Raw genomic sequence first — 72089 nt, forward strand, 5'->3', positions numbered from 1 at the left:
CCATTGGCTATCTTTTGACAAGTTATAGTAGATCCAACATTATGCTGGAAGTTGTAAATTTAACGTAACCAAGTTATACAAATTGGAAAGGAAAAAATAAAATTGTGCTATTCACAGATCACATGACAGTTTGCATTGAATCTCCATTCAAAAGGTGCAAAGTAAATGTTAACTAGATTTATCGTGATGATTGCTTGGCAATATATATTAATATTGAATCTTATGTTGTACGTCTGAACTAAATATATATGTATTTTGTACATATAAAGTCATATAATTACCTTTTATATATATTCAAAAACAGTTAAGAGTATATTTGGGAAAGTCACATGATTACAAGATCAATATACATAATCATTTATATTATGATGCAAAATCCAATTGTCACCAAAGTAACATGAATTACGGATAGAGATTACATCAGATGGCATTCTCACACACACACACACACACAAAAACTATCTACCTCACATAAGGAGATCACAGAGACTCTGTGAGCAGGGTGAGCGGGTTCTTTTTAATTAGCGTTTAGGATGACTATTCAAAAAGGGGAACTTGTCATTGTTTTACAGGACAGTGGTGAGACGCCAGGCTTTGACAGGGTCAAAGAACGAATCTCGGGGGCCACAGAAAGTGAGCAAAGCTACAGAGTTTATTGAGAGAAAAGTATAAAATTCTCAAGAGTGAGCAAGGTCCCGACTGGGTTGCCGCAAGGATTTTTGTCCCCGACTTTTTATTGGGACCTTATCAGAAAGTTTGTGAGGCTCCACGCATGGCACCTAGCTCAGGTGGGTCTGGAATATCTTTATCCTGTTTGTTTGTTCGTTTCTTTGTTTGTTTCTCCCAAACCCCTGCTACCCCTTCAGCCTCCAGCTTGCAGGTGCACACTGCCTCTCTGTGGGTCCCTTACCTATCCCTGCCTAATACTAACTCTTTCCCCACTCGATTGCATGTGAAAGTAGCCATAAGCTTGCACAGGGGTATTTAGAAAACATGCCGAGACACATTGAATGCTGTGTTCGCGATGCTTGGGCTCCTCCTAGAGAAGAGATTTAACATTATGATGAAGCAGAGGCCAGGGTCTGACCAGGGTTAAGGGGCTACTCGCTGCTCTGAGAGCTGGTATAAACTGGATGGGCTTGTTATTTCAGCTAAGAAATGCAGCGTCTTGCTTGTTCATTGACTGGAACCGAAACTGCTACGGAAACATACAGATGGGGGCACTTGGGTGGCTCGGTTCGTTAAGCGTTAGACATCAGCTCAGGTCATGGATCTCACGGTTCCTGAGTTTCTGCCCCTCGCCACTTGCACACTCTCTCTCTCTCTAAAATATAAATAAACATTTTTTTTTAATCTTAAAAGAAACATAAAGATGGAAAGATGGACAGACACATTTGGACTTCAGCAAGGCTTGGTTTTAAACTTTTCCCTTCCTCATTCTTGAAGCTTTGCCCTCCCCTTCACTTGCTTTTTTGTACAATCTTTTGTTCCAGGAACTGGGTATGGGTATTGACACCTCGCTGGCTTCAATGTATACTTCGTAATAAGACTCAAGTGGCCTGTGTTTTCCTATAAAACCCTTTAGGCTTTAGCCCCCGGTGGGCTTGCAGTCCTGGAGGCATTAGCCTGCTGCAGCCCCTGTGCCTGGCAAAATAAAAAATTATCTTCCTTCTTTATCTCCAAACTGTCTTCGTGCTATATACTTTGGCTCTGGAGCACAGAGGGCAGTTTTTGACAACAGAACCAAATCAATTCCCTGAGAAAACAAGCTTTAAATTTTCTGCTAGTTTTGGGGCGCCTGGGTGGCTCAGTCGGTTAAGCGTCCGACTTCAGCTCAGGTCGTGATCTCATGGTTGGTGGGTTCGAACCGGGCGTTGGGCTCTGGGCTGACAGCTGGAGCCTGGAGACTGCCTCAGAGTGTGTCTCCTCTATTCCTTCCCCACTCGCACTCTGTCTCTCTCTCAAAAAATAAAGATTAAAAAATAAATTAAATTTTCTGCTAGTTTCAACCTCACTAACCCTATGGGGCATGGTTTCAGTCCTGCAGAAAAAAAACTCAAGAATGTACTTCAGGTAGGGCGCCTGGGTGGCTCAGTGGGTTAAGCATCTGAAATGGGCTCAGGTCATGATCTTACAATTCATGAGTTCTAGCCTCACGGGTGAACATGAGCTCCACTTCCACATCTGGTGAGTCCTGCTTCTCTTTCTCTCTCCGCCCCTTAGGGGATTCTCTCTCTCTACCCCTCACTCACTTGTGCGCTCTCGCTCTCGCTCTCTCTCTTTCTCTTTGTAAACAACAACAACAAAATGCACTTTATGTCCATCTGTACTTTTGAAACAGCGCTGGGATTTTACCTTGGATTTGCAGTGTCTCCTGTGGCCAGGCTATTTCCTGGCCTGATAGAGAGTATTAGTTTCTACATTCTCTTTCTTCCCTTAAAATCCTTAACTACGGGGGTTTTTGCATTTCTTTGTTATTCTATCACCTCCTTGGATATTCTAACAGAAGTATGCTTGGGTAGGTAGAGCTTGTAAGGCACAGATCATGGACCTAAAATGACTTCTCTTGTGTCAGCAAAGTTTTCTTTTTCTGGGGACCCCTGACTCTCTGTTAACACAACCACAACTAAAAATTTAAAAATAAATAAATAAATATTACCTATAATAACATCAGAAGCATACACTACTTAGAACTGAATATGATAAAAACTACACAAGAGATTTAATCTGAAAATCACAAAACACTGCAAAGGGAATATAGACTTAAATAATGGAAAGATATATATCACTTGTGGATTGGACAATTTGATGTTGTTGTCAGTTCTTCCTGAATTGATCAATAGTTTGCTGTTGTTGTTGTTGTTGTTTTTAACATTTTTTAAATTTATTTTTGAGACAGAGAGAGACAGAGCATGAACGGGGGAGGGTCAGAGAGAGAGGGAGACACAGAATCTGAAACAGGCTCCAGGCTCTGAGCCGTCCGCACAGAGCCCGATGTGGGGCTTAAACTCACGGACTGTGAGATCATGACCTGAGCTGAAGTCAGAGGCTCAAACGACAAGGCTCATGCGCCCCTTGATCAATAGTTTTAATGCAAGTCTAGTCAACCCGGCAGCAAGCTTATCTTTTTGAAAATTGATTCCAAAATATGTAGAGAGATAACTATAAAAAAATACTTAGATGAACCGAAGCTATTTTGAGAGTGAAGAAAAATTATCGAATGATCTAGCCTAACCAATCTTAAGACTTAATAAAAACTTACTGTACTGACAACAATGTGTAGATCTAAAGATAACAAACAGATTAATTGTACAGAACAAAGGATCCAGAAATGTATCTGGTGAGAGAGCGTAAGGCAGGCTGAGGGCAAAATACAAGCTACACCACTCCCACCACGAATAGGTTTGCTACTGACTGACAAAGGAAAGGACAAAATACAACTGATTAAACCCATAAGAGTCTCCCCTGGTTTACAAGAAAAAGGCAATCCCATCAATGGTCTAAAGTCCAGGAACTCCCTTCTGTCTTAATGTTAATGCTCTGCTAGAGGGAAAAACAACCTTGGCTTGACAATAGCTAAGCCTTCGGTAATCTTTGAGTCTCTAGCATATGAAAGTCTCTTTGGAAATTCCTCTTGACTTTATCTCCCAGGACTCCATAAAACAGTCAACCCCCACGTATGCTGTGCAGCTCTTCCTGCCCAAGGGTCCTGTCCCTTGCTTTGATAAAATCTTTTTGTACCAAAGATGTCAGTTAAGAATTCTTTCTTGGCCATTGGCTCCAGACCCCACGAACCCCACCATCACCCCAAAATTTCATCATATCCACTCATATATAGTCGGTGGGTTTTTGAACAAAGGTATGAAGGTGTTTCAATGGAAAATGCCACTGGAAAAATTAATCTGTAGAAAAATTTAACTTCAATTCCTATATCACATTATACTCCAATAGTCTAATATTAATTTGTTACGGATCATAGAACGAAATGTAAACACCAAATCTACAAGTTTCCAGGAACAAAAATAAAAGAATGTCTTCATGATCTTAAAGGTTACCAAAGTTTTCTTAGGAAGGACAGAAAAATCACTAATTGTGAAACAAATATATAAATTTTATGTCATCCAATTTCAAAGTATGCACTCTTCAAAAATAATGTTAAGATAATGAAACGGTAAGCCACAAGCTAGAAACAAATATTCGTATGGAATATTTTTGACAAGGACTTGTATTTAGAACACAAAAATATCCTCCACAACTCACTGATCAAAATAAACAACAAAATGTAGCAGGCACACTTCATAAATGAAGACACGTGAATAGTCAAAAACCACAAGAAAATAATTTCAGTTACCTATCATCTTCAAATAAGTGCAGATTATTGAGAGACTAAGAAAAATTACCAGGTGTACTCACAACTGCAAAGAAAAGACTACCCACCCCCCCCACCGCCGTTCCCGGAACCAGCCAGGGTGTGCCCAGTTGTGGTCTGACCTAAAGGTGGGAACCAATCAAGTTCTGCTGAGTGGTTTGAAAAAAAAAGGCGGGAACCAATCAAGTTCTGCTGAGTGTTCAAATTTAAATGTCAACCAATAACAGCTCTGTAACCACAAAAAAATCCCTAACTTGTTTGTGCCTGTCTATAAAAGAAGCCGTAAGATCCTCACTCGGGCCTCTTAGTGTCACCGGCAACAAGGACCGGTTCGAACCTGCAATAAACGACCCTTGCTGCTTGGCTTTGACTCTGGACTCTGGTGGTTTGTTTTCGGGGGGTCTCTCGAATGGGGGCATATCAATTATAACTACAACTGGATAGTTGCCACCTCCATGGCAAGAACTAAAATGATTGAGTGTGACAAAAGGAAGCAACTAGAACTCTCATGATGTGCCACTTGATGGAATGCAAAATAATTTCACTACATTACAAAACTGGTTATTTCTCATAAAATTCACTTAGGAACTTATACCTTGTTACAAAACTGACCCAGCAATTCTACTCTGAAGTATTTATCCAAGAGAAAAGAAAACACATACCCTCAAAGAAACTCAAGTGTATACTGGCAGATGCATAGATAAACAAAGTGTCGTATGTCCATACAATGGAATGCTGCACAGAAATAAAAATGAACACACTACGCATACACTGTAAATGAATCTCAAAAATATAGAGAGAGGGATCAACTGCCTGAAAGATAGAGCAATGAACTACCCAACCCTGCTCCTCTGCAAAAGAAACAAGAACACTGGCAAAAGATATCCAAATCAACGTTGACAGAACTCTGGGACTTAACCAAAGTCTTGCAGCAATCCCGGAAGTGTTTGTTCCAGAAAAACAGCAGGGGATCTTGATGAGAAGGATGAGCTCCCCAGTTGTACAGTAGCCTTGAAAACCGGAATTGCAACTTTCTGGCTGCACTCATTGGTCAGACTGCATTGAACCTTCACTTCAAATTTCTACATTTCCTGGGGAATAAATTTACCTTCAAAAATATGACTGAGCAATCAACTTGGCTTTCAATTCAAGCAGATCAAATTATCCATGTTTAATACCGGAGTATGATGTTATGAGTTCCAGCTTATACTATAGATTATAAACATGAAGAGCAAAAAGCTTTAGTACTGAAAGCTAAGATTTTCCTCAAACCCATTCTCTACTAGAAATTTGTTTAATAATTACATCAACGAACCCAGGAGCTCCTGGGTGGCTGATGTGGTTAAGAATCCGACTCTTGGTTTCAGCTTAGGTCATGATCTCACGGTTCCCAGGTTCAAGCCCAGCACTGGGCTCTGAGTTGGCAGTGCAAAGCTTGCTTGGAATTCCCTCTTTCTCCTTCTCTCTCTGCCCCTCTCCTGCTCTCTATCGCTTTCGCGGTCTTTCTCAAAATAAATAAATAAACTTAAAAAAAAAAAAAAAAGGTGGAGCCCATTAAACTATCTGATTTATCTCTTAGCTCTTCTCTTGTCTTTGTTTCTATAGTCACTGAAGCCTGGGAGGAACAAGGGGAGGAAAAAAAGAGAGAAGGAGGAGAAAGAGAAAGAAGAAGAGGAAGATGGGAAGTAGTTAAATAGAGTTCTCAGTAGCGAATAGGAGCTGTCAAGGCAACTATTTATCGGCTTTCTCTCTGGAATAGGGGTCCAAAGAGTTTTTACCCAGCCGGATAGGACCATTTACTTTTCAAATTCCTATCATCACAAATTGCATATTCTTAGAGGATCAGGTACACTGAACCGAACAGGATAATAAAAGACGATGTTGTTTATGTTAGGCCATCTGACAAAAACAGAAGGAAGAAAACACATAAAACCCTCAAATCTAGGAACTATAGAAAAACAAAAGGAATAAGAGCGGCATCTTACAGGTTTTAGCCTAAAAGTCATGCTTCTGTACTGCCTTGTGGCCAGATTTTTTTTCTTGATCCTGTACCCCCTAAGGAAGGTCTGCTTGCTATTTTAATCCAAACATTTATTTGTAACTATCACAAACATACCAAGAAGCTTCTGGCTTCTGGTTTTGTTTTTCAGTATATTAGAGTAAGTAGCCAAAATGTAGTCACTTTAACATTGTTAGTTGGAGGGGGCGCTGATCATTTGAAATGTTTAATTTCAAACAAGATAACTTGTTTTAAAAAGAATAAAACATCATCCAACAGATCATCCAACCAGATATAAGAGAATAACTTTTCTTTTTTTTTTTTAAGTTTTATTTATTTATTGAGAGAGAGAGAGAGAGAGAGACAGCATGCATAAGCGGGGGAGGGGCAGGGAGAGAAGAAGAGAGAGGACCCCAATCAGCCTCCATGCTGTCAGGGCAGAGCCCAAAGTGGAGTTCAATCTCACGACCATGAGATCATGACGTGAGCTGAAACCAAGAGTCAGACACTTAACCAACCAAGCCACCCAGGTGCCCCATTAGTTTCCTTTTTTTGAGGACCTCTCAATCTACGTATGTGACATCATATTTTTATGATGTCATATTTTTATGATTTTTTCCAGTTCACTGGGGATAAAACGCAGTCTCTAAGCCCTCTTCGAGTCCTCTGGACAAATTCTGGCTCAGCCTGCCCCTTATCACCTGTCCTCTGGAAGTTATATAAATCACCATTCAATCATGGAGCTGTCGAGTGGGAAAATAAAGAGCCATTCCTTCTGCTATTCAGTCTTTATCTCATTTACTTTTATACTGGGTTTTATGTCTCTGAACAGGGAGTTGTATTGTGATAGCTGATTAGTTTCAAGCATAAAGGCTCTGTGGAGTTAGTGGGATTCATATAGAGGTTTAACCATATTCCCCAGGATGTCGAGACATTCGGCCCAACTCTACTACCAAGAACAGCAACAACAAAACTCATGGCAGAATGAAATGGAACCAGGATGAATGGAGGTGGATTTAGTCATTTCTGCGTTCCTTCAGAGTTCTAAAATCTCACACTTTGTTGATTCTAGGTACAGAAGAATAGGTTGTTTTAAAATTTTTACCTAAGGAAGCTTTGACGTCCTTAGTTCTCAGACTCTAGATGAGAGGATTTAACATGGGAATGATCACTGTATAAAACACAGATACCACTTTGTCACGGTCCCTTGAGTAGCAGGAGCTGGAGTGCAGATACGTGAACAGAAAAGTGCCAAAGAAAATGGTGATCACCATCAAGCAGGAAGCACAGGTGGAGAAAGCCTTGTGCCTCCCTTCAGCAGAATGGATCCTCAAGGTGGCAATGGGGATGTACAGATAAGAACTGAGAATAATCAGGAGGCAGCTCGGTTCATTAAAACGGGCAAAAACAAAAATGACAACTTCATTGACACGTGTATCAGAACAAGAGAGTTTCAGGAGGGGTGGAGTGTCACAGAAAAAGTGGTTGATGACATTCAAGTGGCAGAAAGACAGCTGAAAGGTGAAGCCTGTGTGAATGGCAGCCTTCAGAAAGCCTGCAAGATATGCGGCCAATACCAGAAGGACATTAAGATGCAGGGACATGGTGACTGTGTAAAGAAGAAGCTTGCAGATGACCACGTAATGGTCATAGGTCATCACAGCCAACAGAAAGCCCTCAATTCCAGCAAAGGAACCAAAAAAGAAGAGCTGCGTGGCACATGCACTAAATGAAATGACTGGGTTCTCCACCCAGAAATTCATTAGCATATTAGGGGCAATGACAGAAGAATAACAGAAGTCAACAAGGGATAAATTGCTGAAGAAAAAGTACATTGGCGTATGGAGATGTGAGTCACTCTTGATTAATAGGATCATGCCAAGATTTGCAAACACAGTTATCACATGGATGACTAGAAATACCATAAAAAGAAGAAACTGTAGTTCTGGATGATCCCTGAATCCCATGAGAATAAATTCAGCCACCGTTGTATGGTTGCTCATATCTTTGTCTCAGAATGGATGATTCGTTTGCTAAGATAAGAAAGAAACCGAGAAAATAAATTGCTCAAAGAAAAAAAAAATACCAGGAAAATAAAATAGTTCATTCTCTGCTATAATTAAGATTAGTTCTTAAATGCCCAGAAGACCTGTGTATTTAACCTCTTTATTTGCTTATTGCAGTGAAGAAAACTTCCTTAAGTAAACTCAGTAACCTATTTTCTTTTTAAAAGTAAAGTGTGTGTGTGTGTGTGTGTGTGTGTGTGTGTGTGTGAAGTCTTTGATGATTGACCCTATTTATACATAGCCTACGCTAACTTCCAACTTTTCTTTCCTCCCCCCTTGCCCCTACTGCCTTCACTTCCTACGATCCAATTCCTTTGCATTGGCCTTGGCAATTAAACATACCATACAGTTGAATATCCTTGCTGTGTGCAAGACTGCATTTCCTGTTTTCTCTTAAGCCCATTCTGATTGGGCTTGCACCCTATCACTCCACAGAAACACTTCTTGCCGAAGGCGTCAGGGATGTTTACATTGTCAAACCCCATGGTCAATTCTCATTCCTCATCTTTTTGATCTATCAATAACATTTGAGGGAGTTGATTTCTTACTACTCCTCAGAAGACTTTTTTCTCTCATCTGCTAGGACAGCAGACTCTGAGTTTTCCTCCTACCAAATGGATCGTTTCTTCTCAGTGTCTGCTTATTCCTCCTCTCCTTTCTTAGTCTTAAGGTTGGAGGAGCTGAGTCCTCAATCTTTCTCTCTTTCCAATTTACACTCTAACAGGGTGACTATTCAATCTTGCCAACATAATTACCTTCTATATACTGAAAACTCCTGAATTTGTATCTCCAGCCCTGACCTCTTTTCCAAACTCCAGACTTGTAGTTCAACTGCTTGCCTACATCTCCACATTAATATCAAAGAGCAGCTCAACATAACCCAAAGCTGAATTTCTCAGGCCCTTCCCTAAGTTGCTCCAAACATAGCATTCCTTATCTCAAATTAATGACAACTCTATACTTTCATTTGCTCAGATGCAATTAAATAAATATTGAAGAAATTGATCTCTTCTCTCTCTCACACGCTATATAACCAGTCCATCAGATAATTATGTTGGGTCTACTTTCAAAATATTTGTATTAACTACCTCCTACCACCTCCATTCCTACCAAGACCTCAGCCAACATTATCTTTCACCTGGATTATTACAACAGTCTTTTAACAGGTCTATCTCTATATTCACATGAAATCCTACCCTATAAAATAACCAATTGAAAAATTTTGTAAAGCTCTACTTTATGCCTATATGTATATATACAAACATACTCACATTACATATGGCATTCTTGCTACAAAAAATTAATTTTCTCTGTTTTACACATACACAAGTATGTATACACATGGATATACATGTATATATACATCCATATATGTATGTGTCTGTATATACTGAAAATTCTATAAAATTCTGATTTGTTATTAGTGATCCTAAATCCCTGTCTTCTAAAAACAAAATCCAGGGGGCACCTGGGTGGCTCAGTCGGTTATGTGTCCAACTTCGGCTCAGGTCATGCTCTCATGGTTTGTGAGTTTGAGCCCTGCATCGGGCTCTGTGCTCATAGCTCAGAGCCTGGAGGCTGCTTCAGATTCTCAATCTCTCTCTCTCTCTCTCTCTCTCTCTCTCTCTCTCTCTCTCTGCCCCTCTCCTGCTTGCTGTTTCTCTCTCTCTCTCTCAAAAATAAACATTAAAAACATTAACAGGGGCTCCTGGGTGGCTCAGTCGGTTGAGCATTCGACTTCGGCTCAGGTCATGATCTCATGGTTTGTGAGTTCGAGCCCCGCGTCGGGCTCTGCGCTGACAGCTCAGAGCCTGGAGCCTGCTTCGGATTCTGTGTCTCCCTCTCTCTCTGCCCCTCCCCTGCTCATGCTCTGTCTCTGTTTGTCTCAAAAACAAATAAAACATTTTTAAAAAATTTAAAAACATTAACAAAGAAATAAATCGAAATAAAAACAAAATCCAAATTAGTTTAGTTGAAACATTAAATTTAGTATTTCAGACATATCATAATTGAGATGGTTAATTACTTGAATGCTTTTTGAGTTGTCTCAGAATGTTTCGATATCTGAACACTTTCAGATAAATTAAACCGTCTTACCTTTGGCCTTAAGAGAGCTTCACTAGAAGTAATTGTTTTTACTTTTAGTTTTGTTTTCTTGCTTTGGGAGGAATACCAGTTTTCTGTCTCACAGTGTGAAATTTGTAGCTGGGGTGAAAATGCAAGCGGTGGAAGAGATCCAGCTATGACAGAATTAAGACACGGTTAATTCAAAGAAGAGTAGAAAATGCTGCTTTTGAATCTGAAAGCAGACGGTCCACCTTATTAAGTCTGTCATGATTCTCTTGAGAGTTAGTCTCTGCAAAACACTAAAAATCGAAAGCTTGAAAGGTGCCAATCCAAAATTAAGACACGCATTTGCTCTTCACTGAAGTAAATAAACTACTTTCTCCCCAGTGAACAACTTATACCCTGGAGAGTAACTTAGGCACGTAGAGAAGTACAGAAGCTATTGCATGGTCCTGAGACTCCATGGAACATAACACTAAATTAAACGGTACGAAATGGACCAGATCCAGCCTCCACACTTCAGAATTCCACTTAAAATGGGATCGCTCTTCATTTCTACTAGAATATGGCTCTCTCAGTGCATTAATTAATTAATTAATTAAACAAATATCTACCAGTATCCTTGGTACTGAGAGAGTAGCCAATAAAACCTGTCTTGTTCAATCCTTCATGCAGCTTGCAGTCTGGAGTCGGGGTGTGGACAGTTATCACAGGGTGATCAGAAAAAGTGAAGTCCAAAGACACTTGGTGAACTACCAGGCTTGTTTGATCAATCACTTCTTCTCAAACACCTTCCTCATTGCATGTCTTTTCCTCCTTTCATTTGTACATACTGGTCCACACATATGTGTCTCCTGCTATTCCTTTGGCAAACCGAGGAGAATTTTGCCTCAGGGCCTTTATACTTACTGTAAGTATACCTGAAATGCTTTTCCACAGACATTCAGATGATATTACCTTTATTCAAGCCTTGATCAAATGTTATTTCCACAGACAACTCTTCTCTGACACCACCATTCCCTACTCTAATACCTGGTTTTCTATTCTTCAAAATACCACTCATACCCATGTCAAACACGTGCACATGTACACACACACACACACACACACACACACCTATGCACACATACATGCACATTTGGTATAGAAAATAAAGTCTTCCTCACTGAAATATAAGTTTGGGAAGATTAGAACCTTTAATTTTTCACCTGCTATATCTCCAGTACGTGTTACATGCTAGTTTTTCCATTAATAACTTTTTGACTATTTTATTGAAGTATACATGTGCCCAGATGCAACAAATTATATACATTAAATGTGGGCAGAGTTTTGTATGAATAATTTTTAATGGATTATGGCTCAAGACATAAAGCGTGTGTATTTCCTTATTCTAAGCACAAACTATGGACAAGTAGCAGGAAACACAATTTATACCTTAATGTGGAAAAGGATATTTTAAGCTCAAAGATACATAGGTGTGAAGCTAAGATATAGACCCTCCTAGTAGTACAAAAGTTGTAATCTCCTGAAATACCAAGTAAACATAAGACAGAAGAACAATGTTTAGAGACAGTAATGTGAAGCTCTTATGCGTCCTTGACAAGACTGGGTTCAATGGAGAGGCAGTACAGAAACACAACTGGAACATGCAGTGGGATTCGAGAAGGTAGAGACGAGGGGTACAGGTAGTTATTTTGAAGACATTCATTGTAAAGAGAGCAGAGAAATAAGTTGGTGACTGGATAAGACTTTCAGCCAAAGAAATCATTAACAGGGGTGATACTAGAAGATGCTTATAAACAAATAAGAACATTCCAGCAGAGTGTTTTGAAGTAAAGTTTACGGAAAGCTCCAAATGTGTGCCAGAACTGGGTTTAGGGACAAGCAAGGGATACAATATCCATTTGACAAGTGGGAATAAGAGTATATGTAAAAAGATTAGAGACGGCAAGATGGGGATGATCTTGTCTAAATGTTTTTGTTTTGAGGAAAGAAGTATGACACAAGATCGGCAGCAGAGCATGGCATGCTGAGATGTGTTCTCTAATTGTACTAAGCAGCTTCAAGGGAGGACAGAACAAAGAAACAATTTAGTTTCACTAAGTCGGGATTTAGTCAGATGTGCAGAATGGAGAGAAAGTAGAGCGTGGAATTGAGGGTGATTGAGGATGAGTCGTTATGTGATGGACCATGAATTTCAGCTGGGCACTGAGAGTAGCGATGAATATTGATCAAGGGCAACTCGTCTCAGGTTGGTGAATAAGAAGCAACAGAAGGACAGATATTATAGCATATGAGCCAGAATAAAAGGCAACAGGAAGGAGGATGCCAAGCACGATACAGTTTTGAATATCTTTGAGAGAAACGTTGATTAACACTTGAAAGTGGAAGTTATAGGAGGATGGAACTATTCAGAGTGGACATGGTGAATTATCACATTCTTTGTGGTCTCTAACCAATTTGGGGGGTGGGGAGTGAACTGATCTTACTTGGAGCCTGAGAAGTACTGGTGTGCTCCCTCAAGGTCTCGAAGGGATAGTGAGATGGAGAGAAATAGGGAGTAGACATTTACCTGATTCCAAATCATCGGCCTCCTTTGACATGCCATCTCATGGAAGAAGGCAGTTCCCCCATTGTTCCTACATTGATAGTGCCCTGCCCCACTACCATGAACAAAAGATAGGCAATTTACTTTCAATACACATTTATTGAAACCTATACGAAACTCTGGGAGAAGTGAAGATTAAAAGTTAAAGTACGTTGAATCATTACCCTCAAAATATTCCAGTTAATTCACAAAATCAGGAAAATACTACTCTGTTATTGCAGTTGTACCCATATTATAGATATCAGATCAAGAAAAGCTAAATATTGACATTGGATCGTAAGCCCAAGTCAGCCAAATCTAAGTATTTTGATACTTTACCAAGCACCAACCTCCCCCCACTGTGTTTATTCATCATATAGGCCCATGAATGCACATTTAAAAAACCAGAAGATTTAGAAGTATACCCCCATTTTAAACAATCAACTTTAATATACACAAACACACAGAGCTTAAGCAACCAGACAATAAAATTAATGTGAAAACGTATTTTCTTCTGCATAACAAGATGATATATAACATGGCTTTACAGTATGCGTTTCTGTAAGATCTTCTTTAGGGCCCCTTTCACATCCTTATTTTTCAAACTGTAGATGAGGGGGTTTAACATAGGAATCACTACTGTATAAAAGACAGAGACAATCTTGTCCTGTTCCATTGAATAGCTAGATGTAGGGCGCAAGTACATGAAGAGAATTGTCCCAAAAAATATGGTGACAGCCATGAGGTGGGAGGCACAGGTGGAGAAGGCTTTGTGCCTGCCCTCTAAAGAGGGAATCCTCAAGATGGCAATGAGGATACACAGGTAAGAAATGAGAACAACCATAACACAAGTGATGACATTAAAACTGGAGAAAACCATGATCACAATGCCATTGATGCGAGTGTCAGAGCAAGACAGCTTGAGCAGGGGTGGGGTGTCACAGTAGAAATGGTTGATCCTATTAGAGCCACAAAAGGACAATCTGAAAGTCATTCCTGTGTGTATGGCTGCATTCCCAAAGCCTGCTAGGAAAGACGTAGCTACTAGCAAGAAACAAATTCTCCCAGACATGAGAACTGAGTACAGCAGAGGGTTCCAAATGGCTGCATAGCGATCATATGCCATCATAGCCAACAGAAAGCATTCAGTCCCCAAAAAGGAGCCAAAGAAGTAGAACTGGGCAGCGCATCCATTAAAAGATATGGCTTTGTTCTCAGCCACAAGGTTCACCAGCATCTTAGGAGTGACAGAAGAAGAGTAAGAGGCATCAACAAAAGAGAGGCTGCTGAGAAAGAGGTACATTGGAGTGTGGAGACAAGGATCCATCTTAATTAACACCATCATCCCTAAATTACCCACCATGGTTGCCATATAGATTAACAGAAACAATCCAAAGAGGACACTCTGTAGATCTGAATTGTCTGAGAGTCCTAAGAGGATAAATTCTGTCACTTCTGTTTGATTTCGTCCTTGGACCTTTTTCATATATCTTCTCATTTCAGCTGCAAGAAGATGAAGCATGGCATTTGGTCAGATATAAACATGAAAGAGCCATAAACATCTTTTTATTGACATGTATATACAGAAATTCCAAAAATGTGTTGGGCTTGATGTCAAGTCAAAAGACATCAAAAGACTCTGCTAAGTTCTAGGTGTACTGCCTACTAACTAATGACCTTGAGATGAGTGACTTAATATATACGTTAACCTAGCTCACGTCTAGCATTAACTGTTTATTGGATAATTATACAAACTTAACCTTAAGATGTATCTCTCTTCATTATTTATGACAAATAAATTAATTGATATATTAACACATAGTCTCCGGACACAACTTCTGGAGAAAGATGGCAAAATGAATTCAGACCACTTCTTACTTCTCAGTATTAATGGAATGAATTAAAAACAGTGAAAGCTAGTAAAATTAGTTAAAAGTACCAAATAAAAAGAGTTGAATCTCCTGGGGATGGGAGGAACTTTAAAAATTGATAGCTAAGGGAGAAAAAAGAGGAAATCCCCATGCAACTAGCATGTTTGCAAACCTACTGGAATTTTCCAGTATCAGTCTCTACAGAGGGGAAAAAAAAGTATTTTCTAAGTACTGAGAACTTTGAATAATTCCCTCCAATATTTAGAGAATCAGATTGCAAGAATTAATAGACATCCCAGATGAAAGTAATAGAGCAAGCCACAGCAGTGAGACCCTCTACCTCACATTCAGATTCCCAGGATCACACCAGAACCGGAAAGCAGGAGAAGCAGCAATACATGGAATGTTCCAGCTACAGTGTTGTATTGAGGGAATCATACACTGCCAGATAATTTAACTGGAAATAAGATTCGCTCCTGGAAAAGTGTAAAAAAAGCCAAATACAGGGCAAAAGAAATAAAGAAGGTAAGAAGGAAGGAAAAAGGAAGGGAAGGAGGGAAGGAAGGAAGAAAAAAGGAAGGGAGGAAGGAGGGGAGAAAAAAAGGAGGAAAGAGAAAGAAAGAAAGAAAGAAAGAAAGAAAGAAAGAAAGAAAGAAAGAAAGAAAGGGAGGGAAGGAGGGGAGAAAGAAAGGAGGAAAGAGAAGAAAGAAAGAAAGAAAGAAAGAAAGAAAGAAAGAAAGAAAGAAAGAAAGAAAGAGGAAAGGAAGGAAGGAAGGAAGGAAGGAAGGAAGGAAGGAAGGAAGAAGGAAAGGAAGAAAGGAAAGAAGGAAGGGAGGAAGGAAGGGAGAAAGAAAGGATGAAAGAGAAAGAAAGAAAGAAACAAAGAAAGAAAGAAAGAAAGAAAGAAAGAAAGAAAGAAAGAAAGAAAGAAAGAAAGAAAGAAAGAAAGAGAAGGAGACGGGAAGGAAGGAAGAAAGAAAGAAAGGGAGAAAGGGAAAAGAGAAGGAAAAAGAAAACCCAGCCTGGAGATTCCAAGTAAAAGTTTAGGAAACAAACAGCTCCAGTGGAATTCTTCCCCACTCCCAGTCCAATCCCCTACCCCTTCCATGACCTCAGAGTATTAATAGATAAAACTGTGCTGGGCTGGCTGTAAAATCATAATTCAAAGTGTTAAATCATTTCTCACTCACAGCAGGAAGTTATTTGATACTGTCTAAAATTAAAACATGGGACGAAAGTAACCCAGTATCTCTGCTAACACTGGAGATAATGGATCTCTTGAGCACAGCTAGGGAGAAGAGAGCACAGGAGCTGGTCCCATTCTCACAGACAGTGCGATACTCAGAAGTGCCTATCCATGCTCTGCTCCAGCTAGTTTCCATTGGAATAGGAATAGGGGTTCAATGATAAATCTGGCATTGTCTGTCAGACAGTATTGTAATGGTTTCTAACTGTGATTGTACCCATTATCTTATCCTTGCATCACTACAAATCAGTGAAGATAAGCAGATATTACCCTAAGAGTGTTAATAAGATTATCTTTTGTTGGATGAGGTAATGAACTCAGCTAACTGGTGGTGAATTTGGAGCTTAGAATGACCCTGGGTTGACGCCAAATTACTAGCTGTTTCTCAACACTGCGTTGCCCCCTCCCTATTTCATGGTACAGATGTCTAGCCCTGGTCCTCTTCCTTGAAATAATCTTACTATTTAAACTTCAAAGAATAGCATCTCCAGAAGGAATTAAAAAGGAGGAATGGGGGGCGCCTGGGTGGCTCAGTCGGTTGAGCGTCCGACTTTGTCTCAGGTCGTGATCTCGCAGTCCGTGAGCTCGAACCCGCATCGGGCTCTGTGCTGACAGCTCAGAGCCTGGAGCCTGTTTCAGATTCTGTGTCTTCCTCTCTCTCTGACCCTCCCCCGTTCATGCTCTGTCTCTCTCTGTCTCAAAAATAAATAAACGTTAAAAAAAAATTTTAAAAAAAGGAGGAATGGATCTTTTTCTCTTATCGCAATCAAAAAATTTCCCTGAGAGGATTATTATATCAGAAACAGTAAAAATAAGTAAATAAAATGTTATAGACATTGTGTGTGCATGCACATAGCAGAGACACAAAGAAAGGTAATGACGAGCAAAGTACTAAAATACTAAAATGTGTTGAGCATTCCCTGTGCTTTACAGGCACTGTGTTAAGTATTTTTCCTGAAATATTTTATTTAAACCCTATCAGGAAGGCAGTATTATAATCTTCAGTTTACATGAGAAATGGGAGGTGCAAAAGATCTGTGACTCTCCCAGAGTCACAGATTTAAACCACTGGAGTCTAATTTATACCCAGCTAATGCGACTCTCATTCTCCTAACATTTGAGATCGTTGAGAATGACCTCCTCAATAACAGATGTGAGCATTAATACACAGAGGAATTGATATTGTAATTATCAGAGCTTCAGTAATATGCTAGAATATGTTTAGTTACATATAGAAAAAAAGTCTGTGTATCTCCTGAAGAGAAAATATAATTGCCAAAAATATAGTTGCTAAAAATTGTCTTTCTTAGAATTTACATTCATTAATTTGCTTTATTGATTAGCAAAATACCATTTGGTTTTTTTGTTTTTTTTTTAATTTTTTTTTCAACGTTTTTTATTTATTTTTTTTGGGACAGAGAGAGACAGAGCATGAACGGGGGAGGGGCAGAGAGAGAGGGAGACACAGAATCGGAAACAGGCTCCAGGCTCCGAGCCATCAGCCCAGAGCCTGACGCGGGGCTCGAACTCACCGACCGCGAGATCGTGACCTGGCTGAAGTCGGACGCTCAACCGACTGCGCCACCCAGGCGCCCCAGCAAAATACCATTTGAACAGAGAATTTATTTAACATACCTTCTTAGCTTCTCAGTGCTCCTGGAGATTTGGGTATATGGTTAATTGGAGAAATGTACAAAGTTGTGGATTTTTCTTCAGGTCAGCAAGTTAAGCAGGCAGAACCCTTTGTATCTTTTCCTGACCTTTGTGGACTGCTTGACTTCTATTTGGTCCTTTTACTTGTTTCTAATGATTAAATTCTCCAAAAACAAAACAAAACAAAAACAAAAACAAAAACAAAAAAAGTAACACACATCAAACCTTCTCAGAGAAGACATTCATCAATGTTCCCAGGTTAAGCAGTAGGCACAGTTAGAATAGACTTTAGGCATCATTCATTACAGAGATAAGAAAAAAACCCTTTATAACCTTCCCTGTCAAAAGAGAGTTACTTTGCATTCTTTCCTACTTTCCCTTAGCAATAAGTACTGCAATTTGTTATATCAAGGTAAAATACATTTTAAAATATAAAATATATTGCTGCACTGAAGCTGTAATACTGTTTGCAATTATTTCCAATTGTAGAGTCTCTGAATAAGACTGGAGTAAGCATTCTGAATTATTTTCAATAGGATATATTTCTTGTTCTTCAGTCTCTGGGGACTGCATCCCTTGTGTCGTGTCATCTCATGTTAATCTACTTGTTTTTCCCTCTGAAGCTAAGGAAATCATATGTTCTCTTCACAGTTCTTTCCTTTGCCCTAGGGATACCTAAGCCTAGTGGAGAATGAATTTCCAGTTCTGCATTTCTAACCCCCACTAAACATTCTTCTTCTGTCTCCCCCTACAGATGGTGGTCTGATACCCTTAGGAGCATTGAAAGAATCCACAAAATAGTAGGTTAGCTCTACCTCTGCCTTCTGGAAGGATTTTGTGTACTTACAAGAATTTATGCTACCTGGATCATGGTGAGGGGCTGATTGGAGGAAACACACAGAGGTAACTATGGAGCAGGAAATCTCAAAGAGCTTCAGAATAAGAACAGAACTCATTTCTAATCCTCACTTGACTGTCATTCAAGGAGGTACCAGATGATGCTCTATCTCTCTTCCACCATGATGGGGACCATCAGAAATTAGGCTGCAAAGTGATCTCCATGGAGCACTCAGATTATTCTAACACTGGATTCCAGAATGTGAAGTTGGTGCCATAAAAGATAACCCATTGATAAGGTTGCAATGAACTTTTTATGAAGAACCATGGGACTCTAAAGCCTAGTAAGCAGGCAACAAACATTTATTGATCAACTAACAGAGACCATACTAACCTGTAAAGATGTGACCTCCCCTTTAAAGGAGCTTATGTATTAATATGGATTATGAACCAGCTGGTCATCTCCTGGGTCATAATCAGAAGACAGTAGAGCCAAGCAATAATAGCAACTAATATTAACTGAGTGTGTATTATTTGCCAAGGGTCCTGCTAAACACATGCAATTTTTTTTATTTCTATTAAGCACCTCCATCAGAGATAAGTAAACTGGGGCCTTGAGAAGGGACTTGTCCAAATAGTTAATACACACCAGAACTGGGACTCAAACATGTTTTTTTATTACTCCAGAATGAGCATTGCTAACCATTTTGTGTCATCGCAGCCCAAAAGTAGCAAAGAGTTTGTGAAAAATATCCTTCTGTGATAAATGTAAATAACATATAAACTACAATAGTGATGACTGACTTATTTGATGTCCTCTGGACAAGATCGACTCATCGGGAATAATGCATACAATACTTCTGATGGCTAATTTGATGAGCCAACTTGACGGAGCTAAGGGATGCCCAAAGCTGATAAAACATTATTTCTGGATGTGTCTGTGGGGGGGGTCTTGGGAAGAGATTAGCATGGGAATCAGTAGAGTGAGTAAGGAAGATCACTCTCGCCATTGTGGGTGGGCATCATCTGATCCTTTGAGGGCCTGAACAGAACAAAAAGGCAGAGGAAGAGGGAGTTTGTTCTCTCTGCTTGAGCTGAGACATCCATCTTCTCCTGCTGGAACATCAGCACTCCTGAATCTCAGGCCTTCAAGCTCAGACCAGAACCTTCAGCTTACCCCACACCCCCATACCATTTTCAAGCCTTTGGCCTCAGACTGAATTACGCCACTGGCTTTCCTAGTTCTTCAGCTTACAGACAACAGATCGTGGGACTTCTCAGCCTTCATATCCACATGAGCCTATTCCTACACTAAATCTCCTTTTATCTAGATTTACATATCCATCTCCTATTGGGTCTGCTTCTCTGGGGAACTCTGACCAGCACAGTAGTCTTGGCAGTGTTGTTTGCCAAGAGAAAGAATGCATCAGTTAGTAGGGGAAAAGTGGAAAGCTAGATGTCTAATGTAGTAAATTATATCACCCCTTAATTGAGAATTATTATTTAATATCAGATGCTTGGAATCAAGAAGGTCTCAATGGAGGTGGTGTTTTTCCTCTGGGGACATTATGGGAATTTATGGTTGTCACATGAAGGGGATAGAATCTAGTAGGTAAGGGGCAAAAATGCTAAAAGCCTGCAAAGTGCAAAACAGTCCCTAACAACAAAGAACTCTCCATGTCCCAGGGTATTCAAGTTTATTTCAGGTATAAGATACTCAATACATAAATAAATACATGGCGAAATAAATGCTAAATTATTTATTGTAAATTGCAAATTCTCTTCTTTTTATTTCTCCTCTTTAAATTATGTGTGTAGGTAACTTATTCATGAATGTCATTTCAGAAACATAGAGGGGGCAACATAAGCTACTTGCTATAAAAATATGTCATTGGGGTCTGAGACAATATATATATCCATTGTTCCAGGGGATACCTACATACTACTCACAAGCCACCAAAAGTTTCATCTAAATAGATCTTATATCATCTGGCAAAACCAAGAAGAATTCTCTTGTTAAGCTTTGGAGGCTCATTTCATTTTAACTAAATCTTTATTAGGACAGTGTTAGATGTAGCCGCATTCTACCACACCATACACAAAAACTGCTACTTCTACTCCTACTATCATATTATCAATTAAAAAAAAAACCAGAGAGAGATAAAATTTAGTAAATTAGTAAAAGGTAAAATTAACCTAATAAGCTCATATAAACAAACAAACCTCCAGTTAGAAAGTTTATATGTAAGATAAGATACTCATTTTTTGATTGCTGAACCAAAGATCTAAGCATAAACCAAGTACAAAATCTTCATAGCAGGGTAATGGAAAGGTGCAGAGGTAGACTTGAACAAGTTATGAAGACATACACGCTATTTGATAATAAGACTTAATGGAATAAATGTGGCAATTCTCCCTAAGTTAATTTACTAATGTAATGTAGTCTCAAAAATATCCTCAGATTTTTCCCTAAGTAAGTTGACTATAAAGTTTATGTAGAAAATTTTTTAAAAATTCTATTATAGTCATGACCACCCTGGAAAAAAAAACAAAAGAAAACAAGTGGAGGTGGGACTAGATTTGCTGTTGTGAAATATATAAGGGAGTGTATAATTTAAAAAGGAATTATTGAAGAATGAATTGTATAGAATGGTGAAGAAACGAGGGAATAGAATAGAAAAATACAAATATAGACTCTATGAAATGAAAATTCAATTCACAAAATTGGGAAAAAATAATTTGTTAAAATAAATGTTGGGGCACCTGGGTGGCTCCGTCAGTCGAGTGACAGGGTTCTGATTCCAGCTTAGGTCATGATCTCACAACTGTGAGATCTAACCCCACATCAGCCTCCACGCTGATCATGGGGTCTGCTTGGGATTCTCTCTATGTCTCTCTCTCTCTCTCCCTCTGGCCCCCTTCCCTGCTTGTGCTCTTTCACTTTCAAAATAAATAAATAAACATTTCAAAAATAAAATAAAATAAAACAAAATCAAATGAAGCAAAAGAAAAGAAAAGAAAAGAAATGTTATTGAGACAACTGGATATGCCCAAGGATATTGATTGCTGCATCTTTTTTCTTCTAATAGTAAAAGATCAGAACCAATGCAAATGTCCTTCAACAGGATACTTTAAATAAGCAACGTTACATCCATATAATGGATTATTATGCAGTTGGAGAAATGAAAGAATATTTATTTCAAATCAAGGTTTGACTTATCAACAAATCTTATAAAAAAGTGAACATGTCAATGTTATTAGGAATTAAATTTTAATCATAAAATGAGATTTAAGAATACAGGTACAAAGCTGGATAAAACAACAATAACAATAACAACAACAAAACAACAAAAACAAACCACACACACACATACACACACACACACACACACACACACACACACACACAAAAACAACATCCACTATCTCCTGACTATAAGAGCTCACTTCAGGTTTAAGGACATATATGGGCTGAAAGTCAAAAAATGGAAAAAGATATTACAAAGGGTTTTTTTAATTCTTTTAAAAATTTTATTCTTGAATCTCTTCTTTTAGGATGAAACTTTATCTCAAGTCAAATAGCATTTCCAAATAAAAAGCAGATTTTTTGAAAATATCAGGTAGGCAGTGAGAATCTTCTAACTGTTCATTTTCTTTTCTTTATATAAATGGGAAACTGAAACAATTTGTGTGTGAATTCTTATATGCATCTTATGTACTTGTATGCCACCCTTGTGCCAGACTGGCTTCATGTCCAGTTTAAAGATGGCCCATCCATATCACATGGAAGCTATCATCCTCTGTGAAAAGACTTTTAGGCATCAACAAACAGACCCAAGTTAGCATCAAAATCATACCCAGTAGGCAGCTTTGGGCTGGAAAAATAGTGCATGCATTTCTGCTTGAATCAGTCACCACACTGGAGCGGCAGAAAAGAAGTCCCTTGTGTTTCCTTCTTTTTATCATTACGATGGAGAAGGAGTGAAATTCCTTAGGGGTGACGTTCATCAGACCTTCCAGTCTCCTGTGACTGCAGAAATCATGTCAGCTCTTTTCCTCTGAGGATAGTATGTGACTCTGAAACCTGATAAAACCTCCTGCACACAGGAGCAAAGGTGGCTGAGCTAGGAGTTCAGGGACCGCTGCCAGTGTGAGTCACCACCTTTGGATTCTTTTCAGAATATTTGCTCATCGTACCCATCAAATGAAGAGGAGACATTATCCCCAACTGGTAGAAAACAAATCAGGGCACAGGTCAGTACGGGGACAGATGGCGAAAGACATGACCATTAGGGATGCGGCATGACCCTGCCCGTGCTCCTCTGAGCATGGCTTTACTTGGCATTGGGGCCATGCCATTTTAAATGTTCAAAAGTAGACATAAACTGTGGGTTTGGCTTTTAGATACTTCACAATAAGTACGCACTCAGAAAATACTAGAGTAGAAAAGTCAGGTAGAGTTTGGATTCTTCACCCTATTCCTTTCACAGATAAGGAAGCTGCATCTAATGCAACAATTCATCAAGTTTGAACACCTAATTAGCGGAAAAAACAGGATAACAACCAGGACCCCAGACTCTTATTCTAGAATTCTTTTCATTTGAACATGCAAAAGGAGATGATACATAGAAATCTAAAATATATTTGACCTGTATTAGCTTGCATAAGACAATACTTTTGCTGGTCTTTTTTGTTAATAGAGTTTAACTATGGAATATTCTTATTTATTCAATATTCCACCATTTCTTCAAGGGTCAGATCAGTTGAAGTTTAGCTACATGAGACTACGTGAGACTATATATATACCAGGCTATATATATAGTCTCACGTAGTCTCATGAGAGTATACATATATACGTGTGTGTGTGTGTGTGTGTGTGTGTGTGTGTGTGTATAATGGTTTTCTTTGATCTTTACTCTGATTTTGAATTTTATAGCCTCATCTGTCTCTGCTTGGTTTAGCACTTAAGGAAGTGCTGTGGAAAAATCACTCCTTCACTAGAAGTTAAAGCACTCCATGGTACATCACCTGTATGGATAAGGATTGGAACTCTTTTTCTGGGGGTTGTGAGCACAAAACTATCTACTGAATTAAATCCTCTTACACAATTAACTTAATTAACACTGACATAATTGCCAAATGCATTAAGCGTGTAGCATATGACAGATACTGATCTTAGCACTAGATAGGTGATAGATAGGTAAGTAGGTAGATAGGTAGGTAGATGGATGATAGATGATAGATAGATAGATAGATGATATAGATAGATGATAGAGAGAGAGAGAGAGATGATAGATGATGGATAGATAATAGAATATACATACACTCTAACTGATGTGTTTTTCTTGCAGAAAGTTAGCATTAATAAGATATTAATATAGCATTAATCTCATCAAACAATGAAAAAGTGAGACTCTAAAAAAGATAAGTAATGTGCTAGAAATTAAAAAAAAAAATGCATGGGGCGCCTGGGTGGCGCAGTCGGTTAAGCGTCCGACTTCAGCCAGGTCACGATCTCGCGGTCCGTGAGTTCGAGCCCCGCATCAGGCTCTGGGCTGATGGCTCGGAGCCTGGAGCCTGTTTCCGATTCTGTGTCTCCCTCTCTCTCTGCCCCTCCCCCGTTCATGCTCTGTCTCTCTCTGTCCCAAAAATAAATAAAAAATGTTGAAAAAAAAAATTATAAAAAAAAAAAAAAAATGCAGGTAGCAAAGCCTGGACTTGTCTGTCCACTATAAGCAAGAACAGGCAGAGCACTTGATGATTGGTGAAACCCCTTCCCATACACTTCTCTTTTAACTGGAACCTTGACTCCGTAAGGGAGCAAAGAATGATTTTCTAATCCCATTCTTCAAGTGAGTGAAACGAATTGGTCTCCACATGCCCAGCTGAAGACCAGCCAGCCCTGCCCTACGTGCTGTGTTCTGAGCGGGCATCCCTCACCCCTGTAACTCCTGGTAACATCCTGCACTTTCAAGCTTGATTTGCGTCTGTTTCCTCTATAAAATTATGAGGTTAGACTGAATGAGTCATCCCAGTATCAATAATAGGAATATTTTCCCTTTTGCCAAAGTAAAAGACTACACTGAGAAATGGGAGGACTCAGAGACCTCTTATATTCTTTTCCTGATGGGTTATTTTCACCTTCCAGTGTGAAGCAGAGAGGGAAAAAAATGAACATGTCAGTGTGTATGAAATTGGCAGTCCTAGACTCAGTTGCCAGTTCTGCACCTAACTCACTGTGTGACTGCAGGTCCCATTTGCCTGTTTTTGCTTCCTCATTAACAGAACCTGAAAAGTGACATACACATCCACAGGTACCGAGAATGAGTGTAATTGAGGTAAGGACAAGTACTTTTTTTTTTTAACAGCTTCATTGAGCAATAGCTGGCATACAATGAATTGAATATATTTAAAGCCGAAATTGTAATGTTTTAGTATATGTATATAAGCCATGAAACATCATCATAATCAACATAGTCAACTAATCTGTCACCCCAAAACGTTTCCTTATGCCCCTTGGTAATCCTTCCCTCCTGTCTCTCCCCACGCACACCTGTACCCAGGCAACCATTGATCGGCTGTCATTCTCGATTAGCTGGCAGTCTCTAGACTTTTAGAAGTGGAATCATATAAGGTATATTCTTTCATCAAGTATGTTCTCTCATCCTAGTTCTTTTGAGATTCATCCATCATGTTTAATGTATCAATAGTTTGTTTCTTTAATTGTTGAGTAGTATTCTGTTATGAACATACTAAAATGTGCTTATCCTTATTTCTTCTTACTTATGGATGGGGCTTTGGGTTGCTCCCACGTGTTTTTTGGTTTTGTTTTGTTTTGTTTTGCAGGGGGAGGATGGCTGGATCATACAATAGATATGTGTATATTTAATTTTGTACTGCCATAGTGTTTTCCAAAGTGGTTGTACTATTTTTTGTTGTTGTTGTTCTATTTTACCTTCCTACTAACAGTAATGAAATTTCCAGTTCCTCTACTTTCTTGTTTACACTTCATATGGTTCATCTTCTTAAATTATAACCATTCTAATAGAGGTGTAGAAATATCTTATTGTGATTTTAATTTGTATATCCTTAATACAAGTGATTTGAGCATGTTCCATGCATTTATTTGCCCACCATGTATCTTGCTTGGTGAAGTGTCTATTCAAGTGTTTGGCCCATTACTTTTGGGTTGTTTGTTTTCTCATTAGTGAATTTTAAGTTTCCTTTTATATTATGGTAACAAGTTCATTTTTAAGTTTATTTATTTATTTTGAGAGAAAGAGAGAGAGCACATGCATGAGTTGGGGGGGGGGGGTGCAGAGAGAGAGAGAGAGAGAAAGAGAGAGAGAGAATCTCAAGCAGGTTCCGGGCTGTCAACATAGAGTCCAACGTGGGGCTCCATCTCAGGAACCATAAGATGCTGACCTGAGCCAAAATCAAGATTTGGGTGCTTAACTGACTGAGCCACCCAGGTGCCTTCTTAGGAAAAAGAAATTCTTTGTGAAAATATATTTTTCAAATAATTTCTCCAAGATTTATCTTTTCATTTTGTTTCCTAATTGGCTTAATGTATGAAACAATGCACACATTCAACAACATATTAAGAATGAATCAAAAAGTAATTTATAAACTATACACTTTTAGGAAAATATATGGTATTGATTATTCATTATTAGACCCCTTCTTTATTGTGACTGATTATATTCTATGCAGAAACTGAAAGGTGGAGGCACTACTTCCGACCACCGTAGGATTTAAGATAACCTGTTCTGAATTTCCATGTTCCAAAGAAAGACATTATACTATTCTGCTCTTGCCTTTCTTAAGCAGTAAACCAACTAAAGGAGATACACTCTGACTTCTCTCTCACATTTAGTAGAGAATCCTACTCATTTCTAAATTACCTCATGTTTTGGCTTGATTTGGTTTGGATTGGTATGGTTTTGCTCACTTCCTTCTCAGAATTCTTCAATGGGCCAGATATAAATCCAACTACATACATACACAAAAAGTTCATACATGCAGCTTTCTGACCACAGAGTTGGATAATGTTTTCTCCATTCCCCCTTAGTGAAGGATCCTTGAATCTTAACTCTGAACTGAGCTATGCAACAACCCGTTCATTAGTCAATAGAATTGTCCAAAGACACAGCTGTGTTTTCATCATGATTACTCCCATGCCAAATCTCTGGATGCTTCTAAATATTAGGGAGACTAAAGGGCTAATTCTGTGTCTGTGCATGGTATGCAAGACAGGAAAAATAAATGCAGGTGCAAAAATAAAGAGATGTAACTTCATTATATCACATTATATCACATGTTCACAATAAAGTGAAGTGAACCCCAGAGTCAGACAGACCCAGCTCTGCTACTTATTGGCTGCTGACTTTGCTGAAGTTCCTTAATATACAGCCTTATTCTTTTCAGGTATAAGATAGAGATGACAGAGGTACCTACTTCACAGAGCTGTTGTGAGAATGAAATTTTGTAATGTGTGGAAACACTCAACGTTCTGGCATATAGTTAACACTCAGTAACTCCTGGCTTTTTAAAAAATATTATCCACTGCTTTTTTTTAATATTGCTAACCTTCTGCTCCAAGTATTTTACTCTCTCTCTCTTTCTGTGTGTGTGTGTGTGTGTGTGTCTGTGTGTCTGTGTGTCTGTGTGTGTGATATGTTATACTTTGAGATCCCTCAGTTGTTCAGTTTCTTTTTGTGCCTATTTGTAATGAGTGTTAATGTTTATTCATTATCTGTGTCCATATTTGCTTTGTTTTAGGAAGAAGGAAGGGACATTCAAGACTTTTCTTCTTTACTAATTAATAACGCAGATAACTGAACAGATTAGGTCAAACATTTGGTAGCATGTGATAAATAACCTCAGAACACCAAGGTCTTTGGAGAAGCAGAATTTTCCATCTTCTATTTTCACTATTTTCTATGGATAAGAGAGCCACTTATCCATCACTTTCATTAAAGTCATTTGAGTTACCCTATGGGTCATAGAACCTGATTACTGGGAAGATTTCTAAAAAACACTTCAAACAGTAAAGCAAATCCAGGCAAACATAAAATATAAAAGATGGATAAAGAAAACCACTCAATGGTGACCGAGTTTATCTTTATGGGCATCACTCAAGACCCTCAGCTGCAGACCATCTTTTTTGTGGTCTTCCTCTTGATCTACCTGGTCAATGTCATGGGGAACATTGGTATGATTATCTTGATCATAACGGACACTCAGCTTCACACCCCCATGTACTTTTTCCTGTGTAACCTCTCTTTCGTTGACCTGGGATACTCTTCAGCCATTGCCCCCAGGATGCTGGCTGACTTCTTAACAAAGCACAAAGTTATCTCCTTCTCCAGCTGTGCCACCCAGTTTGCTTTCTTCGTAGGTTTTGTGGATGCCGAGTGCTATGTCCTGGCCGCCATGGCCTACGACCGTTTCGTGGCCATCTGTCGACCCCTCCACTATAGCACTCTCATGTCCAAGAGAGTTTGTGTGGCTCTCATGCTGGGCTCTTACCTGGCTGGCTTGGTGAGTTTAGTAGCCCACACTTCCCTCACCTTCAGTTTGAGTTACTGTGGTTCCAATATTATCAACCACTTCTTCTGTGAAATCCCACCTCTCTTAGCCCTCTCTTGCTCAGACACTTACATCAGCGAGATCTTGCTCTTTAGTCTGTGTGGCTTCATTGAATTCAGCACCGTCCTCATCATCTTCATCTCTTATGCCTTCATCCTCGTAGCAATCATCAGAATGCACTCAGCTGAAGGCCGCCATAAGGCTTTCTCCACCTGTGGGTCTCACCTCACTGGCGTCACCCTTTTTTATGGCACGGTCATGTTTATGTACCTGAGGCCAACATCCAGCTACTCCCTGGACCAAGACAAGTGGGCCTCTGTGTTCTACACTATTATCATCCCCATGCTGAATCCCTTGATCTACAGTTTACGGAACAAGGACGTGAAAGCTGCTTTCAAAAAACTAACTGGAAGAAAACCTCAGTAGTGACAAAACATGGAAAGTTGTTATTACCCCAGGTAAATGGCAGTAGTAAAAGGGTGGCGACGGTAGATAGAAAATGCAAATGCCATTCCAACAGACTCCACTCAAGCTTTCATCCACTCGCTGCATCAGTCTTAAATTCTGTAGGGTTATCTGTAAACTTTAACACTCTGATATGAAGGAAATATAAATTAATATTTTTTAAAAGCGTGCTGAGCAAGATGTCTTTGTTTTTTTATTTAAAATCGTCTCACATGTTGCTTGGAAAGGGAGACGAAACTTGAAAGGGGAAATAAAGAGCCAACTGCACCAAAGCGTATTTTTTTCAAGGTCATGAGGAATGACAGGTCCAAATGTTGCAAGCTTCTCTACTCTGAAGACAAGTCAGACAAAATGTAGTTAAATATATAGGGAATGGGACTGGTATAAGGGATGACTTAACTCAGCCCGGGATCCATCCCTTCATATATTCAGCAAAAACTTGTAAGTGCTAGATGTATGCCAGACTCTGGAGGACACAAATATAAGACAGGCATCTGCCAATGAGGAGTGCATCATACATCCAGTTACTATATTATCTCTCTGAAACTGCCGCCACCAATAACCAAATCAAGAGCTATGCAAAGCCCGAGAATAAGAGCTGTAGACCTAGGCTCTGCTGCTAACAGGGTATGTGAGTTTTGACAAGACCCCTCTCTTCAGTGTCCTCAGTTTGAAAACAATTTCCCCCCTTGTATACTTTCACTAAAACCAGTCCAATGCTTCCAAGGCCAGTAACCCACCTAGAAAACACTGTTTTATGTCACAAATCAATCATCACTTCTGTAGGTTTTTCCTGGACTCACTTTTTCCTCATCTGCAAAATGGTGCCAATTATGTATCGGGTTGCAGTGAGAATTAAGAAGGATAGTGTTATGGGTGATGGGCATTAGGAGGGCACTTGTTGGGATGAGCACTGGCTGTTATACGTAAGAGCTGAATCACTAAATTCTTCCCAGAAATCATTATTACACTATATGTTAACCGACTTAGATTTAAATTTAAAAATATTTCAAAAAACAAACGAACGAACAAAAGGATAGTGTTCCTGTGGCCAGTTGTCCCTCTGGCACAAGGCAGTTTTGTTTTTATCTTGGAGTCAGTATCAATACGGTTACTTCTCACTCTTAAAAATGCCCTTGTTCAGATATTAAAATATAAGAAAAATCTAAGTAGGGTATTTAAGCACTTTGGGGCTTAATAAATGATAGCTTTCCTCCGTGTTAGTGTGGTACTGTGTACGTAGTCCTTTAACATAAAGGCTTCCTAGGGAACCTGTGAAACTTTAAGGTAGTCTCATTTTTTGTCCTCAAACACTGGAATGTAATAAGTAAGTAACACATGCTCATTGAACAAATGAATGACCACGCCCTCCCGGACTAGAGAACTGCCAAAACTGAGCCCCAACTCTGGGTCTCAGGAAACCTACTGAAACTATCTATAAGATCTTGAAATTCACAGGACAACTTTACTGACCCCATATTTTAAGATGATGAAACTGGAGTAATAAACGTTTAAATGGCGTGCCGATGTGCTCCTGGCGTGGAAGCCGTGGCTGAGATTGGAATTTTTTGTTTTGTTTTTTTTTTATTCTTAGTCCAGGGTTTTATAAAATAGAGAAGTGTACAGCCCTGTAGAAAGTGACAGGCATAATTAGAACCGGAGAACCGGTATAAAGATCTGGTTTTTGGTTACATGCAGTCTGATGAGTTGGTGAGATTGATTAGTTGGGATTTAGACAAGATCGTGTTATGAGGCATTTGTTGAAAGACTCACATTCGCCTACGACCCCAGTGAGCTGAATCTTCACGAGGTCAGATGGGCCGGAGGAGTCGCTGTATCACGAATAAGCAAGGGAAAGAGGCGAAATAGGAAACGGTGTCAAAGAAATAGTTTAGCTTTCGGATGACACTGAGAGAATGGTATTAAGGAGGAAAAATCAGTTTCACTGTGACTTTCTTCCCTTCCAGTGTTTCCCTTCCAGACCTTTACCAGCCAGAACACTAAATTAATGTTTTTCACTTTAAGAGAAAAGATACTCATTAAGAAAGCTGGTAACATGACGTAGGACAACAGGGTTTATTCTATCCTCTGCTTTACCATGATGACCTTAAGTCTTTCAACATTACATTATTATCCTTAAAACAAATCAACCAAATCCAAAAAATGCAAATATAATGTCATCGCAGTAGAGATTCTGATAGGTTTATTATACATAAATTTGATGATAAATTTAGAATACATCTATTCCAGAGAGAAAGAGGTAGCTAGCTATAAGACGTGATTGATCGATACTTAAAGATGATCCAATCCCACAACAATCTCTTTTGGTAAATGAAGGAAATGAGGCTCACAGCCATGGAATAGCTTGTTCCTATTAATGTAGCTAAATTAAAACTGTGCGATTGTAATTTCATTATTCTCGTTCCAAGTGTAGTCCCTTATAATACACAATAATACCTTAAGCACTAATTAATCAAGTACTGAGAGACTGTAGCTCATGATAACAGTACATTCTCTGATTATTTTGTTTACTCTAGGCTTTAATTTTATTTACATATGAACAAAGTGCTAGTTAGTATTTTTCTTAGCTATGCTGTCATCATGTTACCATCATGCCAAACAAATGTAGGGAGGAAGTAATTCAATGGGACATTTGATGTTGTGAAGGACCAATAATTGGGTTCATCATTATTTGTGTTACTCTTTTTTTTTAATTTTTTAAATGTTTATTTATTTTTGAGAGAGAGCCAGCACAAGCAGGGGAGGGGCAGAGAGAGATGAGACAGAATCAGAAGCAGGATCCAGACTCTGAGCTGTCAGCACAGAGCCCCACACGGGACTCGAACTCTTGAGCCTTGAGATCATGACCTGAGCCCAAGTCAGGAGCCATCCAGGCACCCCTATTTGTGTTAATCTTAAAATAAATTGTTGTTTGTTCTAGCAATGAGGTAACCTATTGTACATAGAATTATCAGTTAAATGTCTTTAAGGATTACATTTTCCTTTTCTGTCAAAAGAAGCAAACATAGGAAAGGAAGAAAGTTGGCTTGAAAAGGTCTGGATGGGAACTAAGATAGGCATGGGCTGTGTGAACTGTTTACCACCCTTTGTCCACCCAACTCCAAGCTACTGATCAAAACAAACTAATCAGAACACATTGATTAGATCTAAACAATTGGTCTAAATAAAACAATTTTAGGAAAACTACACAAAAATACTCACTTCCATTTGTTTACATGTTTCAGCTATGTGTTCCTTTGTGAGAATGGTTTTGCAAATGTTTTCTGCGTTTTTAACTTTGCCACTCATTTATGGAGCCGAAGAGTAAAATGGATGGGTAATTTTTGTGAAGCAAAAAATAAGCTTTCCATTTGATGTACCTTTGGGCATTTCGCGTTCCTTTATCAAAACGAATTTAATATTGTTTCTAACTCATAAATAGCCAACCAAGTATGTTGTTATATTTCTTATTTGGTAATATTTGAGAGAATTTCAAATTTTACTTTTGTTCAGAAGAAAGTTGATTAGAAGTAGATGTTTCTAATCCTTATTCATGTCTCAAGCAAACATATAAAGTTATATATATTAAGGCACATATAACACAAAAAAAGCACCCTGCTTGTAATGAATTTGACTAGTTGGTTACTGATTTTGCCTTTTACTTTTTGAATCAATGTTAAACCAGTCCATCAAGAATGCTTCATTTACTGATTTTATATGACCTTCATATTTAGGTAAACGAAATAGTTGCATTTTAGTTGTTGAATATCTGAGAGTGGAATTACACTTTTATTTTCTCCTAAATTGTAAAACAAATAAATGAGGAAATTTTTGAAATAGAGTAGCTAATTTAACGGCATGTTAATCAAAGGCCATATATACGGGCATTAAGCATAATAATGCTAAATTATATTCTATTCTCTGAATTCAAAGAATAATTATTTTAAAAAACAATTCTTTTTAGAGCTTCAAAATACAGGAAACATTTATTTCCACAAATGTGTGTGTGTGTGTGTGTGTGTGTCACATTTTACTAAGAATAAATCATTACTCCTTACTAGTCATCTCAGCCCTGCATGGTCTGGCTGCCTCATGAACTTTAAATGAAGCAATATTTTGATATATTTGTTACAAAGCAAGCTTGTATGTATGTAAAGGGGTCAAAATTGGTCTAAACCAAAAAGTAGATGCATAGTCTTATTTCCTTGTTCACTACCAAATTAACACAGATGTGAAATGTTATGTCCAAAATCCCTTATCTGAATTTCTCCACCTGAGTTAAAAATTCAGGATGTTTCTCTATATGAAGATGCTTTAGGTCCTCCAGCAGTAATAAGATGTTTCATCTTACTGTTATAATGGCAAGCAATTAATTTCAGATAGTCTATGATTTGAGAGAACTAAAATTTCATAGTGAGTAAGCAAATAGTCACCCAATGAAAGAAGTTATTTTGGCACAATAAAGCTGCAATTTGCCCTTGGAGAATATGTGTTCCTGCTGAGTTTGCAGCTGGCTTTATGTGTTCTTTATGAATGGCAGGACAAACATTGACGGTTCAAGGTCTTATTTATTGTCTTACTTCATATCCAGAAGTCAGCCATCTTAGATTAACAGTTAACTTTATGTCCCATTAAGACCCCTCCTGTCTTCTGTTTTGCAATAGCTCTCCTTAAAGCTCCTTTCACATCTTGGTTCCTTAGGCTATAGATCAAGGGGTTGAGCATAGGTGTGATCACAGTGTAGAACACTGCAATGATCTTGCCCCCAGCCCTGGAGGACTTCGACTGGGGTCTCACGTACATGAAGGTGGCAGTTCCATAGAACAAGGCCACCACTGTCAGATGGGAGGCACAGGTGGACAGTGCCTTGTGCCTTCCAGAGGCTGACCGTATCCTGAGGACTGATAGAAGGATTTGGGCATAGGAAACAACAATCAGGAGAAAAGGAATGAAGACGATGATGATACTGAAGATGAAAACAACCAGCTCAGTAAATGAGGTGTCAGTGCAAGCCAACCTCAGGACAGAAGGGACCTCACAGAAAAAGTGATTCAGGACATTGGGCCCACAGTAGGGCAAACTCAAGGTGAGGACATTGATAACCATGGAGCTCAGGAAGCTACTGGACCAAGAAATGGCTGCCAATTGGACACAGATACTTTGGTTCATAATGACAGTATAATGAAGAGGGTGACAAATGGCTACATATCTGTCATAAGCCATGACCCCAAGGAGAACACATTCAATCATTCCAAAGGAGAGGGAGAAGTACATCTGAGTAGCACAGCTAGAGAATGGGATGGTCTTTTTCCCCACCATGTTGGACAGCATTTGTGGGACATTGGTGGATATATAGCAGATATCTAGAAAGGATAAATTAGTGAGGAAGAAGTACATGGGGGTTTGGAGACGAGGTTCTATCTGAATAACAGTGATAATTATAATATTCCCCACTACTGTTAACAAATAGAAAAACAAGAACATAATAAAAAGAATGAGCTGCATCTTTGGCTGAGATGAGAGGCCCAGGAACACAAATTCAGTCACAGTGAAGTTTGTTTTTATCATATCCATTATTCAAACCACCCCCTTTTTACAGAAGCATCCGCTTGAAGACAAACATCAAATGTCCTATATCTCAGTGTTGGAAATTTAAGACATAAATAGGAAAGCAAAGAAAAGTCTTGATCCGGAATCATGCCTGGAGTATCTGAGTTGTACTACAAATGGAAAGCTTTTCTTCTACTTTTGGAGGCCATAGTCTCTTGATGAGGTTAAGATTTCCAAACTCAACGACTCTTTTTAAGTTAAGCAGATATACTTGAATCTTCTCCAAGAATATGCTCTTTGGTTGGTTTATAATCTGTTCAAAACCTACTCATTCTTCAAAGCCTTCCCCATGCCCTACGTTTTTAAGAAGGTCTAATTATGTCCTTGCTGCACACCCAACAATAGAGCAGCATGACGTAGAACTTAAGTAAAAATCAAGGAAGGGCATAGCTTCCTGTGCTAACCTAAAAGTAATGGCAGGAACAGATTGGCAGATACATTCTTCTGTATCACTCTGAGACATCCTTCTCCTGCTTAGACACCCGGACACCTGAAGAACGAAGACTGCACACACCAACAAAACCAGTCATGGATCACACAAGTGGGCAATTCTACCAGCCTCACCACCTCCGTATTGTGGGGTCTTGGATAGTTTCATTAGATAAAAAAAATGGGAGAAGTGATTTTTTGCAGATTAAATCAAATGATGTGTATAAAGAATTTAAGACAATATCTACATGCGAGAGCCAATCCACAAATAACATCCAGTATTAATTGTTCTGCTAATGTACAGTGATGCTACATTTATCTAGAATTCACTTCTGTAATAAAAACTGTTTCAGAGAAGTCAAATGAATGAAAAAGATCCAGGCAAGTTAAAGTTACCAGGTCTACTCATTGAGAGCTCCTCATCTCCCACCCTGTGCCTACTTACTCTACATTTATTTATGCACTAAGTTAGCGTGTTTGGCTAACTGACTTGCAGCCATGAGCAGATCAAAAGCAGTGACTTAAGGCAGATACATAGGGTAAGGAAGTGTCCCAGAGACAGGCGCAGTTACAGCAGCCAGAAGAACCGCCAATCATTCATTCACTCATTTGTTCATTCATTTTTGTCTTTCTTTCTTTTTTTTTTGTTCTTTTTTTTTTTTCAAAAATGCCTTTATAATAATCTAGTATGTACCAGATGCTGGACATACACTGGTAAACCCAATAGACATTGTCGACAGTCTCAGAGCTCAGAGCTGAGTGGCAAGTTGTGATGAAGAAAACAGCCCCATCCCCGAGAGCATGGGGAATCTTACCAGGAAGACCTTTAAGAACCAAGTAGTTGTGGGTCATGAAAAAGACCACTTTATGCAATACATCCTTTCTCAAATAGTATCGAGTCACATGTAATGTCTTTTAAAGGGCTTTCTTATATTTTGATTTGAATCAGGGCTTTTCAAATCAAATAATTCAGTGAACTGATACACTAAATCATCTAAAATCTGAAGTCTAGGGATACAGGAGGGGCGGACCTGGAAAGAGGAGGGAGAAGTCAGGTCACAGTCCTGTGTTCACCTGAAGCAGCAGGAAATGGAGTGAGCGGGAGTTTCAGAGCTTCCTCCCAGTCCCTTCAAACAGCACTAAGAAAGTTCTGTTGCAAGGAAGATACGTTTTGGTGATTCTAGAAGTGACTATGACAGTAAATGACATCCACAGTGAGTTTCTCTGTTGACAAAGTGACACACACTCAGGAGATCGCACCGTTAGTAGTGAGGTGGATGGGGTGTGCCACTGGAGAGAAGGATGACGCGTGTGGGTCCGCCACGTGCCCGTGCACAATTCATGACACCAACCTGTGCCCAACTGTCCTCATCCGTGGGACTGGGGCAGAGCAGGCTCCTCAAAATTGACGGACGAGATAAATGAGATAATGCAAGTAAAACACCTAAAACAGAGTTAGACATATATAGTAAGAACTCAATATATGTTAACTATTATCATTATGATTCATGTGATTCTCGCTAAAGAATCTTGTCAAGTGCACAGATCATGAATTATTGGCATTCTTCACCTACTCCCCTAAATGGCAGAGAGACTAAGTCTTTAAGATGCTAAACAACTTGTCCTAAATCACTGAATTACTGAATATATATACAACACACATGTGTCTAATATAGCTGTGTCTACAGTGAGAAAACCACGGCAAATGTAACAGTCCTGGTTCCCTAGGCATGTATGCATATGTAGAATTGTTCACATAAAGGAACGTAAGTATACTGGCTCCACATTTAGTTCCTTTACGTGCACAAACAGCATTTTTAGTTACTTGATGGCTACGGCTGCTGAAAGAGAGTTAGAATCCATTCAGTTGTCACTTTCCAGGATACAAATCTGTTTCTATTCCTATCAGAACACAGAGTTGCAAGTCCATTACAAGGAAAAGAGGAATAAAGACACTTTTGCAGAGGAACGTACCTCCTATAATAGGAAGCAAGCTCACCCAATCAGATATAGGTTGAAAAGCCCTGGATAGTTGGTAATTACCTGTAGATTCTATACAGCCATCTCAAGCAAGCAACCAACCCCCTAGCTGACTGTGCACGTCCGTCTTACCTCTCAAGGCAAAAAGCTACGGTTGCTAAATGCCTCCTTCCAACTTTTCTGCCTGGAAAACACAGTTCTATTCAGCCCTTTAAATACTAGGCATGTATGACCTTCTCTTGGAAACTCTCCCTAATCTAATTCATCTGAACAAAGTTAACGGGAGCACCCTCTGCTGAACCATTTTCATCCTTTGAACATACTTGATTGTTGTCCTTATGTGAGTGAATACAAAGTTGTGAGTCTATCTCTCCAATTGACTTTGGGTTTCTAGGGATCCTGTTAGGTTGATTTATGTTTTGCCATTCCCTGGCACATAATAAGCACTCTCAAATGTTGATAAAACTCAAATAAACTCTTCTTAGTTCTTATTTTTCTTAAGTCTGGAGCTCAGATGAAGAGTAAATCTGAGCCGTAATTTTAGTGGAAGAATAGAGTCCGGCAAAATCATTTACTACCAAATCACTTATTTTTCTAAACAATACTGCCTAAGGCTCAAAAAGCCACCTAATTCAGTTTGGAGAAAAGGGAGAGGGAGAGAGAGAAATAGTTAATGTGACTTGTTACCAATAAGGTACAACGTGTGCTAACTTATTCTTTACTCAAGCTCAGGTTATTTTGTCTTCATATAGACACAGCATATCAGGCACATTACGTATTTCACAGAAAAATGGCTGCTCTTTCTGTTCTGCAAGTCACAGCAAGAAATCTACAATATATTTTACATCATGCTAGAGAAATCTACTCTTCCTTCATAAATTCAGGATTTTTCAAAGCTACATCTTTAATCTTTGCCATATAAATCATGTGTGCAATGGAAAACATTTTTTGCTGCAAATTGTTTATTAAGTTTGAAGGATAGATTTTGATGTGTAGCAATGATATTATCGGTCTTTCATAATCCATACCTCCTTTTCCAGGGATAATGTTGCAAGGCACCGTAGTGTTGGGGTAAAAATCAACTCTGGAAAAAGACCATCTGAATACGAATTCTGACTCTACCGGCTCTCTGGTGGGTCATTCAGGTAAGTTTCAAAACTCTTCTAAGCCTTTTGTTTTTCTCCTAGCTCAAGTGGGAACTATATTAGTATCTAATTCATAGGATTATCTTAATGATTACATTAGAAAGTCCATCTAGCAATTTTAGCATAGTATCTGACACATAGAACCTAAGAAATCATAGCTCACAATATAAACTCCAGGCTTGTAACCAATTTGCTATAAATAAATTTGTGCTCTGAAAGTGGAAAGACTATTAGACATAATTATATTGGAAGTTTTTTGATACATCACTATAGGAAGGTTTAGAACCTACACAAACCTACATAGCCCCTTCATGTGTGTGGTATTGCCGAACTTTGTAATGTCTTTGCGTCCATTATCAGCTCACCCATCAACAAAATTTATTGCTAAAGATTAAAGACTAAGAAGTTTAAAAAATTAAGAATAAAGATAGCATAGGGGCCCCAGTCAGTTAAGCATCCAACTTTGGCTCAGGTCATGATCTTGTGGTCTGTGAGTTCAAGCCCCATATGGGGCTCTGTGCTGACAGCTCAGGGCCTGGAGCCTGCTTCAGATTCTGTGTCTCCCTCTCTCTCTCTGCCCCTCCCCCACTCCCACTGTGTGTCTCTCTCTCTCAAAAGTAAATAAACATTAAAAATTTTTAACCAAAAGAGTAAAGATAGCATCAAAATCCTGTTTCCCACCTAGTTAGGGAAAAACTTTAGGAAAAGCTAACCAGGAAGACCTTAAATATTTTTGCCAGTGAATCCATTGGTGAGTTTTGAAAATTATACTAGAAAAAGAATTAATCATATTTTTGCAAAAGCATTACTAAGATTGTTTACGAACTGCACTGTAGATGATAATTTACCACTTAGTGTAAATTAGCTACACAAAGTCTTTTTTTAAGTTTATTTATTCATTTATTTTGAGAGAGAGAAAGAACACAAGCAGGAGAGGGGCAGAAAGAGAGGGAGAGAGAGAATCCCAAACGTGTTCCATGCTGTCAGCACAGAGCCGACATTGGTCTCAATCTCACGAACCCAGAGATAATGACCGGAGCCGAAACCAAGAGTCGGACACTTAACTGACTGAACCACTCAGGCATCCATTTCAAAAAGTCTTTTAAACAAATAATGGGGGTTTGGGTTTGATGCAACATGGAGGAGAAGGAGGCAAATATGAAAATGTGAAAGCAAGGGGTCCAAGGAGGCCATGCTCTGAGAGGGAGCCAACCCCACACTCCAGCAAGAATACCATGTTAGTAAACATCAATAACACAAGCTAACAAATTGTGATATTCAGAACAGGCACCCCCGCCACCCCCACCTGCAAAACAAAACAAAGCAAACAAACAAAAACTTCTTTATGGAAAAGGAAAAAATCACCCAAGAAGAAAATGATATTAATTCTGTGCATTATAATTCTCTATTTGCGTGACAAATATTTTTGTAGGTACTTTCCTGGTATTAAATCGTATCTTTACAATAACTCCAAAATGTACTTAGATCCATTCTGAAGAGGAGACAATTGAAGATGAGAGAAACTATGCCGTTTTCTCAGTCAGAGCATTTAGCTGAGCCATCATTTGTACTTTAGTCTGCCTAACTCCAAAATCTTCTAGTTAAATAACTGATAGCTTTATTTCACTCTTCCTTTTTTCTTTTACATCTAATAGACAATTGTAATCATAGGCACAACAGATAAAACCTACCCGAAGGCCATAACCAATGCAAAGCAATAACTTGCTTCATACCTCTCCTCACCACATACTCATGTACACAAAAACCGATGAGAGATGGTGTTATAATCCCATTCAGCCCTTTTGGAAAGATGATGAATGCATACAGAGTGCAGCCCCGAAGTCATCTGAGTATCCTTGCCTCGGGACCTTTGGCTGAATTTGAGATTCTTGAGGGATAATGTCCCAGATCAGTAATTAAAACTTAATTATGTGTTCCGAGGTATTCCTGGTTGATGCATTTGTTGGTTGCTCCTCCTCCCCTCCCTGCTCTGCAGATGAACCTGTATCAAGGTTAAAGTGACCCTTCCAAGTGATCAGGGTGTCCTCATCCTTCAGTACTGCCTAATACCAGTCATCATAAATATGAATGAGTGCATTCACTCCAAGAAGAGCAAAACGTAAAATCCAGGGTTCGGAGACCAAACACAGAGTCATTTCCTGGAACCTACTGGAATTTCGGGATGCCAATGATGCTAGTGTACTCTCAACTATCCACATAGCAAATGTGAACCCTATGCTCCCCTTTCCACGATCATAGCAAACTCTGGAACCATGTACTATTGCGGAGTGATGAAATACAGACTGTTTCTAGGGAAACAGTAGGGCCAGCGTGGGGACTTCCTACATGTCACTTCACTTTCGTGAGCCTCAGCTTATGCGTCTTTAAAACGGACACAAAAAGTCTAGACCACTATATTGCTCCCTTGTTATGGAACCAAAGGGAGGAAGTGAAAAAAAAAGGGGGGGGGGAAGAAAATAGGGAAGGAAGAGAGAAAGGGAGGGAAGTAAAAAGTTAACATTAGTTAAGTCCTTCCAATGTACAAAGAGCCAGCTGAGTCAAATCATGCCTTCACATAATGATATCACTTAATCTGGTAATTCTCAAATCCTGAATGGCTGTTGTAGTTTCTTTGGCTTTATTTATTAATTTATTCATCAATGCCCAGACCTACGCTGAATCAATTAAATCATAATCCTTGCAGATAGGACTCTGATATAGGTACTTTTAAAAGCTCTCCAGGTGAGCCCTTAACACCTGATTTTTCGACATTTTTAGTGGGAAAAAAAAGATACATTCGTGGATTTACACAAAACAGCCCAAAATATTGAACCTCTTAGGGGGTTTCATACTGTTGCTTCCACTTTTTTCCCTACTGTATTCCAACTTTTAAGAACCACTGTTGAAAACGATCTAAAAAGTACTGCATCCAAGATTTTTTGGAATGTCCAATTCTACCTTGAGAAAGCTGGAGACTCCCAGAGTAGATCCCTACCAGGTGTCAACCTCTCAGAGTGCATTGGCTTTGGAATTGCAATTGAAGCTGCTCAGTATACAAAGGAAAATCAATACATGGAACATATCTGTTATCGTATATTTGAGCCTCACAACTCTGAGAAACAGAGAGGACTCCACTAGACTAAAATCCAGAAGGAGCAATTACTTTCATAGGTTTGTGTAGTTTACAAGTGATATGAAAAGCGCTGAAGGTTTTCTCACATTAATATGTACATTGTCTGGGTCCATGGTTAGCACAAAGACCTATTATAAATTCCGGAGGTCTTTTTTCATATTTTTTTTACATTTATTTATTTTTGAGAAACAGAGTGAGACAAAGCGTAAACAGAGGAGGGGCAGAGAGAGAAGGAGGCACAGAATCTGAAGTGGTCTCCAGGATCTGAGCAAGCGGTCAGCACAGAGCCTGTTGCAGGGCTCGAACCCACAAACTGTGAGATAATGACCTAAGCCAAAGTCGTACGCTCAACCGACCGAGCCACCCAGGCGCCGCTAAATTCCGGAGGTTTTTTGAAGCAATATGGTATCCTATTGATGATAAGATGACATGATCTTATATAGAGAAAACCCAAAAGACTCCATCAAAAACATGTTAGAACTATTACAAAATTTTAATAAAGCACCAGGGTAAAAGAAATCAACATGCAAACATTAGTTGCATTTATATACCTTAACAACAAACTATCTGAAAGGAAAATTAAGACAAAAATCCCACTTACCCTAGCATCAAAACAAATAAAGTATTTAGGAATAAATTTAACCAAGGAGGTAAAAGATCTGTACACTAAAAACTAAAAGACATTGATGAAAGAAATTGAAAAAAACATAAGTAAATGAAAAAGAAAGCCACTGTTTATGGGTCAGAAAGAAAAAGATTGTTAAAATTTCCATACTACTTTAAAATGTCCATACTGCTCCAAAACAATCTACAGATTCAATCTATCAAAACCTCTATAGCATTTTCCCCAGATATATATAAAAAAAATTAATGCATATGGAACCACAAAAGGCCATGAACAGCCAAAACAGTCTTGAATAAGAACAAAGCTGGTGGCATCATATTTTCTGATTACAAAATTCTGTAATTAAAGAGTATGGTGCTTGACTAAAAACAGACATGTACACCAATGGAATTGAATACAGAGCCCAGAAAAGGCTGATCATTGAAGGTCAACCTATCTTCAACAAAGGTGCAAAGGAACCCACAATGGGGAAAGACGGTCTCTTCAGTAAACATAGAGAAAACTGGATATACACATGCAAAAGAGTGGAACTGGACTCTTAATTACCCACTGTATACAAAACTCAATTCAAAATGGATTAAAAACTTACATGTAAGACTTAAAACTGTAAAGCTATGGGGAGAAAACATAGGGAAACAGGCTTCCAACATTCTCAGTGCAGATTTCCTTTTCTGCAATCAGTGCCCTGCAGTTCACATCTGTGATGGAGCACGAGAACTTTCACACTGTCCTTTCCAAGAGCTCCATCCATATACTCTCTCAGACCTCCTTGTCACCAACTTTCCAGTCTTATTCCCAGTCCCTGCTCAATTAGTCCATCCACTAGTTACTGTTAATAAAACAGTATAGAGATACACCTCAGACTGCCACTCTTTCTATGCTCAGAGAAGACAATCCATTGTACCGCTTGATATTTTGCATGACTTTCACACACTTAAGATCTAAATTTGTATCCTTACTACTACTGCCCACTTAAGGATCAGTAATTCTTAGAGGACAGTCTATGTTTTAGAGTGAGAAAATAAATAACTTGTGCCTGAAATACTCTGCTGTGTCTAGAAAACATAGATGCTTCTAAAACAATAAGGACAGGAACAAAAGGAACCGACTTAAAGGGTCCCATATGGTTGAAGTTGTGGCATTCTGAGTATCAAAGAAAAATCATGATAATAACCAGAATAGTATACTTTTTATTGCAATATATTGAACAAATGAAATCCAAGAAGTCCAGGATACTCATAAAAAGAGAAGTATATAGAGAGAGTGTAAGAATGTAGTGATATCGGGGCACCTGGGTGTCTCAGTCGGTTAAGTGTCCAACTTCAGCTCAGGTCATGATCTCATGGTTTGTGAGTTTGAGCCCCACGGTAGGTTCTGTGCTGACAGCCCAGAGCCTGGAGCTCGCTTCGAGTTGAGTTCTGTGTCTCCCTCTCTCTGCCCCTCCCCGGCTTTCTCTCTCTCTCCCTCTCTCTCTCTTTCTCAAAAACGAGTGAATGTTAAAAAAATTAAAAATAAAAAAGAAGGTAGCAATAAAACAAAAGAAAGGGAAATATTCATTTTGATTGGGTTTTAAAAAATAGCAATATGATTAAATATAGAGAGAGAAATACATATAAATATATAGAAATTCAAATAAATATCAATATGTCCATGTTTTATTGGTATAAGCAGCAAATAATAACTATAAAGATCTATGTTTTCCAGGGGCGCCTGGGTGGCTCAGTCGGTTAAGCGTCCGACTTCGGCTCAGGTCACGATCTCGCGGTCCGTGAGTTCGAGCCCCGCGTCGGGCTCTGTGCTGACTGCTCAGAGCCTGGAGCCCGTTTCAGATTCTGTGTCTCCCTCTCTCTCTGACCCTTCCCCGTTCATGCTCTGTCTCTCTCTGTCTCAAAAATAAATAAATGTTAAAAAATTAAAAAAAAAAAAAGATCTATGTTTTCCAAATAGTGCCAGTAAAACTGGGAGTTGTACAAAGATCAGAAAGAAATAGTCAGCACTGAGGAATACTACTACTAATAATAATCAGTAGCAGCTATAACATCAGAGAATAACCAATTAAAAAAGGGTAGTTCTGATATTCTGTATTAGATAGTAATTCTTAAATGAAAAGCTAACTATGCAGATTCAATCTTTGATTTAACAGATGAAGATTAAATACACTTACTAACTAGAATAAAGTTATTATAAGATTAAATTTTTCTTGAATTATTCTCATGTATTAAATTAATGCATAATAATAACATAAAACGGGTTATTTAATATTGGCTGAGAATTGAAAAAAATAATTTTAGAAGGAGTATCATTTTTCAAAAAAAAAAGACAAAAAAACACTTCTGTTTGAAAAGTCATATTGACATTAAAAGTTTAATAATAAAAGAGGAGAATTAATCATTTGACATGTTTCTCCTGTTTTATTTACTTTAGGAAAACTGTTCTATTTTCCAAATAAGAAATGACTGCCGGCCTGAGAAGATATTTTTATTCATTTTTGTTTTGTAAATTTACCTTGAGGAGATTTCCAAATAAGTTTATTACAACATGAAAAGATTACAATAAGCATATAAGTAATCTTAGGAAGTTAGCACACTAAATATAAACATTATGAAGAAATTAACTAAACCTATGGTATTGATGTTAACCACATATTTTGTCATCACTGCATTGGGAATGTCTTATCTTCAGTATGTAATCAGTGGGGAAAAAATCAATTCTATTGAGTATTTAATTATACCATAAATTGCTAGGGTTCTTGAGGAAACAATGAATTCCTGAATCCTTCATGGGTCCACTTGTGATAAGTTTGCCTTGATTAATCCTTACGTTTCAGTCTCCTTGGTTTATCACTTTTAGAGCCCAATCTCCTACATGCTTCCTGAATTTGTGCCAATACAGATAGGGAGGATCTTATAAATTTCTTAGTGTAAATTTCCTCTAAGAGAAAGTCTTTGATTTCTTCATCTGGGCTAATGATATTTAATTTCATTGCAGAGTCGATGTGGTATGGTGAATTTGGGTGTTGAGAATTACATAAGTCCATAAGGAAACTTTTTTTTAAATTTTTTTAATTAATTAATTAATTCATTTATTTATTTTTGAGGGAAAACGAGAGTGAACATGCAAGTGGGGGAGGGGCAGAGAGAGAGAGACAGAGAGAGAGAGAGGGAGAGACTCTGTAAGCACAGAGCCTGGCATGGGGCTCAAACCATGAGATCATGACTTGAGCCAAAGTCCAATGCTTAACCGATTGAGCCGCTCAGCTGCCCCCATGAGGCAACTTCTTAAGCACAGTCACTGAAAAACTTGTCCAGAGAAAAGCTATTTCCCTCAAGTGGGCAAAGTTAGGGACTGTCTCTTCAAGCAAGGATTTTTGTTTTTGGATCTGTCCTTGTCTACCCAATATCACTATCCCATTGCTTAATGGTCGTAATTCTTCCCTCCATCAATTATTTTAGCTTACCATAAAATCTCTGGCAGTGTTTAATATTTAGAGTTGATGCTTGAACCACACAGGGGTTAGTGGCACTGACCCACACAAATTCAAAAATCAGTATATAAATTCTGACTCCCCAAAAACTTACCTACTAATGGCCTACCATTGACCGGAAGCCTTAGTGATAATATAAACACATATTTTGTATGTTCTATGTATTTGATACTGTATTTTTACAATAAAGTTAGAGAAAAAAATGTTATGAGGAAAATCACAAGGAAGGGAAAATATATTCACAACACTGTCCTGTATTCATTGAAAAAAATCTGCATGTTAAGTGGATCCACACAGTTCAAACATGTGTTGTTCAAAGGTCAATGTCATTGGTACTGCTTCTCTGCAGTCCTCACAATCAGTCCCTGGCTTGGACCTCAACCATATCTTTCCTAAAGGACTAATGGAAATGGGAAACTCCCTCAAACCCACAGTGGAAGCTTTCCAAATGCACTTTCATGTTTACCATCAGGTAATCACAGTTTGGGGTTCAAAAGACCCTATGATTTTTCCAATCAATGCTATTGTGGTTGTGATCAATCCTAACGCCAGTTGATTTTTCAGTGCTTTGCTCTTTTACTGCACTTCAAGCTGTGACATTGCTGGTAATGATTAACACAAGAAACGACAGGTGCTGGTGAGGATGTGGAGAAAGGGGAACACTCTTGCATTGTTGGTGGGAATGCAAACTGGCACAGCCACTCTGGATAATGATATGAAGGTTCTCAAAAAAACTAAAAATAGAACTAACTACCTTATAATTCAGCAATTGCACTACTAGGTATTTATCCAAAGAATACACAAATACTGATTCAAAGGGACGCATGCACCCTGATTGTGGGGAATAAGCTTAGGAATCCCTGGGCTTATACCAATGGGTTAACAAGGCATTAAGAAGTACAAAGTCATAGGATGCTCACACCCAAGTTTGGGTAAATTCAAACCCAGAGTTTGACCCCAGAATAGGGAGGTGCAGAGTCCCCAGAATAGAGAGGGAGGGGTGAAGGCCCCAGAATAGAGAGGGGCACAAAGGCACCCAATACAAAGGTATATGAGGTAAGCAAGATTAGGCCTTCAGAGCAGAAGCGCCCTGCCCCCCCAACCCCAATTTAGCACCATAGCAGAAAGTTGCTTTCACAGGAGGGAAGGACCAAGTTAGGTAAACAGGTAAATTGAGTTATAGACCGCTGTGTTGAAGGTAAAGCAGCCCAGAGTGGAGATGGTTAACAACAGAAAAGGTGCTTTGTTAACCCTGAAGTTATTTCCCCTATCTGTCTTATCCCCTAGGCTAGCTAAGGTAACAGACATGGTGCCTCCTGTATGCCATTAAGAACCATCTGCCCATCTTCCCAGCGCCAGGATTTTGTTTTATATTGACCCAAACCCCAAACACCATATATATTCAAAACCCCAACTTAATGTTCCCAGCTTCTTTGTCTCTTTGTGCATGTCCATCATGTTTGTAAGCCTTCTGATCTTAATAAATATGGGGCAAGACCCTTGTTCGGGGCTCTTATCTTTTCCGAGACATTAGCCATCTCTCACTTTTCATCTTGCATCCTGCTCTTTTACTACACAAAAGAGAGCTTGAGACTTAGAGCCTACAGCACCTGATGTTTATAGCAGCATTATCAACAATAGCCAAACTATGGAGAGAGCCCAAATGTCCATCGACTGATGAATGGATAAACAAGATGTGGTGTCTGTATATATACATATATATACACACATATACAATGGAATATTACTCAGCTCTAAGAAAGAATGAAATAAGCCAGTCAGAGAAAGACAAATAGCACATTATTTCACTCATTACGTGGAATTTAAGAAACAAAACAGATGAGCATATGGGATGAGGAAAGGTAAAGAGGGAAACAAACCACAAAAGACTCTTAATGATAGATAACAAACTGAGGGTTGTTGGAGGGAGGTGGGTGGGAGATGGGCTAGATGGGTGATGGGTGCTAAAGAGGGTGCTTGTTGTGATGAGCACTGGGTGTTGAATGTAAGTGATGAACCACTGAGTTCTACTCCTGAAACCAACATTGTTTATGGTAAATAACTAAAATTTAAATTAAAAATAATGTAAAAAATTATCATGATGCCACTACATACCATGGCTTACCAGTGTCTCATTTCCCTATTAAATGATGTATCTGGACATTCTTTAAATATGTAATCAAACTAATCTCAGCGACCAGTTTAAGGGTATCATTTTAGGCTACTCCTCATATTAATTACCATATCAGTCAGAGTCGTATCAGGAATCATATGGCCCAAATTGAAGAGGACTTAATAGAGGGACTATTTATAAAGATGTGAATGGAGTATGGAAAAGCCACAAAGGGCAGACTAGTCCTTTGACACAGAATTTTACTACATGTGGGCCTGAAAGGAGAAGGGGAAAGAGCCGTTATCAGAACACAGAGAGAGAGGGAGAGAAAGATTTTTTTTCGTGAGGAAGATGGGATAAAAACTGTGGCATTGATCTAGGGATTAATGTGGCCTCGATTGGCTGTGCAGGGACAGAGTCTGGGAATACACGTTCTAAACCATCTCTTTTCTCCTGTTAGCTCTTCCCCCAGTGGCCAAATTGACTGATACAGTTCATACAGGTTGGTCTCCTGGAGCAGAAGATAGAGTGGCAAAGGATGGCAGTCCATGTAGAAGGGAAAATGGAAAATATACTTAGTATACTGCCTACGGAAATATTGTTACCCGAAACTGGGTCAGCCTCTTGATGGATGTGAAGCCAAAAAACACAGCAAAGCCAAAGAGTAGCAAAAGGAAGGGTTTTACTTGTAACAAGTAAAGGAGAACACCAGGTGTCTTTCCCAAAGCAGTGCCTCCTGGACTTATAAAAATGGAGACGTTCTAAGCTAAGGGTGCCTACACATTCACCAAGGGGCTTGTGCAATGGGGAGTCCAACGTGGAATTGGGGCAGGTGGCAATCATAAGACTGCCAAAGTCACAAGAGCCAGCAAAGATCTGCATCATCAATATACTGGCTCCAGTTGCTTGGGTATCTCAGGTATCTGAGGGCTCACAGGGGTTCAGATCTGGAAAAGATAATTCAAGAGTCTATATCAGGGCAGTCTTCACTTTTGAGTCAGCACTGGGAGTTTTACTACTGATTTGTTGTCCCTGGCATGATTAGATTATTTCCCGGCCTGATAATGACTGTTTAGCAGAACACAATGACTTATAGATTCTTTCACAAGATGGCCAGAGGCCTAATATGACTTTTCTTATGTCCAGAAAGCTATGTGTCTTTCATCTTCTTGGGACCTAACTTCTGCTGCTTACAAAATCGGTACCTGTGTGTTTATCAGTAGTCGATCTATCTATCTATCTATCTATCTATATAAATATATATATTTATATATTTATATATATTTTATAAATAATATAAATATTATATTTTATAATATAAAATTTATAAAAATATTTTATAAAGATAATATAAAATATTATTTTATATAATATAATATAATATAATATTAATAATTAATTGATAATTAATTATTAATAATTAATTATTAACAATTAATGTTAACAATATTAATATAATAATATTATATATAATATATTTATATAATATATATTATATATAATATATTTATATTATATTATTTTATATAATATAAAATAGTATAAATATTTATATTTATAATATGAATATATTTATAAAAATATTTTATAAATAATAATAATAAATAAATAATAAATAATAATATAAAATATAAATATAATATAAATATAAAATATAATACATAAATATAAAAATATAAAATAAATAATAAGTAAATAAATAAATAAATAAATAATATAAATATAAATATATATTATATTTATATATATGGATCATATCTGTTTTACATATATGGATGGATTCAGCAAAACTCAATATAGAATGTGAAGAAAAACTATGGTCAAATAAATCTATCACTGGGGAATTACAGTCTCTAAACAAAACATTTTTGAGTCTTTATTAAATAAGGTTGACCTGACTTTGCCCATGCATAGTTTTAATTGCTTTGTTTGCCATTCCCCCAAGCTTTAAAACCATGAGGAATTCCATGGATATAACCCCCCCCCCCCCCCCCCCCCGAGATTGTGAAACAACAAAAATTCAGCTGAGTAATTTGAAAGATCAAAGATCAGCTTTTTTAAATGATTCATGAATTAGCATATCACTTTGCAAATAGAAAGGAGCTCTGTCAAGCTGTAGGAAAAGAAGTGTTTAAAAGTAGGAAGGAGGTAGAAAAGGGAAACTATTAGCAAAGAATATATTGTTTTAGGCAAGGTCACCTTCCTATGGGGAATGGAAAGAAGGAGTCTATCCGGAGGAGTATCTCAGTAATGCTGACCAGGTAATTTCATGCTGACTAGTTGAAGGTTACCTTCTGATGCAGGGGGAGTAGAGTTGAAACTGTAGTTAGGTTCGGTATCGAATCTTGGTTGCTGACATGGGGCCTTAACATAAGTGACTCCATTTGGGGCCTATGGTTTTCTTTTAACAGGATCTACCAACTATTGTAGAAAATTCAAGAACTAGCTGACTGACTTGAATATTAGAATGTTGGAATAGGGTCTTGCCATGCATTTTGATAAGTTGTGCGGTTCAGTGATTACTGCTGTCATAGAAATTTATTTTTTTTCCCACAACAGTTCAATAGCTGTTTACATCCTGTTATATATGGTAGGAAGTCCAAAGCCTCATTTTCGTGCCCTATCTTCATTTTATAGCAATTTCTGAAACAGCTAGAGGAAAAGAATAAATAAATAAGACAGCTTTTTCTCTTATTTGTGGCGATAAAGGGAAATTTGCAATAAAGGAAGAAATGGAAAAATAAAACTATATAATTGACACCAAAGTGGAAAAAAAAATAACTTTGAGACTGTTTCCCAAAGAAGTAAGTTTTTGTGAGGCCCTCAAGAGCCCTAGAGGCAGAATAAGAGAACCCCCTAGACTCAGGTTCAAAGCAAATCATGAGAAGTGTAATTTCTTCTAAAATTTATGTTTTTCCCAAGGGATGGAAAGACAGAAGATCCATTTAAAAGGAATGTTAGATAATAGCTTATGCTTACTGGCAGCTTGCCGTAGCCTCTGCATAAGACTGGCCAGCAGAGAAGTCCTTTCTTAAAGTAAAACTTGAACCTGTGACCTACAGTCCATGTTTAGTCTCCAGGGAAACACAATGGAAATATATGCACTCTTTTGTTGTACATGTGTGTGTTGTAGGTTTGAGTACTTTCAAGACCTACAGAGTTCAGGTTCCCAAAGATACCAATGACCCAACACATCCATAATTATTGTTAAAGCAATGGTGCGTAAGACAGAGAAATAAAGAAGTCAGCAGAACAGGGAGGACAGCCAGAGTCACCAAGAGAGGCTCGCCCCCGAGGAGAGTAGGCTTGACTAGCAGAGGAAAACAGCAAAGGTAATGAGGGGCTATATTGCCACCAATTGTATTCTCTTTACTCTTTTGCATAATATTGACAATTCTGCTACTTCATAATCATATGACATCAATAACCAATGTAATATTTAATGCTCAACCCCTAATAGCCATTATCAGATGTCAAATACCTTCTAATTTCCTTAAAAATACATTGTGTTTCAGAAATAGCTGCATAATCTTATAGAAATGCATTATTTCAGATAAAAAGTGTGTTACACTACACATGAGGAAATTGATTCTCAGGAGGATTAACTAAGGGTTCAAAGGTGACCAGGTTATAAAGGATTGGAATTAGAACTCAGCTCAAGTCTGTGTGACCCTGTATTTCACGCTCAAGAGCCCATATTGCTTCCCCAAATATGCTCTCCTGCAAAATGCCTCTGCACAAATATATATTAGTTCATTTCATCTTCACAGCTCTGTAAAGGAGGACTGCTGGCCTAATAACAGTTCTAGTAAGTTCTAATAATGGCATTCTAATAAGAGCTGACTTACTAAAATTTGTCTAAGAGAAACTACAGCCAAGCCCTATAGCAGTTGATAGTTAAGTTCTCTGAATTGGAGGGCCACTGACATCATAAGCATCTTTCATGTGCCCGGCCTTCCAATACCAGCTTAAAAATATTATATTCTTCAGTCTTTACAACAGCCCTATCTAAAAGTCTTGTTTTACAAGGTTTGGCATAATCCAGTAACTTGTGTAAGGTCTTCCAACAACTGTAAGCAGTAAGATAAAACTTGAATCCCTGTCATCAGCCCAAAGGCCCAGTGCTGTCTCTGCTTGGACTACCGTCCAAATCGTGGCCACCTTTCATTTCAAAGACATGCCTCCTTGTAGCTCTTCAACATGAAAGAATTTGCTGCTTAAATGGAAACAACCCTCCCTCTCACGAATACACTCTATTTTGAAGTGCCATTAATGTGTGTATTTCGGTGGTCAGACTGTGTAGTCTTTGACTATTTGTCCTTGATTTTTCTTTGCATGCCTGTGACTAGCACAGAATGCTCAGAGATTTCTGTGATTACAGGTCATGTGGAATGACAAAGAAGTCCTCGAAGGCTTAAATGCCATCATTAAGGCAAACCAGAATGTGGATTTAATTGACATGCTTCTGAGAATTAGAGGAGTCTGTTTACTCATCCATTCAGCTAATATTATTCATGCCTTCTCTGTGGTAGATGTTGTTTTAAGCAGTGGCATCCAGCAGTGAAAAAAAACAAGCAACAGAACAAGCCCTTCTTGTATTCACATCCTAGTGGAAAGAGACAGACAGGAAATAACATAGTCGATTATATGGTAACCCAGATGGTAATCGCTCTGAAGAATAAAGCAGGGTAAGGGATAGAAAGTGCTCGGGCGGGGCGGGGGGGGGGGGGGGGGGGGGGAGGGGGGGAGCGGTGTGCACAGGGCAAAATTTTGAAGAAGGTGATCAAGAAAGACCTTTCTAAGAAGATGATATATTTTGCACAACTAAAGGAGGCAAAGAATGTTCTAAGCAGAATGAACAGCAAGTGTAAATATCTCACAATTGAACATCCTTTGAACTGCAAATGAAGAAATGAAGCGTATGCATATATGTGAGTGTGCAGAGTTTGTGGGGAGAAACATAGACATCCCTAGCCAAAATGTGTCCCTTGGGGTACCGATGTCCCACTGCACTATGAAAATGTCTCCATTCCACCCACGCCCCATCTCACTAGGTTACCAATCATCTTTATCGGAGGACTGGGTGGGTTAGGGCATGAAGTTTGGGAAGTCAAGAGTTATTTGCCCCTTCTCTTCATGATATGACTAACAGAAAAAATGCCCAAAAGGAGGACGGATTTTGTCACGGTGGGGGAATGTTTAGCAGGAATTTACTGTAGTAGAAAGAACACAGAACATGGAGTCAGAGGCACTGACTGTTGACTCAGCCATGCCCACTGATTTGCTTTATAATCTCCAGTCATCACTTTCATTTTTTAAAATTTTTTAAATGTTTATTTATTTTTCAGAGAGAGTGTGTGTGTGCAAGTGAGTGGAAGAGGGGCAGAGAGAGAGGGAGAGAGAGACAGAATCTGAAGCAGGCTCCAGGCTCTGAGCTGTCAGCACAGAGCCCGATCTGGGGCTTGATCTCACAAACCAGGAGATCACGACCTAAGCCAAAATCAGACACTTAACCGACTGAGCCACCCAGGTGCCCCTCATCACTTTCATTTTTAGGAGGGCCACACTCTCTTCATTTTTCTGATCTTGAATTTTGGGTGGAGTGGAGTATCTCTGCATTCATTATTTGTACTTGCTGGGCACATTTTGATTCAGGCAGTGCTAGTTGCCTCCTGAACACCACCAAGTTTTTCCATAGCCTCTAACATTTTAAGCATTTTAACGTTGGTCCAGATTAAGCCATTGTCTTCAAGAATGTTCTGAATGTGGCATTAGCCTTGTGCAATCTCATCTAACATCATTCCAACAAAAAGACACTCTATACTCTGGACAGATTTGACAAACTTTGGACAACTTTCCACTCTCCATTCCACGTCCTGCCTCTGTACCTGGATGATTGTAGTTTCTTTTTCTTTACCAGAAATCCCTTCCTCACACATGGTAAGTCTCCATGCATCTTCAGCCAAGAAATATGTTCCTCCCTCATGTGTAAAACCTGCCATAGCACATACACATAACACTTCCCTCATTGCCCCTTGCCAGCTCTCCAGTCTGGCCTGCCTCCCACTATCAGTGATGATAGATCATCCAATTAGAACCTATGGCGATTCTTTGTTTTCAAAGACTGGGTTTCTCCCAATAAACTACACCTTTCTTGAAATCAGGTCCATCCCTTAGTTCTCTCTCTTGTCCATAGTGCCTGACAGAGCATCTAGAACATAGTAAATGCTGTATAGCTATGTAGATTTGGGGACGGATGATATGCAGTGAGAGAACTTGAATCTTGCCTCTCTAAGCCTCAAATTTTGTAACCTTGAACAAAGTATGTACAATCATTCCTCTATCTCAAATAGCTCATCTGTAAAATGGGAATAGTAATCACTCCTACTTCACAAGATCATCATGAAGGTTAAACTGACATGACTTTTAAAACACTCAGTGGAGAGGCACCTGGGAAGCTCTGTTGGTAAAGCATCAGACTCTTGGTTTTAGCTCAGGTCATGATCTCATCCTTCATGAGTGTGAGCTGCCCATAGGGCTCTGCACTGACAGTGCAATGCCTGCTTAGAATTCTCTCTCTCCCTCTCTCTCTTCCCCTCCCTGACTTTCTCTCTCTCTCTCTCTTTCCCTCTCTCTCTCTCTCTCTCTCTCTCTCAAAATAAATAGATAAGCTAAAACAAATTTAAAAAATACAATAAAACACTCAGTGGAGTGCCTGGGCCATCCTAAATATTCAGCAAATATTGTTAGGATGATAATGGAAAAACTTGACATGTTGCCTTTAGGGACAATACAAGATGACACCTTTCTTGTCATTTAAAAATTGAGTAACAAGTTGATGAAAAATGAGACTGGAGATATTTGTTGCAAAATCCATCTGTATAAACATTCAGGATAATAAAGTCCTCTTCTAAAGCTTTATGGTCATAGCTGAATAGATACTCAAAGATTATGTTTCTCCAAAGTACGCATTGGTATAGGGGAAAGCCTATGAATTTTATAATCATGCTGCCTTGAGTTAAATCCTGACGACACTGACTTCCAAGTTTGCCTTGGGGAAGTTGGTTAAGTATTCTGGATCTATTTTCTTGTCTGTAATAGGAACTGTAATACCTACCTCATAAAGTTGTTTGGCAATCAAATAAAGTTCCCGTGAAGGTGTTTTACAAAGAGTAGTTTCTCAAAATATCACAATAATTATGATTACTTTTAAAACCATTCCCCTTTTTTTTTTGCACTAAATAAAAATTTACTACATGAAGGGGCACCTGGGTGGCTCAGTTAAGTGTCCAACTTCAGCCCAGGTCATGAACTCACAGTTCCCGAGTTCGAGCTCCCCAACAGGCTCTGTGCTGACAGCTCAAAGGCTGAAGCATGCTTCAGATTCTGTGTCTCCCAGTCTCTCTGCCCCTCCCCTTCTTGTGCTCTGTCTCTCTCTCTCTCTCAAAAATAAATGAACCTTAAAAAATTTAAAAAAAAAGAATCTACTACAAAAGTTAATACACTTTTTGGTTAATTGCCTTTTAGTCACTTTCAAAGCCTACACCCCTGAGGTGTTTGAGGAATCAAATACATTGGGGATCCTGAGCAAATATAAGATACTTGGATCCACAACATGGTCCTTTGTTGGCTGTGACTGAGTTTCAGGCCTGTGAGTTTAAGTGTCTTCATTCTGGGCAAGGTAAGTAGATCGTTTCTATGCTCATAATCAGGATTGCCTGTAAATATGAGATAAAGGACTCTGCCAGGTGATTTGGGTATTACTTAGAAGCATTTACCTGACCCAACATGTCCAAGGTCCTTAACCTGTGACAGCATCTGAATCTGTCAGCATTGTCCTATTGGTTTGGAGTTAAGGTGTTATAACCAAAAGAAGAGAGACCCATGGATCCCACAAGCAACTGTTAACTAATATCAAATATGAAAGGAGATGGCTTAGCAGTCTCTGGAGTAAGACAACACCACTTACTAATTGTATACTTACTAGCTATTTATTTACACCGAACTTGGTCGTCTGTAAATTACTGCTATTAATCTGTCAATATACCTCTGATGGATGTTATGAGAATGTGTAAAGTAATGTACTTGCAGCACTAACAACAGTGCTTGAGTCCAAATAAAATATTGAATATTGTTCACCATTAGGTTTAGAAACAATCAGATTTTGAAATAATGATGACAACCAGAGAACGATCAAACTAGAAGATACTAAGCTGAGGGGCACCCGGGTGGCTCAGTCACTTAGGCATCTGACCCCAGCCTAAGTCGTGATCTCACAGTTCTTGAGTTTCATCCCCGCCATCAGTCTCTGTGCTAACAGTGCTGAACCTGCATGGGATTTTTCTCTCTCCCTCTCTCTCTCTGTCTCTCAAAATAAATAAATAAACTTGAAAGAAAGAAAGAAAGAAAGAAAGAAAGAAAGAAAGAAAGAAAGAAAGAAGAAAGAAAGAGAAAGAAAGAAAGAAAGAAAGAAAGAAAGAAAGAAAGAAAGAAGAAAGAAGAAAGAAAGAAAGAAAGAAAGAAAGAAAGAAAGAAAGAAAGAAAGAAAGAAAGAAAGAAAGAAAGAAAGAAAGAAAGAAAATAAGTTGAAAGTTGAAGATTGAGTCCGGGAGTTTTCAAGCATTTCCCACATGAAACTCTCTTCTGGGTCTCATGGATCTGTATTTTCAAAGATTTTGCCCAGCTGTACAACTGTTCTCCATTTGCATTAAGTGTCACGTTTAAAACAGCCCACAAAATTTCATAATAACCTACACGTGAATATGAGATAAACATTGAATTGGTATATTTTTTTTCCATCAAAAACAGGCAGGAAAGGGTATATTGTTGAGAAACAAAATTCAGTTGAGTAAAGTTGAAGGTCTAATTGGCTTTATCAAGTGATTCACGAATGAAGTAGCAGCCCAGCCAGCAAGCACATGGAGGCTCCCAGGAGCTGCCCAGAAAGGAACGTTTTTTGTAGGAAGGAGGGTGGGGCAAGGAAGTTATTAGCAAAAGAAAGAAAGGATTGTGTTAGGCCAGAACACCTTTTTTGGGGAAAAGGGAAAAACAGGGCTTTTATCATGCAGATGATTTCACTAGTGCTGATCTGGGGAATTTCAGAATGACTATTAAAAGAAAAGATCGCAGTGCTATTGCTGGGTCATAGGGTAGGTCTATTTTTAATTTTCTGAGGAACCTCCACACTGCTTTCCAGAGCGGCTGCACCAATTTGCATTCCCACCAACAGTGCAAGAGGGTTCCCGTCTCTCCACATCCTCTCCAGCATCTATAGTCTCCTGATTTCTTCATTTTGGCCACTCTGACTGGCGTGAGGTGGTATCTGAGTGTGGTTTTGATTTGTATTTCCCTGATGAGGAGCGACGTTGAACATCTTTTCATGTGCCTGTTGGCCATCCGGATGTCTTCTTTAGAGAAGTGTCTATTCATGTTTTCTGCCCATTTCTTCACTGGGTTATTTGTTTTTTGGGTGTGGAGTTTGATGACTGATGAATGGATAAAGAAATTGTGGTTTATATACACAATGAAATACTACGTGGCAATGAGAAAGAATGAAATATGGCCTTTTGTAGCAACGTGGATGGAACTGGAGAGTGTGATGCTAAGTGAAATAAGCCATACAGAGAAAGACAGATACCATATGGTTTCACTCTTATATGGATCCTGAGAAACGTAACAGAAACCCATGGGGGAGGGGAAGGGAAAAAAAAAAAAAAAAAAGAGGTTAGAGTGGGAGAGAGCCAAAGCATAAGAGACTGTTAAAAACTGAGAACAAACTGAGGGTTGATGGGGGGTGGGAGGGAGGGCAGGGTGGGTGATGGGTATTGAGGAGGGCACCTTTTGGGATGAGCACTGGGTGTTGTATGGATACCAATTTGACAGTAAATTTCATATATTAAAAAATAAAAAAAAATAAATAAAAAATAAATAAAATAAAAAAAATAAATAAATAAATAAATAAATAAATAAAATAAATAAATAAAAGAAAAGATCGCATTCCTGGGCACTTGAATGGCTCAGTTGGGTAAGCCTCTGATTTCTGCTCAGGTCATGATCTCATGGTTCATGAGTTTGAGCCCTATGTCAGGCTCTGTGGGGACAGTTTGGAGCCTGCTTCACATTCTAAGTATCCCTCTCTCTGTCTCTGCCCTGACCCCCCTCTCATGCTCTGTCTCTCCCTCTGTCTCTGTCTCTCTCTCTCTCTCTCTCAAGAATGTATATATTTTTTAAATTTAAAGGTCACATCCCTAGGGTATGTTGAAACGGTAATTAAATCTTGATTTGCTTCCCAGGGGGCCAACGACCCTTTCTTTGGCTCGTTGTTTCTTTTTTAAAAACATTATAGAGAAGAGAAAAGACATACATAACATTAGATAATGAGCAGTGCTAGGGAGAATAATAAAGCACAAAAGGGATACAAGAAATGCCAGGGGAGTAGCTTGGAATATGGTGATCAGGAACATCTGAACGGTGGTAATTTCAGTGGTGATTAACACTTGAAAACTGTTTGCTATAAAGACAGACTGAGGAAGAGCATCCTAGCCATGCGGAGAAGCAGTTCCAAAGCCTCAGAGTATCCCTGTTTATTCTAAGAATTAAAAGGAGGTGGCATGGTTGGAGCCGACAGTAGGAGTCAGAAGCAGAGAGGCAATAAGCCAGTCCACCTTTGTAAGGATTTTGGCTTTACTCTGAATAAGCTGAGAAATCACCAGAGTGTTTGAAGCAGAAGAGTAACATGGTCTCACTGGTGTTTTAGCAGGATCACTCTGCCTGCCTCTTTCAGAGAGCCAAGTGGGGTAAGGATGGAAGGAGGGAGGAAGCAGGGCAACCATTAGAAGCTCTGTGGTAACACCCACGAGAGATCAGAGTGGTTTTAGCCTAGCAACCACTGGAGCTTGGAAACACTCTTCAGGTTCTAGATACATTGTGAAGGTAGAATCAAGATGTTGCTGATTAGTTGGTTACAGTGTAAAAGGAAGAGAAGAGTCGAGAGTAGTAATTGATTTTCCCTAAAAAGGGATAACGCCATTTACATTACGTCTCCACAGCAGTGGAGAAGTCTGAGAGCAAAACAGACTGAGGAAGGACTGCTGGAATTCAGTATTTTTTGAAATTTCCAGTATAACTCCTGTAAAAGATGTTAAGTAGGGATTTGGATCTGTGAGTCTGGAGTCCAAGGAAGAGAAATGGTCAGGAGATTAAAAAAAAAAAAAAAAAACGAAAATTAAAAATTAAACTCTAGTATATATAATTTATTTATTCGGTATAGTTTCCATTTATTCAGCACAATAATGCAAGCTGAAATCTATTTTTCTCTCCTCTTAGGTGAGCCATGGAGAGAAGCAATCATACGGTGACTGAGTTCATTCTGGTGGGTTTCACCACAGACCCAACGATGCAGCTGGTCCTGTTTGCGGTATTCCTTGGTGTGTACTCTCTGACTGTGGTAGGAAATACCTCCCTCATGGTGTTGATCTGTAAAGACTCCCGGCTGCACACACCCATGTATTTTTTCATTGGGAATCTATCTTTTCTGGATCTTTGGTATTCCACTGTCTACACCCCAAAGATCCTCATGACCTGCATCTCTGAAGACAAAAGCATCTCCTTTGCTGGCTGTGTATGTCAGTTCTTCTTCTCTGCTGGGCTGGCATACAGTGAGTGTTACCTGTTGGCTGCCATGGCTTATGACCGCTACATGGCCATCTCAAAGCCATTGCTTTATTCTCAGGCTATGTCCGTAAAGCTATGTGCATCTTTGGTAGTATCTTCATACCTTGGTGGCTTTACTAACTCTTCTATTATCACCAAAAGAACTTTTGCCTTGAACTTCTGTAGTGGCAATGTCATTGATGACTTTTTTTGTGATTTGCTTCCCCTGGTGAAGTTGGCTTGTGGCAAAAAAGATGGCTACCAGACTGTGCTCTACTTTCTTCTGGCCTCCAATGTCATCACCCCCACAGTGCTCATCCTCGCTTCCTACCTGTTCATCATTGCCACCATCTTGAGGATCCGTTCCACCCAGGGCCGCCTCAAAGCTTTCTCCACCTGTTCCTCCCACCTGATCTCTGTCACCTTGTACTATGGCTCCATTCTCTACATCTATTCTCGTCCCCAGTCTAGCTATTCTTTGGACAGGGACAAAATAGTTTCTACGTTTTACACTGTGGTATTCCCCGTGTTGAACCCCATGATCTATAGCCTGAGAAATAAGGATGTGAAAGAGGCTCTGGATAAACTCATTAAATAAATCAAGACTCTCTCTTTCGGAGGAGATGCAAAGACAATTGTTGATCAGGTATTATATTTCAAGAAGAGCTGCCATTGTGTTCCATCATGATGAAGAATTCTCACAATGCAAGTTAAAGAATTTGCACCTTGATACATGACAATTCAAGAGACCTAAGAGAAAATTAGGGGAATTTAGGAGACAGAATTTAAACAAAAAATATAAGAACTTGTATTAAATTTCATGTTACTCTAGATTAAAAACAAATAAAAATCTTAAAAACAAAAACTCTCCTCTACTTTCATAATGTGAGAAAACAGCTCCCTCCGTTAGCATGAGACTATTTATGGCTGATTGATATATATAGAATAGTATCTAAATATTTATTTTCTAAAAACAGGAACAAATGTGCTAAGTTAATTTTTAGTATCTTTCTATGACAATGAATTAGTTAAAATTATCACTTTCTATTCCCTTAACAGAATTTCTTAAGCATTTATATATGTACTTTTTGCCCCCAAGCATTAGTGCAACGATCTAGAGTCACCCATGAAATAACTTGGCACAACAAAATTCAGCAAGCAAGGCCTCCCCAATCTGTGTTTCTTACATGTGTCCCTCAGTTAAGGAAAAACCAGTCAAGTTTCCATAGATACGATTTTTGTAAATTTCTGTATACCTACCAGAGTTCCTCTTTTATTTTACAAGGGTGAAGTTGCAAGGACTTCTACACCCAAATTGTGACATCCTGAGCATCAAGACACAATTATTATGAAAAAGCATAATAACTACAGTAAGATGAACCGATTTGAGAAATAAAAGTCTATGACTACCCACTACTTAAAGACTTGTACGGGTGATACACACAGGTAGTGATAAAGCAAAAGGGTAAATATGATGAGTTGCATCTAATTTTGATTTTTTAAAAGTGAGGTGGTGTAAATATAACTCATGTCGCTGAAACACGAATATATTCTTGTTTCTACTGGGATAAGCAGTGGTAAAGATAAAAATGCAAGAAAGTGAAATTCTGGCAAGTAGTCCCCCAAAATGTAAGAGCTCCATGCAGAGTAGAAAAGACTGATCCAACATGTTTGACTTTGACAGTGTTCTAAAATGGAAAGCTATGTATGCCAACTCAAACTCTCATTGTCTAAAAGATCTCTATTTCTCACGAAAAATAGTAAAATTCCTATAAACCATATTATTTTGGAGTAATCTTAACAGATCTGATCGGTGTATTACAGTGACAGAAAGTCAGTTGTTTCATGTTGATCAAGGGAAGCTAGAAAATACATCATTCCAGAGAACATTAGTTCAAAAAAGTAAAACTGAAGTAATAAGCCTTCTTAAAACATCCTAATGTTGGGGCACCTGGGTGGCTCAGTCAGTTCAAATTCTGACTCGTGATTTTGGCTCAGGTCATGATCTTAGGATCGTGATCTCAGGAATTGGGCCCGGTGTCGGGCTCCGTGCTGAGCGTGGAGTCTGCTTAAGTTTCCTCCTCTCCCTCTTTCTCTGTCCCTGCCCCACTTACGTTCACATGCATGTGTGTGTTCTCTCTCTCTCTCTCTCTCAAAACAAAACAAAGACATCCTAATGTCACAAATCCCGATTTTTAACTACGATAAAAATGCTCAAACTCCTTATCAAGAACTCCTATTTTAATCCTTTTAGGAGAAGCAATCAAGTCCTCTTTTCCAAATAATTACCAATGTAATTGGTATACCCAGATACCGTTAATTTTCATTGGCCTAATTGTAGAGTCATAATGTGTACGGAAAAGTATCTCAACTCCAGAATCAAGCCTAAATGACACCAGTAAGGCCCTAGTAAGAAGGTAAAGCATAGCTAGGAATAATCTTAGAGAGACATACAAATACACATGTAATTATACACATAATACACATGTAATTAAATATGAGGCATTGGTGTTTCAGGAAACGTTTTCGAATACTTTTAAGTTTGGCAGGAAGGTTTTTAATCACAGAGGGAATGATTCATCTGCAGTTCATGACTGTGAAACATTCAAAATCTCCCATAGTAACTTATAATTACACTATGTATTCCTAAGGGAGTCTCATTACTCAAATCACAAGTGAAGTTTGAAGTTTAAAAGAAAGTGCTTTCTAAGATGTATTATTTAGATAAATACATTTTAATAAATCCAATATTTTGTAAGAGTCAACTTTCTACCTCACTTCTTGCATTACTCTGGTTCATTCACTCTTTCTCAACACCTCAGCTGGATGAGAGTTAGCGGATAAGCTGTCTGTATTTTCTTCCTATTAGGTCTGAGCCTTTGGTCATCTTCTTTTTATTTGGTTGCAGTACTTTTCCTTTGAAAGATAAGGCCCAGGGGATACTATGAAATATAACGCTAAATCCTCTGGGGCATTTGGGTGTTCCTTGGGGTATTCCACCCTTGTGGACGCTGATTCCAAATATACTGCATATAAGGTTATGAGTAGGGAAATTAAATTCTTGTGTGCTATTTTATGCCACAGTAAAAGAAGTTGTGGTAGTCAGGGACCTCCAAGAAGCAAACACTGAGATAGAATTAAGAGTCCCAGGATTTTATTAGGGGAAATAGGTGTGCTTGTGTAAGGGAAAATGGCAAGGAGCCAGAAGCGAGAAGTACCACTAAATAACAAGGCAAATCTGAACGCAAGTGAAGAAGAGAGGCAAGGGAAGAGAGGAAAAGGCATCCTAGACCTACATCCATCTGTGATAAGCTCATTAAGGTTACTAGGAGGTACTTGAGCCAAAATTAGCCATCAAAGGCATCCAGTGCCTAAGAGAGGCAGTCTTACCTTGGTATCCCTGCTGTGTTCGGTCATCAGCAGGGAGCAGTCTGTGGGGAGCATGACCTTGATACAAATGAGGGAATGTATTTCAGCCAGGACCTTCTACTTGCTATACTTGGAGTTTGAAAGGCTCATTTTCCCGGCCACCACAGGCACCGTGCCAACCTCGTCCCCTTGGTTCGTAGAGATGTACATTCTTGATAAGGGAAAAATGAAGCCATCTACTGGCCGCTGTTTTAAAACAGGCGAGGACACCTTACCAACCACGACTGAGCTTTCATCTAGCCTTTTAAAGATTTGATCAGGACAATTGCTTCCGAATGTTGGGGCAGAACGTAAAGCCAACTATTTCTGTGGATTGGAGGAAATTGTTACTATTCCTTTGCCATTTAATGTTTTTTTCTTGGTAGAGGCAATGTTTGGTGACATATCATGTTCATGAAAAAGGCTACATCTACAGGTGCTGGCAAGAAAAAAAAACTGGCAGAAAATGGGTGGATAAAGCCAATAAATCTCCCAAAATGTGATTATTCCTGGAAAGAAAGCCATTAACTTTATACTTTTGGATTAGGAAGACACAGTCTAACCGAATCACCCTGCTACCCAAGTGATTCACAATCCTCCCAGAAAATGACGGCATATCAGAGGCACAGTTGTGATCTCTGCTGTTGGCATTTGGGATACCTAACAGAGGAAGTGGCCAAATCAGTCTTGGTGAAGAAGCCATCTTGTTAAGCCATTCCAGCTGCTCTTGCCATTTGTGCAAGGGCTTGTGTAGCAGAAACTGGAGTGTGTGGAGAAAGAAGTGGACTAACGTTCACAGAGCATGTCACGTCAGCCACCTGCTTCGTGGCAGCCTCCCAATCAATACATGCACGTGTGGGTAGAATCATGTACATATGTGTGAACGCAAGGGGTTTACGACATCTTCCAACAAAACCTACCACCTGCAGGTACAATGAAACCAACCAGCCTCTCAGGCTCTCCCACAAACTTAGTGATGTCAAAACACACTGTTTATCCCTCAAAGGCGACATCTGCTTCGTGCCAGGGTGAGCCTGTTCAGTAGTACAGATTTGTGAGGATACAATTTTTTTCCTTAATGTTTATTTATTTTTGAGAGACAGAGCATGAGTGCAGGAGAGGCAGAGAGAGAAGGAGACACAGCATCTGAAGCAGGCTCCAGGCTCTGAGATGTCAGCACAGAGCTTGAGGCGGGGCTCGAACCCACAAATCTTGAGACCTGAGCTGCAGTCAGTCGGACGCTTAACCGACTGGGCCACTGAGGCGGCCAAGGATTCCAATTTGTTTTTAATGCAAACTGACTCCCTCCATTTTATTTCGCAAGGGGAATATTACTGTTTTCTGCATCTTATCTCCAAATGTCTATCTGTAACGTGCTCATTCATGATCTCCACCTTGCAGATTCTCAATCCCTTTCCCCCCAGACCAAAAAAAAAAAAAAAAAAAAAAAAGAGAGAGAGAGAGATTTAAGAGTAATGAATTGGGATCCCCACCCCCATGTATCTTCCAAGTCTTTGATGGAAACACTAATCTCTGTACTTCCCCTCAGGTTGAAATTTTGTTTACTGACTTAGCAGAGCAATTTCAGCTTCTACTTGACCCTTGAAGCTTGAATTTAATAACCTTCATTTCAAGAGCCAGCGAATGTAACTAAAATGAGGATTCTGTTTCACTTTGTATATCTGTAACAGTATTATTTCTGGGTCTGGGTAAATAACGATCAGCTGTATACCGAGTTCCCCTGGACCTACTGAAAGATGCATTCAGGCCAAAGTTATATTTGACGTCGTCTGAATTACCGTCCCTGGCAAGTATGTACCTCAGGTGTTTTCCATCTCTGCAGATTAGTGTCAGTTCAGAGCCATATCTAACATCCCACACAAGATCTGGGTACTTCTGTTTTCCTAATGTGGGATTACCATCGTAAATGGCTGCAAGCCATTCACAAGAAGCCTTGGAAGAAGATGTATGGTGTAAACCTTGGCTCAGTTTCAGGGGCTTTCCTCAGAGTAACCGTGCCCCACCTCAATGTTTTCAGTGGCTGTAAACCAGCTTAGGTCAGAGAATTATGTAAGTTGTATTTCCCTATTAGAACATCCCGAAATAGTTTTTATCCGAGTAAAAACAAAATACTTTTATTGGCAAGACAAATTTCACCTTGGTTGGTTTCCCATATGCTTCACATCTGAAGAACCACCTAATCCATGAGACATTGCCACAAATGTCTGAGCAAAATACTTGGTTACCGCCTAGAGTTTGTGGTATATTTGGAAATTCCTGCCATCTTGTCTCTGAGAGTTATTCACTGCAATACGGCTTTCCGGCTACCTGTTTGTGTTCTAGTTAGATAGTCTAGGTTTAAGTTGCAGCAGAAGCCAAATCACCACGTGATATTTATAATGTCTATTTGCATGCCTCTGTGCCACAGAAAAAATGCCTTGCCCTCTGCCTGTCCTTTTTTCCATGATGCCACTGGTGATCACTTAAGTAAGTTTGATGCTACTAAATGCAATAGATTACCACTGTCCCGTTTCCCACCACGATGGGTTTATCTGTCCCACCTTCAAATACATGAACAACCCAATCCCAATTGTATTATCTCCCGGTACCACTTTTAGGACCAGTATTTGGCAAGTAACAGATGGACACATAAACTGATTAATTTGGAGAGGGTTTACAAAGGGATTATTACAAAGAAATGCACATGGTATAAGGAACTCCCAAAGAATAGTGTACTAACTCTAAAACCAGTAACTTCTGAGAGTCATCTATCACCTTTTTTATTTTTGCATGAAGTCAGAAAAGTCTTGAGTAATGGAGGGAGGGCTTTGAAACGGGTCACCTAGCAGGAGTTATGATCCAGGTCTAGGGATGCAGCCCACTGTGACATCTTTGCAAGAACGAAGACTGGAGAAAACCACTCGGACCTCACTCTGTTCCCCACCAATGATAACCGCTGGCTAAATCCATGAAGTAGACAGACAACAAAGAAGCCCACCGATACAGTTAATATGGCTGAGTATCCTAGAGCAAAAGAGGAGTTTAAAAAGATGGAGAATGGATTTGGAAGGACAAAAGAAAGGTATTCAACACTTAACAAAAATATCAGTATTGTTGAGCATAGGTGCTTTAATATGCAGATGTATGTATATTAATATATATCTTATATGTAATATATGTCCACATATAGGCTTAGTTTATCTTCTACTCAAGTCAAGAGAAAATGAGAATGCAAGTTATGACTGATTACATTTTCACCAGGGAATCCCAGTCTCAAAAAATGAATTCTCCAATATTAAATAATACCCAATTTGTCAACACACAATTTTGTTTAATTGTCTTGTTCGTTATTTCTCAAGCTTATGAAATCCTGAGAGGTTACAGGAGTCTACAACTCTGGGGATTCAGAAAGCGATATAAAAGTGCCTGAGGCCAGCCAATTTGAATCCCGTGGAAATGACGGTGTCGCTGATAATTTTAGGTAAGTTGTCTGATCCAGATGTTAGAGGTAGATGGAAATTTTCTCTTGTTCCTCACAACCAGGGCAATGGTCATGTGCATACTAAGATATCATAAATGCTAAAGAAAAAGCCTCTTTTGAAGTATCTTCACCACCTTCCTCTCGTAGCTTCTGAAACTGCTGACTTCACAGGAAGAAAAAGCATATCTTAGCATGAGACCAAAAAAAAAAAAAAAAAAAAAAAAGGTGATCAGCATTTATGGAAAGGACAAGGGAAAGAAAAACATTCTTAGTATCTACAGAGCTACTGGGGCAACAGAATGAAGTAGCAGAGATTATTAGAGATTCTTGAAGGCCAAGGGCATCCAAAAAAGTTCAAATTTCCTCCCGCTTGAAATGCTTTAACAAAGCATAGCATCAGATGGCATTTTTGAGAAGAATTCAAGGAGATCTCTCTAAACACACACTTTATATTCGAGTAATTACAGGCGGAAATACGTGATTTACGGTATAATAGGAAAGCAGAACTTTAGTTAGGAAGAATAACATGTTAGCTGGTTAGCAATCAATTAGCCAGATGACTGTGATCTGATCGGGAAAATAGAACTCAACTCTTCAGGCCGGTCTCTCTACCCAAGGAAACGTGTGCCCTACTTGTTTTTGCCGCTGGCATCAGCATGCAGAGTAGATCTGTTTACAGCTCCTCTCCTTCAATGTGTAACATTAGGCAACACATTGCAACTCCTGGAGGATTCACAACATTGCAACGGCAGGCAGACTCCAGCGATAAAGAGTGAGAATAACATCACCGATATTTCTTAGAAGCCACCCAGAAAAGCAATTCTTTTGGTTTGTTTCTTTTTCCAACTCAGGGCTGCTCATTCATTCATTCCTTCAATATTTATTGTGTGTCTATTATATATCAGATATTATTCTAGTTATAAGCATATAATAATGAATGAAACAGACAATAATCCCTGCTCTCATGAAATTTATATCTTAATGGGCTCTTATCTCTGTGTGGCCCCAGTAACCCTGTAGGCCCATGAAAAGTGGAAATTTACCACTCAGATATTCTCCAGTTATTTTCCATTTCTTCACATTTTCCCAGAGGAATCCTACAAAAGTCACAAAGTGGGGCACCTGGATAGCTCAGTCGGTTGAGTCTCCGACTTCGGCTCAGGTCATGATCTCACGGTTTGTGAGTTCAAGCCCCACATCGGGCTCTGTGCTGACAACTCTGAGCCTGGAGCCTGCTTCAGATTCTGTCTCTCTCTCTCTCTCTCTCTGTCCTTCCCCTGGTTGCATTCTCTGTCTCTCAAAAATAAATAAATAAGCATTAAAAAAAAAAAGGTACAAAAGTCTACAAAGTAAAATACAAAGCTGTGGAGTGGAGTTTCTTCCCAGAGTGATAACATCCTTTAAGGCACATTTTTGAAATGTGTGGTTGGATTCTTGACTGTCACAAAGATCACAGGCCCTATATAATAAGCGGCAGACAAGGATGAAAATATTTTGCATGTATGGGGAACTTCCAACCAAAACAACTGTTCCACTCTTTACATCTGGTGTCTTCATGGACATTTGTGTTTTGAAACAAGATCTTTATAATTACGTCAGTTTGACATCTACCCCACCTTACAAGTATACACTATATTTTGCAAGGTTTTACTATAAGTCAACCCGCCTAAGAATTCAAAATTGAGGGAAGATTGCCATTAATTTTGTTTGGAACTTTATCAAGAATTATTCACCTTGTCAGAAAAATCTTACCACTAATGGAAATGTCACTCTTGATATCTGAATCACTAATACATATGTGATGATTCTATTTCACCAAGTGTTCCAGAATTTACATATTGAAATTCACATTATTTTGGAATAAATCCTATAATTATTATCAGAGTTACATTATGAGCTACTTTTCTTTTTTTATCGCTTTACCTTCGAATTGGCATATTTTATATACATACACACACATACGTTGTACATAGGTTATATTAATTATAAATTTCATTTTAAGACCATAAAAAGAAATTATTTTAAATGTTTTTTTTAACGTTGAAGTTTCTGAATGTGATAAAATTGAGAATTATTACTACAAACGATATCAAGCTGTGATAAGTGTCTTTTTAAACATTGTACATGGCTAGTTATAAAATCTAGAGAATAATGTTAAGTCCCAGGCTTTTAGACCTAAAAGACTTAGGATGACATCACATATTTTGCTACCTGACATAACCAGATGGATTAATCTATTGATCTCCACTCTGAAATTTCTCTCTGATTCTCAATTTGTTTGTCTCACTGGGACTTATGATAAATGTGCCAAAGGCTCCTCTTTCTGTGATTGTGGAAGAAAACTGTGTAGGAGAGGCAAAATTTTACTTTAGGGTTTTAGGCTGGGCTTGAGAATTAAATTGGCATAAGACAGATTGACAGAACAAAAGCATACAATATATTTAATATAAATATTACAGGACGTGGCACTCATAAGGAAATGAAGATCTCAAGAAGTGAGAAAACCTAATTTTTTTATATGCAAGTTTGAACAAAGAGAAGCAACTGTGGAAGAGAACTAAAGTATATGGGGCAGCCGAAGGAAAATAAAAATTATTTTATTTTATTTTTTTAAAGGTTTATTTACTTACTTTGAGAGAGACAGCGTGCGTGGGGGAGGGGCACAGACAGAAGGAGAGAGAATCTTCAGCAAGCTCTGTGCTGACAGCACAGACCCAACCTGAGGCTCAGTCTCATAGACCATGAGATCATGAACTGAGCTGAAATCAAGAGTCAGATGCTTAACCGATTGAGCTACCCAGGGGCCCCAAGAATTACTTTAAAAAGAAAAGCTAAGAGCAATTTCAAAACTTACTGTGAGGTTACAGTAATTAAGACAGCGAGGTACCGGCAGAAAGATGGACATAAAGATCAGTAGAATAGAATGGAGAACCCAGAAATAAATCTTTACACTCTGGTTTTGGTAGGTAGGGGAAAGTCTCCCCAGAATGCCCATGGTCTAATCCCTGGAATCCATGAATATGTTAGATTACATGGAAGTGGAAATTAAAGTTGCAAATCACCTGACTTTAAAATAGATTATCCTGATTATCTCACCACTGTTGTCATGTCTGTTACCCATTGACCTTTTACATGACAGTTCTTCACAATTCCTATAATCATTAAAAAAAATTTTGTTACTGCTTATTGGCTGTGATGTGTATACAAGTTGTTCATTAAACATACCTTCATTTTTTTTAAGTACGGAATTTTTAGTTTCTTTTTCATTAAGGCCATATGTCCCCCCCTGCCTACACACACACAAGAAAAAAACACAAAAACAAAAATAAAAACAAAAAAAGAGGGTAATATACAAGTTTCTGTATGTATGAAGTCATGCTGTATTTCAAGAGAGCAGCTGACCACAACTTGCTTCATGAATCTCAAGATGTAGAAATGGTTGCATAGTGATTGATTTATAAAACAGTTACCAGGACAAGCAAAAAAGGAAAAAAAAAATGCAACTAAAAGGAAGAAACACAGCTTCAAAGATTTTTCAGTGTTAAGAATCCACATCCGTATTTCAAGATAATGTAGTTAAAAAAAAAGTAGAGAAAAAAACTTCATGTAAATTCCTCCTTTTCCTCTGGCTTAATGAATATCATTTATTCAGTAAAAAATCTTTGTATGTTCTATATGTTAAGAATAAGTGTACATTAAATCTTGTTATAAACTAATTAATTGATTAAAAAAATAGATAGTCCTGGATAATCACCTAGGCTGAATGTGATCACAAGAGTCCTTAAAAGTACAAAGAGACAAGAGTTGAGAGCCAAAAGATGTAACTATGGAAAACTGGCCATACAGATACAATGGTGCTGACTTTGAAGATTGGGAAGGGAAACCATGAATCAAGGAATGTGGGCAACTTCTAGAAGCTGGAAGAGACAAGGAAATGGATCCTCACAGCCTCCAGAAAACAATACAGCCCTGCCTACCTCTTGATTTCAGCCCAGTTGGACCCATGTTGGATTTCTTTCTAACCTACAAAACTGCAAGATAATATATTTTTGTTGTTTAAACCCATTAAGTGTAAAGTAATTTGTTACAAGGACAATAGGAAACATATAATGATGAACAGATTTTTGACAAGGGTACCAAGACAATTCAGTGGGGAAAAAATTGTCTTTTCAACAAATGCTGTTGGGACTAGATATGCATACTCAAAAGAATGAAGTTGGACCCCTATCTCACACCATATACAAAAATTAACTCAAAATGGGTCATTGACCTAAATGTAAGAACTAAAACTAAAACACTTAGGATAAAACAGAGCAAACCGTTATGAACTTGGGTTAGGCAATGGTTTCTTAAATAAGACACCAAGAACAAAGAAGAAGAAAAAAGATAAATCGGACTTTATGAAATTTAAAAACTATTGTACATCAAAGGAGACCATGAAAAAAATAAAAAGATAACAGGGAATTAGAAAATATATTTGCATATCATATATCTGATCAAAGACTTGTATCCAGAATATAAGATGTATTACAATTCAAGAAAGAAAAGACAAAAAAAAAACACAACTAATTAATAGATGAGCAAAGATTTGAATATTTTTCTCCAAAAAAGATAAACAGATAGCCAATAAACACTTGACAAGATGCTTAACATCATTAGTCATTAAGAAAATGTAAATCAAGCGTGCCTGGGTGGCTCAGTGGGTTGAGCATCCACCTTCAGCTCAGGTCATGACCTCGTGGTTCACGAGTTTGAGCCCCATGTCAGGCTCTCTGCTGGAGCCTGCTTTAGGTTCTGTGTCTCCCTCTCTCTCTGACCCTCCCTGGCTCCTACTGTATGTGTGTGTGTCTCTCTCTCTCAAAAATAAATTAAGCATTAAAAAAAAATGTAAATCAAAACCACAATATTATACCACTTCACACCCGATAGGATTGCTAAAATCAAAAAAAAACAATAATTTGTACTAGAATAAGGAAAAATTGGAATGCATGTACTTTGCCGATGTGATTGAAAAATGGCAGGGCTAATCTGAGATACAGTTTTGTAGTTTCTCAAGATGTTAAATATAGATACACCATGTGACTCAGCAATTATAAATGAACACATGTCTGTACAAAACTTCTACAGGAAGGTTCATAGCAACATTATTCATAACTGGCAAAAATTACTGATAGTAAAATATACATCAATTGATGAATGGGTAAAATAATACGGTATATCTATATAAAGGAATATTATTTGTCAATAAAAAAAAGTAATGATACATGCTACAACATTAATGAAAAAGAAAAATATGCCAAAATGCCATATTTTGGGGTCGTATATTGTGCCGTTTTTCAAATGTCACCACCTTCCAAACCCCGGGGACTTTCCCATCTCTCATGGACTTTGAACAACTTGAAAGGAATGTTTCCTCTCACTGTCTAAGTTTAATCAGCTCCTCTCCCAATTCATTTTCACTCCACCATCCAGTTTTATATTCTTAATATTTCTAAAATTAACTGAAAATATTTCTACACTTATTTATTTATTACGCATGCCTCCCTTCTAAATAAAGTCTCCATAGAATAAGGGTCAGCCCTATTGTCCTCATTGCTATATCCCAATGCTCAGATGGAACCTGGGGCTCAAGAACTATTTTCTTAAAAAAATGAATAAGCCCCCAAGATCACTCAAGCTTTCCTATTGTTAAATGCATCTCATTGAAATGACTATTTTGAGACTCAAAAACTCCCATCACCTGCCCTAGCCAGGCAAGATTCCTGTTCTGATATCCCTTACCCTAAAATCCATAACCTTGACCACATCTCGCAGTCCTATCACAGAGAAGGATCTCCTGTAGTATCGGCTGAGGGTGTTAAACTCTTCACTCTTTCATTTGTAGATGGTATCTCCTTAAGTCATGGAAAGAAGCAATCATACGGTGACTGAGTTCATTCTGGTGGGTTTCACCACAGACCCAACGATGCAGCTGGTCCTGTTTGCGGTATTCCTTGGTGTGTACTCTCTGACTGTGGTAGGAAATACCTCCCTCATGGTGTTGATCTGTAAAGACTCCCGGCTGCACACACCCATGTATTTTTTCATTGGGAATCTGTCTTTTTTGGATCTCTGGTATTCCTCTGTCTACACCCCAAAGATCCTCATGACCTGTATCTCTGAAGACAAAAGCATCTCCTTTGCTGGCTGTGTATGTCAGTTCTTCTTCTCTGCTGGGTTGGCATACAGTGAGTGTTACCTGTTGGCTGCCATGGCTTATGACCGCTACGCGGCCATTT

General features: G+C 38.7%; 6 protein-coding genes across 7 annotated transcripts in view; 3 read left to right on the forward strand and 3 right to left on the reverse strand.

The window, feature by feature from the left end:
* Positions 1–7507: 7507 nt before the first annotated feature.
* Positions 7508–8371, reverse strand: LOC131488858 (olfactory receptor 5AP2-like). Its single transcript, XM_058690703.1, has one exon. The coding sequence runs from the start codon at positions 8369–8371 to the stop codon at positions 7508–7510; it is 864 nt and encodes a 287-aa protein (XP_058546686.1).
* Positions 8372–13632: 5261 nt separating this feature from the next.
* LOC131488859 (olfactory receptor 5AP2) lies at positions 13633–14586 on the reverse strand. Its single transcript, XM_058690704.1, has one exon. It carries the CDS (start codon positions 14584–14586, stop codon positions 13633–13635), a length of 954 nt encoding a protein of 317 aa, XP_058546687.1.
* Positions 14587–20217: 5631 nt separating this feature from the next.
* LOC131488860 (olfactory receptor 5AR1) lies at positions 20218–28712 on the forward strand. Of its 2 annotated transcripts, XM_058690706.1 has the most exons (2): positions 20218–20348; positions 27790–28712. In XM_058690706.1, exons 1-2 carry the CDS (start codon positions 20321–20323, stop codon positions 28710–28712), a joined length of 951 nt encoding a protein of 316 aa, XP_058546689.1. In that variant the 5' UTR covers positions 20218–20320. The 2 variants fall into 2 exon arrangements, with proteins under 2 accessions (XP_058546689.1, XP_058546690.1); XM_058690707.1 differs by lacking the exon at positions 20218–20348 and having other exon boundaries at positions 27780–28712.
* A 4647-nt stretch (positions 28713–33359) lies between these two features.
* Positions 33360–34325, reverse strand: LOC131486675 (olfactory receptor 2G3-like). Its single transcript, XM_058686566.1, has one exon. The coding sequence runs from the start codon at positions 34323–34325 to the stop codon at positions 33360–33362; it is 966 nt and encodes a 321-aa protein (XP_058542549.1).
* Positions 34326–58602: 24277 nt separating this feature from the next.
* LOC131488861 (olfactory receptor 9G1-like) lies at positions 58603–59520 on the forward strand. The gene has a single exon (XM_058690708.1). The coding sequence runs from the start codon at positions 58603–58605 to the stop codon at positions 59518–59520; it is 918 nt and encodes a 305-aa protein (XP_058546691.1).
* A 12193-nt stretch (positions 59521–71713) lies between these two features.
* LOC131488862 (olfactory receptor 9G19-like) overlaps positions 71714–72089 on the forward strand; it is a 936-nt gene continuing 560 nt past the window's right edge. Inside the window, exon 1 of the mRNA XM_058690709.1 lies at positions 71714–72089. This exon is cut by the window's right edge and continues 560 nt beyond it. Within this exon, the coding sequence (XP_058546692.1) occupies positions 71714–72089 (376 nt within the window).

This window comes from Neofelis nebulosa, chromosome 10 (genome assembly GCF_028018385.1).
Source record: "Neofelis nebulosa isolate mNeoNeb1 chromosome 10, mNeoNeb1.pri, whole genome shotgun sequence".
In the NCBI taxonomy this organism is placed as follows: domain Eukaryota; kingdom Metazoa; phylum Chordata; class Mammalia; order Carnivora; family Felidae; genus Neofelis; species Neofelis nebulosa.

Coding starts and splice junctions, on each gene's coding strand:
- LOC131488858 (XM_058690703.1), bottom strand. CDS start 8,371: ATGAGCAACCATACAACGGTGGCTGAATTTATTCTCATGGGATTCAGG.
- LOC131488859 (XM_058690704.1), bottom strand. CDS start 14,586: ATGAGAAGATATATGAAAAAGGTCCAAGGACGAAATCAAACAGAAGTG.
- LOC131488860 (XM_058690706.1), top strand. CDS start 20,321: ATGCTAAAAGCCTGCAAAGTGCAAAACA. Junction 20,349..27,789: donor AGCCTGCAAAGTGCAAAACA/GTCCCTAACAAC, acceptor AGATGGATAAAG/AAAACCACTCAATGGTGACC.
- LOC131486675 (XM_058686566.1), bottom strand. CDS start 34,325: ATGGATATGATAAAAACAAACTTCACTGTGACTGAATTTGTGTTCCTG.
- LOC131488861 (XM_058690708.1), top strand. CDS start 58,603: ATGGAGAGAAGCAATCATACGGTGACTGAGTTCATTCTGGTGGGTTTC.